The 72,089-nt window shown below is 35.5% G+C and overlaps 1 protein-coding gene and 1 long non-coding RNA gene across 5 annotated transcripts in view; both read left to right on the plus strand.

Annotated features, from left to right (window-relative positions):
* Positions 1-11,198: 11,198 nt before the first annotated feature.
* On the plus strand, positions 11,199-40,942 carry LOC114283713 (quillaic acid 3-O-glycosyltransferase CSL1). Of its 3 annotated transcripts, XM_082877639.1 has the most exons (8): positions 11,199-11,972; positions 15,208-15,297; positions 21,238-21,360; positions 30,690-30,902; positions 32,752-32,851; positions 37,940-38,112; positions 39,030-39,392; positions 40,190-40,942. In XM_082877639.1, exons 1-8 carry the CDS (start codon positions 11,370-11,372, stop codon positions 40,742-40,744), a joined length of 2,220 nt encoding a protein of 739 aa, XP_082733765.1. In that variant the 5' UTR covers positions 11,199-11,369; the 3' UTR covers positions 40,745-40,942. The 3 variants fall into 3 exon arrangements, with proteins under 3 accessions (XP_082733765.1, XP_082733767.1, XP_082733766.1); XM_082877641.1 differs by lacking the exon at positions 30,690-30,902; XM_082877640.1 differs by lacking the exon at positions 21,238-21,360.
* A 30,424-nt stretch (positions 40,943-71,366) lies between these two features.
* LOC145795016 (uncharacterized) overlaps positions 71,367-72,089 on the plus strand; it is a 3,305-nt gene continuing 2,582 nt past the window's right edge. The window contains exon 1 of one of the 2 annotated variants that reach the window (XR_014335111.1): positions 71,367-71,837. This is a non-coding gene — a long non-coding RNA (uncharacterized LOC145795016). The other variant, XR_014335112.1, reaches the window with a different exon arrangement.

Below are 72,089 nucleotides of genomic sequence, written 5' to 3' on the forward strand. Positions count from 1 at the left end.
TTCTAAAAAATCAGTTTTCCAAAACGATTTGCCAAATTTTGACTCTTTGGTGATTTATCGGTCTTACATCGCACATTGTAAGATTAGATTCAAAATCGTGACATTGAGTCCAAACTGTTGTAGCTCGGAACTAAACGAGATCTCATGCCCTCATCGCGCGCGGATGTCGGAGAGTTCCCGGGAGCGCGTTGTAGACACCCCATTTTTGATCGTCCTTAAGACTTGGACGTCATCGTTTGAACACTCGATGATCATCCATGTTCGTGTTCGTTTTGAGTTCCCGGAGGTCTCGGCTGCGCGCCTTGCCTCAAGATCTCTCAACTTGTCTGTTTTGTGCTTGGTTGTAGACCAAGGACTTGTGTTTTTGCTTCTGAGGGAAGATGGTGGCATGTTGGCCATTCCCTCAACCCATCGGCCAAGGCATGAAGCCATCGGCCTTGTTTTCTTGCCATCGGCCAAAAGTGTTGGCCGATCGGCACTCTTTTTAGTCGATCGGCCCTTGTGTTGGTCGATTGGCCATGTTTTCTGGCCGAGCCCTGTTCATCTGCTTTATGCAGATATTTTATGCCAGCTGTCACAGCTGGCATGCACAATTTACATCCTCCATACACGTGTATGGAGGGATTTGAACCTTGTTTTAGCTTGCTTAGAACGCTTTGGAATTGGAATTCTATAAGAAGGGAGCTCCTCCTCCTTTCTCAGAGGTTCTGAAAATCTGATATAGGAGTGATATATATATATATATATATATATCTCCCTCTCTCTCTCTCTCTCTCTCTCTCTCTATATTTGTGTGTGTGTTTGTGCTCTAAAGTGTATTTTGTTCTTACTTTTGCACTAAAGCACCTAGTAGAACACCATCCTTGGTTGCTGAGGTGCTAGGGAGTTGGTGTTAGAGTTCTTGAGGTGGTTTAAGCCTGAAAAACCTGTTGGAGCTTTGTTCTTAAAGGTGTTCTTCAAGGGTGAGCAAACTTGCTTTTAAAGCCCCACTCTTGCTTAAGCTTAACTCTAAACTACAATAAGTTCTGATTTTTGATGCTTTAGATCTTTGTTTAAGGTCATTTTGAGGTTGGGAGTGATCTACCCCCTCTTAGGCCTTGTTAGGCCTTGTTTTAGGCCATTCCTTTTGGCCCTTGTTCTTGGCTTTGCATGACCTTTCTACCACTGAAATCCAGAGGATTTTCAGTGGTATTTCAGTGGTAGAAAGGTAGTTTTGAGGTCTTAAATGGGAGAGGGTCATCCGCTCTCCTTGTTGTTTTGTATGCTAGTATAAATGGCTTATGGTGGTAGCATGTTTGCTTAGCTTGTTTTAGGTTCATTTCAGTATGTATTAGGCTTTGTTTTGCCATGATATAACACTGTTTTTGCTTGGTTTTGTCACTCCATGCATGCCTAATACACTTGTAGTGTAAATCACACAAACTAGTCTTATATGCTTCATGTTTGAGCATGTCTTTCTAGGTTATGTTGACTCCATTTCAGTGGATTTTTGGTGTTGTTTTAGCATGCCATGACTCTATTTTGGGTGGGTTTAGTTGGCTCTTACATGCTTCATGTACTTGTCTTGCAATCCTCTCATTTGCTTTAACATGTATCTTGCGTTTAGACTACCATTCTTGCATGTTTTGGCTCAACTCAAAGAATCTTTTAGCCTTGTTTTACCATGCTTGAGCTCTGTTTTGTGTTGTTTTGATCATATATGCCATGCTTTGTATAGCCATAAGGCATTCTAGCTTGTTAGCTTTGAGTGTCTAAGTCACTAGCATGCTTTATTTGGACTATTATCATGATTTGGTATCATTTGAAATGTTATTTCAGTCCATGTTTCATGCTCATATACTTGCACTTATCACTCCTTTAATGCTTTCAAGAGTTAATGTCTTATGCCTCATGAATGGACCATTGTGTATGCCTCCATGCTTAGGTCTTTGGGATGCCATCTAAGTGGGTTTTTGGGCTTATTTTGATATGCCATAACTCTGTTTTTCATTGGATAATTCATGCCGTGTTTGGTTTTGATAGGTGTAGTGTAACACCCCTTTGTAGCCTTGCATGCCTCATGCCTTTTAGAGTTATATTCTAGCTTGTGTTGGCTAGTTTCGAGCATGTTTTTGGTCTTGTCTTGACCTGCCTTGGGACTATTTTGGATGCCCTTGGCCCTTTGGGGCTTGATTCTTGTGGCCATGGTTTGAGTCCCTTGGCTAGCCTTAAGCTTTGGGCTTTCTTGTATGCTTTGCGTGCTTTGTTTAGTTGGTTTGATACCTTTCCATGCATGATTTCAGAGCTTACAATGTTTGTCACATGTCCATATTTGTCCCATTTTAAGTGCTCTTAAAAGTTGCCCTCCTATGCCTAGGTGTTGGACAATTTACATGTGCATGTTTGTTTTGCATTTTCATGCTTCCAATTCATAACTTTGGCCACTGATTTTGGGCATGGCCAAGGTCTGTCCATCTTTAGTTTAAGTCTATTTACCATGTTGTTCAAAGCTGCTACTTTACATCATGCTTGCATGCTTGTTGCATGTTTGTCATATTGCATGTTGTCACATGCTTGCTAATTGACATGTTGTTGCATGCTCATCCATCTTGCATACTTGTTAGATTACATGTTGTCACATGCTTGTTGTTGGTATTGTTGTCATATATCTATGCTATGCATCTTTACATATTTAGGTTGTATACTTATTGCATATTATTTGCATTGCACAATATTATTGCATACTTGTTGCATGCTTGAGTTGTTTGCATGCTTGCGTGCATGCTTAGTTTGCATAGCATTGTGTGTGCATTGCCTTGCCTCTTGATCACATATGATAGAGGGTAAGGTCCCTTATGTGTTTTGTGCATTTCATTTGATATTGAATTGCACACTTGACTCTTTTGGCCATCATGCATTGAAATGCGTGATTGGTGGCCCGAGGGTCGATAACTACGCTTCTTTGAGTCTTAAACATGATAAGGGGTGTAGTTGCAAACATTGTCTTGTAAATGCATTGCCATGCTCTGTTTGTCCTTTGCTGTAGCAAAAGGAGCATTTTATAGGACGAGATGGCCGATCGGCTATCTTCAGTGCCGATCGGCTACAAGTGTTTGGCCGATGGCTTCATATGTGGTCGATGACCCCTATTTCCTGGCCGATGATCATGATTTTTGGCCAATGTCCTCCCATAGTGCCCATGGGGTGAATCAGAAGTGTGTTGGGAATTTTCACACTTTGCAGAGGTACAGAGCAGTACAAACAGAGGCAACATAAGACATGGCAACGGATTTCCGAGCAAAGCCGATCGAGCATGCATTTGTCCCTCTTCTCGAGGCCTCTTTACTGTTTTTCGTATCTTAATTAATTTGTTAATTATTTAAGTGTTGTAATAATTAGTTGTAGCTAGTTATTCATTTGATTGTGTAATAATTAATTAGCTTGTTAGTTAGTTAATTAGATGGTTTGTATTATTCTTTCGGTCTCTCCCTCGAGAGAGCCAATTGGTGTAATAAGCGTGCGTGTGTGTGATGCATGTCTTCCAACCCCCATTTCTTTCTCTCTTTTACTTAACCGCTTACGATGGTTAGTTTTAGGGCACATTTCATTTAGCATACCTTATGCTCGCATGTTTGCATCCATTCATCTGTATTGCATGCACCGGGCTCGGCGCATCATACTAACCGCATTGTATTTTCAATACATTTACTTGAATATGTGTTCAACAGCATGTTATCAAGTTGCATCTCATATGCCATCTTAGAATAGCCGAGCCTATTTTTAGTCACATTTTGCATGTGTTGCATTAGCCATGTTGACATAGCTAGGATCATGCATTGATTACTAACTAGCTATTGTTTTGGCTTGGAGTACTAGGTAAGCTTTTACGCTTTAGCATCTTGCATGTGTGTTAACAATTGCCATGAAAGCATGCTTGCCATTAGGCTAATTGCTTATGTGATATAACTGCCTGAATGCCTGTGGGTGAAGGTTGGATTACTTGAATTGGAACGATTCATTGAAATCCGTGTTTTAGTCTACTTGCGAGTAGCAAACTTCAAACCATTTCCAAACAAACGGATATGCGATGCTTTGTTCCAAATTAGGCGATCTAGTCTATACTTGTGTGTTGTGTGCATCACATAGTAATTCTAGCTAATTAACCAGAATAAGAACGCATGTGTTTTCAAAAACAAGATATCATGCTTAGTACAGGCCGATTTTTGATTGGGCGAGCGGGGGTGCTCATTGCATGACCTTCCCCTCTCGTACCCAAGTTCCCAAGCCGAGGCAACTTTGGTGATGACGGACATGTGGCCTTAGGCACGAGTCAGGGTTTCCTAAATTCTCCCAAAATAAAATATTTAGGTGGCAACTCTGTATCTAGCAAAGCAGTCTATGTTTGGCACTTCTTTTTTAAAAATCAATTTTCCAAAACGATTTGCCGGATTTGGACTCTTTGGTGATTTATCGGTCTTGCATCGCACTTTGCGAGATTAGATTCAGAACCGTGACATTGAGTCCAAACTGTAGTAGCTAGAGAACAAAACGAGATTTTCTCGGGAGGTCTCCGGGCGGTCTACACACGTCTACAGTAGTTCATTATAAGACTATGCAAAACAATCTTTATATTTCTTCAAAACAACCAACAACTGGTCCCTGTCAAGAACATTCAACCAAGCACTTATATAGGTGGGCTGTTGTATAGAACTTTCCCCTAGATTTACTTCTTCCAGGGGGTCTTGTATCTGAGAACTTACTGATGCTCCTTCTTTGATTCCTTCTGAGTTCGAAGCAATTTCCTTGCTTTGTTCTGCTCCCAGTTTCTTTGGTTCGACATCCTTACCCTCCTCCTCATAGACAAAGTCTGTCCACAAGGCATCTTCCTCTTGTATCTCTTGGACTTTTATTTCAATATCCAAAGCACGGTATTTATCCAAGGCCAAACATCTGACCTGTTGTTGTTCCTGCTTCCATCCAATTATTATGGCTTATTTCTCTTGTTCTTGCACTTTCTGGACTATTGACTGTATGTCCAATGCTGAAAACTTAATTAAAGCCAGAGATTTGGCCTCTTGGGTTCCATCTTTTTGCCTACAACCAGGCATCATTGTCATCTTTAACGACAAACTCTTCATCAACACTTTCCTGGACTTTAGGTGTGCTAATTCCTCCTCAGCCGTCACTTCGGCTGATCCATCAGGCTTTCTCAGTATACTGAGTGGTGCTACTCCTTCAGTATACAATTTGGCTTCTGCAAAATCTGCACAAGCTATGAAGGGTTGGGGATTTGCATTGATCTCCTCTGTCTCTCCATTGCACAAAGCCATCATGATTTTTCTGATGTAAAGAGGAAGGCACACATTTGTTGGTTTGAATTCAATCTCTTTCAAGTAAAGCATTATACTTAGCATTGCCGTCGATAACGAAGAATGCTATCATGCAGTCCTTGGTTCCCACACTCAGGTTGATGGGCAAAATACCTTGGGCCATCTATTTGTCTCTAACGAAACCAGCAATGACTGTACTGGTTACGATTAGTCTGGGGTTCTTCTTTCCTAGTTTCTTCAACGAAGATTTTGGAAGCAAGTTTACTGCTGCCCCATTATCCACCAATACCCGATTCATCTGTACTCTATCAAAGAAGGCCTTGATATACAAGGGCTTGATATGCTGTTTCATGGACGTTGTAGGATATTCAAAAGGGTATGAGAGGTTAATACTGACCTCTTTCTCACTCTCACCTTCAGTTTCCATTGGTGTGGCCATTTCGGATTCGTCTTGTACCATACTCACTAGTGAGTCTTCACTGGAAACCGGAATTGGGTCAATCTCCTGACCTTGATTGTCATCTTCAGCTTGAAACTCCTGTGGTAATATGAGCACCATATTCATTGACACCGGAGGAAATGAGCCAAATTGGACGACTGGCTGTACCTGCTTTCTTTTTTGGCCAGCCTGTTCAACTACTTCAGAAGCATCTTCCATGCTGCATTCTGGCACTTCAGTACCAATAGCTTTCTTCGAATGGTTCGTTTCTGTTGTTTTTTCAACTGCAAATGTCTGTTTAGCCATGAAGGCTTCAAACATCTCTTCCTCAACCTTGGCCTAGGCCGACTTCTTCCTCTATCTCACTATCACTTTCCATCAGAGCCTTTTCTAATCCTGCCAAACTAGACCTTTCTTTGGCTTTTAGCTCAAAGTGAACTTTGGCCAATTGTTCTCCATTGCAACTTTTTTTGTCTTGAAGAGTCGACTTTGGATCATGGTCTGACTTTGAATCTTGTTCTCCTTCTGCTTGGCTCTTTAGCTGAACCAATGAAGAGCTTTCTCCATCTTCTTTCAAATCCTTCTGGTACTGAGTGTACCTTCGTTGGATCTTCCTTCTTTGGGATCTAGAAATTACTGGGATCATGTTTGGATCTTTTGTTTTTGGGTGCTCAAGTAATACCCAATTGTTTGGAGCCACCAAAGGAGGTTTGACCATCCTACCTTGGTTTCCAACAACACTTCTTTGGGTAAACATCTCCCTAGGTTTGTTCTGCATGACAAACCAATATAGAACTCCAGGCACCTACGAATCTACTGACCCAGCTGTTGAACTGTTTCTTTCTTCCTTCGAAGCTGGTTGTGAAGGCTACTGCTTGGCCCTGACTTCCTGTTTTAGGCCCAATTTAGGCCTTCGATGAAGATGGCCACCTTCTGTCCCATGTGAGACTAGTCTATGATGCCAATCCCTGGCTTTGATCCCGTAACTTGAACCCCTTTCAGATCTTCTTTCAAGATGATTACCCTCCATTCTGTAATAGTTAGGTGGCCTAGATTCATGTAGAGGTCTCTTGCCTTTAGAGTGCATCCTAGTGACTGTTGGCTCAGCCATTAATGGCTTCGTACCAATTGGATATGGCCTTTTGTTATAAGCACTGGTTAGCTTAGGACGCCTCTGCACATCCTTGTAATATTGCTTCCCATCAATTGGAAGCCCTTTCAACCACTTGTAGCTCAACTTGCATCTGGGACACATTCTTTGCATGACAGCTGCTTCTAAAGAATCGTCATCCAGTGCTTCTTCATCAGAGTCTTCCCTCTGGTCTGAGAAACCTTGTCCAATAGCTGGTAGATTTCTAGTGTCTTTCTTGACAGTTGTTCGGCTGGCCACATGCATTTGTACATTGACTTCTTCCAATTCTTTCAAGGACAACTTCTGGAAGTCTGACATAATAACATTAGCTGCCACCTCTCCAATTTTTGGGAACGGATTAGTATCAATCCCTATGGCCTTTTCTACTTTAGCTGGGAATTTAAACTCCCCTTTCGAATCTGCTCTTGGATCTTGTCTCGAAAAACAATGCAATTTTTAGTTGAGTAAGACCAAGAATTATGCTATTTACAATATACTTTTCCTTTAAGTTCCTCTGGAGACGGAATTTTGATTCCTTTTGGTAACTTCAGGAAATTTACAGTAAGCAAACGATCAAAAATGTCATCTGCCTTTGTTAAGTCGAAAGAGTATTTCCTATGAAGGTCTTTCTTTTTAAACTGCTGATCAATTGTTGTATCTTTATGAATTAATGCCTCACAGATCACAGGTTCTTTCCCTACAGTCTCTGCTGCATCAATCTCATAATTAGGATCTCTATAATACGTCTTGTACGATGCATTACCTCGATCTTATTCTTCTTCTAGTAATGTTTCATACCTAGACACCTTATAGGTTAATTCCACTAAGTCTCTAAACTCAGTTGAGTCAAACTTCTTTCGAAGCCTAAACACTAAACCATTTTGAGCCAATCTCACGAATTCAGGCTCTGGTAAGATGATCCTACATTTATTTCATGCTCTTTTAAATCTGGTAATAACCTGAGTAGCCTTCTCATCAGGCCTTTGACTCAATCTTGCCAAGTCTGCCATGAAAACCTCTGGCTCTGTTTGGAAGAACTGAGTATGAAATGCCTCTTCCATTTGTTGCCAAGTTTGGATAGAGCTAGATGTGAGGTTGATATACCATACAAAGGCCGTCCCAGTTAGAGAATTTGGGAACAATCTTAACTTTATATAGTCATTGTTAGTAAATTCACCACACTGAGCAGCGAACCTAACAATATGTTCAACCGTTGACTAGTTTCCATCCCATAAAAAAGAGCGAAGTCAGGTATCCTAAACCCCCTTGGGTATTCATGTACCCTATCTACCCATTCTGGATATGGCTTCCTGTATACAGTAGTTTGAACCCCCCGAGCTATTGGTCCACACATCTCTCTAACAATATCAGCAATTTGGTCCCTAGGGACCATATTTTGTGCCTATTGGACCACTACTGGAGGAACAAACATAGGATTTGGTGAACAACCTTGTGCCTGGGGTCATCTTGGTCTATAGGGTGGTATATTTGGGACTGGTTGTCCCTGTGGTGCTGGCTGCAGTTGGGGGTATGGGTGACCCCTTTGAGCCTGTCCTACGAAAGGACTTGCAAAAAATGCTGGAACAGGTGTTGTGCCTCTTCCAGTTGTAGGAAAACCTTCCAACCCCTTGGGTATAAATTCGAACAAAGGGTTAATGAACCCCTTCGTGCCAGGTATGGCTTCGAACATGGGATTTAGAACCATCCTTACATCATTATCCTGTGTTGGGCCGGATCTACCAATTTGCATGGCTTCACTGTTAAGTAATGAAGCATTTTGATTTGCCATAGGCCTCAAAAGAGGCTCATACCAAGACTGAGGTGGTGGTCTTTCATGGTTTTGGTTACTATGTTGACCATTAGTATGCCTATTACTCTGCATAGGCTGTTTATCTCTAGCCAATCTTTGTTGAGGGGCATTTGAATTTTCCTCTATATGCCTTGCATTTGTTGGTTGGTGGGTATTCATTCGATCCAAAAAGGATGTTGCCCACATTTCCATTGTGTTCATTAACTGTTGTCCCATGGCATCTACTAGGCCACCCCATGGATTCATTGGTTGAGTAGATGGAACAGTGGATGGTCCAATTCCTTGGCCTCGTTCAATATTATGAACATGTGGTACTTGTTCCGAAGTGCTGGTCTGTTCGACCATAGGTTCTGATAAAATGGATGTTTCCACAGGATGTGTTATCACATTATCCTCTGGATTAGGCATTTCTACCTCTTCTTCCACGCCTTCTTCCAAGCGTTCATTTTCTCATTGTCTCCTACGTCTAGCCATTTCAATTGGTCCCACTAGGCGTGCCAAAAATATATGTTCGCTTTTTTGGCTTTCGAAGGTTATTTTTGTAATTGTGAGCGTGCCAGTAAGGATCAATCAGTCCTTATAGAATGTTAATTGCCAACAAATTATCAGACAATTGTGTTTTGGTTCTTTCAGCCCCAATGAAGAGGACTTTTACTAGTGGCTTTGTTTAGGAGAATTAAAAAAACAATGATTAAATGAAGAACAATTGTAGTATTTCATTAAGTAAAACGAAAGACTTACAATGATCCAATTCAGCCTCGTAGAGGTTTACAGCAACAATCTACTTGAAACTACTCCTATGAACGAAATGCAGTGCAGGAATTTTAAAGTACAGAAATACAAAGGGTAGGAAATGTAAAACTAGAAAGGAAATAAAGTAGATAAAATTGGATTTTAGGATCTGAGTCTGGGGACTTTTTCTGGGGCCTTCTCTGCTATTTATACTTCTCAAGGATAACAATCGAACTGCACTTCTAACCGTCGAATCGCTCCTCCATGATCGCTGATCATGTTGCCTTATAGTTCGCTCCACTATGCCATTACCTGCAGTTAGGCTTCCTTCCTGATTTTGAATTTGAATGTGAGTAACCATTGAAGGCACATCACTTTACATCTCTTTGCTGATCCAGTGTTACGCAGATCTTGTAAGAACCAATACTAACTACCACGTATGCGATCACAATTGAAGACTTGAATAGTCTTTCCGTATTGTCCTTATTCTGCCACGCGTTGAATTGTAATTGGTTTATACAAAATATGTAGCCAACAAGTAATAATTGATTTTTTTATTTAGTTATGACATTTAAATAAGATATAATTTTCTTTTTTAAAAAGGCTTAGAAATTATAGAGAAGCTGTTTCTTAAATTTCTACACTTTTTTTTAGGCACTTTGGTATGTAACTCACACAGACGATGAATCCTACATCCATATAAGAGAATGTATAATATAATATGTAAAAAAGAAAAGAAAAGAAAGTACCAATATATTATTTTCTTTTCTAAAATATATACTGCTTTAAAGAAGAAATCCAAAAATAACTTGAAAACAAATTTTCTCAATTTTCTTAGAAATAAAAATAAAAATAAAAAGGACACTAAACTTGTCAGCCAAGAAAAATACAACACTTTTTTGAGCTAAGAACCTAAACTTGTCAGTCAAGAAAAATACAACACTTTTTCGAACTAGGAAAAATACAACACTTGCCTAACCATGAAATAAAAGAGAAGAGAAAATGAAATTGTTCACTATTATATAATTGAAATAAAAATGTATGTAAATTTGCTGGTAATGGACCACGTGCATGTGACATTGTCGTTTTATGTGATTGATAATCAAGATTCGCTAATCAAGATTTATCATTAATTTTGTTAATCTGATCACATTCTTCCGTGTTGTCAATTAAGTGAATTTTTATTTGTTTACTTATTTATTTAGTAAAACAATATTATCTTCTTGTTAAGAGAAATTCTAATACATCCCCTTTAAAAAAAAGTGTAACATATGTATTATTATTATGTTATTTTTTTTAATTATGATTAATTTTTTTATAATTATGATATTATTTTAATTATAACTCATGATTTTTTAATTATATCTTATGTTATGTTTAGCTATGATTCCCTTCCCCCTCTCTTTTTTAGTTATGACTTAGAAAATTAAAATTATGTAATTTTTTTTTTAGTTATAAAGTGCATATGGTGCACAGTATTTTCCAATTGTTAAATATAAATTTACCAAATCCCATGGGATTGGCTTAGCGGGTGCAGCTTAGGATTTGCGGTGTACTTCCTTCAAATCTCAAGTTTAATTTTTATTAGGTGCTATCAATTTTTTGGGGTTTCAAATTTATCCGATTCACGTGAAACCATTTGCTTGGGTCCTGCTATTAGTCGGGTGCACATAAATTGATCAGAATATTTAGTATCCGCTAATCAAGATTTACAATTAAACGTTTTAGTATAAAATTGAATAATAATTTTAAAATTTTATAAAACTAAAAAGTAAAATCATAATTTTTTTAATGAATTTATAATTAATTTTTCAAAATATCTCTTACATGTAATTTCCCTATAAAATCTCCATCTATAGCATAGCCCATTTTCATGTCAAAGACATTTGGGACACCCGAGAGAAACACACAAAATAGAAAGAGTAGAGAAGAAGAGAATCAACAACAATGGAAACGAACCCTCTTCCTCTAAATATTTCCCATGTCCAAAAAACCCCTCTCATCATCAACAGAACACACTCTGTCCTCCACTCCACAGCCCTAGCAACTCTAATCTACTACAGATCTTCCAGCATCTTTCAAACCCTCAAAACCGGAGACACACCCATCTTCCCATTACTCTTTCTCTCCTTCGCTGAACTAATTCTCTCTTTCATTTGGGTTCTCGGCATAGCATACCGGTGGCGGCCCGTCTCGCGGACTGCCTTCCCGGATCGATTGCCGGAAGATGAAGAACTTCCGGCAATCGACGTGTTTATTTGCACGACGGACCCGAATAAAGAGCCGAGTGTGGAGGTGATGAACACAGTGGTTTCAGCCATGGCTATGGATTATCCAGTGGAGAAGCTGTGTGTTTATCTTTCAGATGATGGTGGTTCGGATGTGACTTTGAATGCCATGAAAGAGGCTTGGAGGTTTTCAAAGTGTTGGGTTCCTTTTTGTAGGAGGTTTGGAGTTGAAACAAGATGTCCAGAGGCTTATTTTTTGGAGGAAAATCAAGGGAAGAAGGATTGGAGGAGTGACTTCTTGGCTGAGAAGGAGAAAGTTAAGGTTGGTTCTTGGCTTTATTTTTGCATTTTTTTATTAGAACAATGTAGATGTACTCGTATTTCTCACATTTTACATTGTTTTCTAACTCTAGACACACACTAATGGTTGAATAAAAAAAATATGGCCCATGTTGTTTAAAATATGAATTATTTTTATAGTTTAAAAAATTATAAATATTTTTTTATTAATTAAAATTAATTAAAAAAGTGAAAATTTTAATTATTCATTTATATAATAATAAAATTATATAAATTATTAATTAAAATAAAATTTTAATATTATTAAAAATTATTAATTAATTTAATAATTTATTAATAAAAAAACTTATTTTTTATAAAATTAGAAATTTTTAAAGGACATAATATAATTTTTAAAACTATAAGAAGTAATTTATAATTTAAGTAAATTTTAGAAGGTGTGTTTATAATTTATATATATATATATATATATAAAAGCGCACTAATGGAGTTGACATTCATAAATACAGATATGATTTATTCACTTGTATTTTGGAATGAAAAAAAAGAATATAACAAATAAATTATATGTCACATTTTTTTATTTATTAAGATTTTTATAATTAAAATAATTTAAAAATGAAGTGGCTTCTTTTCGGTCATCAAACTGATTGAACTATATGTATGACCGGGACTGTTTGTTACCGCTTTTGTACCTGATTATAATTTATTTTAATTTTGAAGTTTGTGTCAGATTATTTGGCACAATTTTTACTTATAACTTATTAGGTAAAAATAACTTAAATAAGTTGAAAAAAAAAATTAAATTATTTGAAAGCTGAGGTAGAAGTGTTTTTAATTTTTATTTTCTGATTATTAACTTTTAACTTAAAAAAAGTTACACTAAATAGGCCATCATCTCAATAAAATTTATAAAAGGAATGATTTACATTATCATAGGTCCTGTTTGGTAGGGCTTATTTTTAGCTTATTTAAGCTTTTAGCTTAATTTAAGTTATTTTGATATGTTTGGTTCAGCTTAACAATGCAGATTATAGTTTTTTGTAAGTCAAAAATTAACTTATTTTTTGAGTGGGGGAGAAGAAGCTTAATTTATAAGTAAAAAATCAAATTAAGTGCATAGCTGAGATGTGAGGGGTAAAATGATTAAAATGCCCCTCACAATTTCAAATTATTACAATTGTGCCACATATATAAACCAAAACACACTTATTTTTGTCCTTCACACGAGCTAAAGAGGCGATTTTCCGGCGATGGGTTCTGGCTCTCTCTCTCTCTCTCTCTCTCTCTCTCTCTCTCTCTCTCTTACGAACTAGAAGAGCAAATCCCTAGCTCGCCATCGACGGTGTGACGATCGAACGGTGACGAACCAGAGCTTGCGATCGACAACCCTAACTACACCCATCGAGATCGTAGCAGATCTCTCTCTCCGGCGTTGCGATTTGAAACCCTAGCGCTTCGTCCTCTTTCGCGATCCATCGCAACAGATCCCTTCCATGCCGTCGCGATCTCCCTTCTGTCATCGCGATTTCAAATCCTAGTGCCCCATCGCCACTGTGCCCACTGTCGGGGCTGCAGGAAAAGAAGGGTTGTCAGTATTTTAATAATAATAATAATAATAATAAATTTTATATTAATTAATACTAAATTAAGCCATTACATTTTGTAATAATAACATATTTTGTAATACTAAATTGGTGTATTTTGTAACATATTTTATATTAATTAATTAATACTAAATTGGTATTTTTTGTAACAATTTTGAAACTAATTAAGCCATTACATTTTTAGTATTATTAAAAGAAACAAGGAAATGTATCAATTTTGAAGAAAAGAAAATTATTAAGAAAAAAAATTAAGCCATTAATAATAAAAGAAAAAAAAAATGTATCAATTTTTAATTGAAAAAAAAATTACGTTTTTATATCATTGAGACTAATTAAGAAAAGAAAAAAATATATATATTAATATTAATATTAATATTAACTGATATTAATTATTAATATTAATTAAGAAAAGAAAGAAACAAGGAAAAAAAGAAAAGAAAATATATCAATTAAGAAAAGAAAAAATAAATAAAAGAAACAAGAAAAAAAAAATTATTAATATTAATTGATACTAATTAATAATTTTAGGATTAATTGAGACTAGGTAAACCATTACATTTTTATTAAATGTATCGATTTTTATATAAATTGATACTAATTAATACTAATTATGTTAATTGAAAAAAAAAATGACAAAATTATTATTTTTATATCATATAAGGATAAAAATGACAATTATACAGAAGAAAGTTATTTATAGATTATCTATCAAACACTATTCTGCTGCTTAAATCCATAATCTTATAGTTACATCAAACAGATTAATAGCTTAAGTTCACACCTATAAGTTATAATCTCTTAAGATAGAATCTGTTAAGTTATAATTTATAATCATTTTTTCACAATTCTATCAAACGGAGCCATTGTAGAACTGGCTAGAAAGAACTTGTTCCTTTAGAAAAAATTTACAAGTAAGAAAGATTAGAAAAGTTGCATCCAAACATATCCTAAGTTGGACAAATGATGTATATAAGTCACTCAGTATTCTACACAACTACACTCCATTCTCAACTTAACCGTTTAGGAATTGTTTAGCAATGGGTTAAAATGGCAAAAAGTTATTAAAAATAAAAAAAAAAATCATATAAAATGATCAGATATTTTTACACATTCTTTGTAAATTTCAAAAATTGTTCTTAAATATTTTAATTTTTTCACTTCATATTTTATTAAATAAATAATAAAATAATGAAAAAACCACTTTCCTTGAACAAGAGGTTACGTGGGACCATTTCCAACACAAGAGGTTACGTGAGACCATTTCCAACAAAATAATAGAGAAAGTGAAAGTGAGGAAGATGACGAAGAAAAATGACTAATGAATATTAACTAGTTAAATTTAGCAAAAATGGCAGGGACAGGCTAGCTAAAGTGGCCTAGGCTACAAGATGTACTTATTAATAATATTTCAGGAAGAAGTTTTCTTGAATTCATATTTGTGGATTAAATTGAAGCAGTGTGACACAGATTATTTGACTTGCTCAGAGTATTTTTAAATTTAAGAGTTTGTATTATATTGTTAGGATAGTTTCATGCAGCTACATGATTATTTTGTTTATTAATTTTGTGATGATTTTTTAGAAATGATATTTATAATAAATTTAAGAAATTTGGTATAACAATGGTGGGAATTGATTTCATGTTGCACAGGAGAAATATCAGGAATTCAAGGAGCGTGTGATGAGGATTAGGGAGAAAGCAAACTTCACGATTAATCAAGATCACCCTCCTCTTATTGAGGTGAATTTTAATTTGATTTATAATTATTCAATCTCAGATGCTGACAATGTTACAAATTTCAAATTCATTATTTATTTATGCAATAATATTAGGTAGTTCAAAATTTTGTGGTTCAAATGGCTCAAATCACTCAAAACGATGTCGTTTTGAGTGTAAATGAGTATAAAACGACGTCGTTTTGACAAATTTAAACCATTTAAGTCACAAAATTTTGAGGCTACCAAACATTTTCCTTATTTATGTGGTCATAAGCAAAACTACGAATAAACGGTGTGTGTGTGATTTGCTGTTTTTCAGGATAATAATATGTACTTTATAGGTCGTTATTATTATTATATTTTTTGTTACATACTGTTTTCGTCAAACTAAAGAAATTCTAAGACCTGTTTGGTATTGACTTTTAAACCACTTTTGACTTAAAAAAAAAAAACCGTAATATATGCTAACAATGTGCATAACAAAAATGTATATAATATACAAATTTTAGGCTCCGTTTGGCAAGGAGGTTTGGGATTATTTTAACCATAAAAGACAAAATAGATTATTTTAGTCACAACAAATAAAACATCACTTCCAACTCACAATTATTATATTTTTTTCTTACAAAAAAAAAGTCAAAAAAGTTAAAAAGTCCTTCTCAAACTAAGTTTTTTAGCCTAGGCTAAAATATTCAAAAAAATTAAAAAGTCAAAAAGTCAATTCACTTCTCAAACGGAGGCTTAAACGGTAAATTATATTAAAGTCCTCTAAAATTTATAAAAAAAATATATTCCATCCATTTCAAATAGTAGTCTCTTTTGGGGATTTAATTTTTTTTGATAGTATAGTTATTGTACTTTAAAAATATTACTTTTTTTAAATTACCTTTTTATAATACATTTTTTTGAGAATAATAAATGTCATAATTATATTTTTTGTATTGTTAATGAATTTAAAAATGACAAAAAAGAAAATTCATATTATTTTAGTCTTTAATTTTTAAAAAGAGACTAATATTTTGAGATAATAAAAAATGAAATAAGAGACTAATATTTTGAGACAAAAAGAATAATAAATTTTATACTTTTGATATAATTACGGGATTTCATTTTTCAAAAATTAAAGTGATTGTAACTGATAAAGATGGTGAGTGGACATTAAGATGGAAATGGAGACGTTGGTGTGACTCCAAGCCACAACAGTTTGCCGTGACTCCGATGGAGGCCTATTTTGTTATATATATATATATATATATATATATATATTAATTCGAGCCGGTCATATTATATAATTATTGATTAGATCATTTATGTAAAATATCAAATTGATTGAAAATTTGCTATCTAAGAGAACATTTGCTTTTAGAAAATAAACAACATTATTTTTATAATTTTTAAATAATAATTAGGATTCGATCGTGGGTTTACGAATGTTTAATTAACTTAATTTTTTATAAGAATAATATGTTTGACGAGCTTTATAATATAACGGTTTGAATTATCAAAGAAAGCTCGGGACAAGTCTATATAAAAACTTCACAGCAGGCTGCTCCTCATTTTCCATTGAAATAAATAAATAAAAATTCATATTTTAATAGTAAAGGGGATTACAATTGTCATGTTTGGTTTCGTTTTTTGAGTTATTTTTTTAAAAAGTAATTTAAAAATTATGTTTTGAACATAAATATATGTTTGCTTTTAAAAAAAAATATACTATTGAAATTTCACTCCACACGGTGAGAGGGGGCTGGAACATTATGGTATAAAAAATAAAAAAATAGTCACATCAAAAGTTATATCATATTTATATATATATATACATATATATATTATATAGGGCCGAGTTTTGAAAGTGTAAAATAAGTTAAAAAGTTATTTAAAAAGTTAAAAAGTTAACATTATTTAGTAAATGTTAACAATTGCGGTTGCACAACTCTCGATCCTAATTTTCCTCTACAAATCGATTTTTACAATTTTTTATTATATATTTTTTCATAAAAAGTCAAAAAGTTAACCCAAACATTCATATTTTTTCCCTTAATTTTTTAGTTCAAAAAGATAAAAAGTATATTTATTTAGGACATCCTAAACAACCCCTAAGGGTTGGTTTGGGATGTTCTAAAAAAGTGCAATTTTTGACTTATTGGCTTATATGGGTTGGGTTTGGATTGGGTTTGATGTGATGTGTTAGAGAGGTGATGTGATTTAAATAAGATAATGTGATTTAAATAGGATAGTGACTTTTTAACTTTATGTATTATTTAGTTTATGCCAAACCAACCCTAAGGCCGCGTTTGGGAACCTACCCCTTTAGCCAAAAAGTTACTAAATTAGCCAAAAAGTCAATAACCCATACTAAAAAGTCAAAGATTTTCGTTTCTCTCTACTTTTTGCACATCTTTTCGTAAAAAGTCAAAAAGTCATCCTAAACATACTAATTTTTTTTAGCTCATATTTTAGCCAAATAGTCAAAAAATTACTAAATTAACTTGTTCCCAAACGAGGCCTAAGTATCAAAATATAATTTGATATTTACCCATTTATAGATACATATTTTCTCATAAAATATATGAATTTATCATAAAATTTTATAAATTTAATTACAAAATATGTAATTTCATCACAAATTGATATTAAAAATAAATTGTATTCAACTTAGTAGTTTTGGAAAGATTATTAAAAGTTATTTTTTTAATTTTTTTTAAACTTTTTTATAAAAAAATAAATAAATTAAAAATTAAAAATAATTTTTAATCCACTTCTCAAAAATAATCCTTATAAATTTTTCTAACTTCAACTATAAATTTGTGTTTATTTTTTTGCCGGCAAGTAACATCAAAAATAAATAAATAAAGAGGACAAGCAGGAGTTAAATTGTAATTTCTTGTGGGTCCCGGGCTCAATTGGCTTGACAGACCCACAAAGAAAAAAGTATAGTTTGTATCTAGAAAATTGAGATTTCGAAATTTTTTTTTCTTTTTTGGAGTTAATCAAACAGAAAGTTTAGGATTACGTTTGGTAAAATTTTCCGTTTGGCAAGTTGGGTTAGGATTTTTTTTAGGTTGTTTTAGTCATAAAAAATAAAATAAGTTATTTTAGTCATAAAAAATAAAATATCACATTCAATTCATAATCATTACATTTTTCTCTCACAAAAAAAAGTCAAAAAAATTAAAAAGTCAAAAAGTCTTTCCCAAATTAAGTTTTTTAGCCTAGGCTAAAATAACTAAAAAAGTCAAAAAACTAAAAAACCAACCCACTTCCCAAACCAACTCTAAATATGATTTTAAAATATGAGTTATATTTTGAGTTTGTGAGTTTTGAAATTACATTTTGAGGCCTATTTTGGGAAGTGGGTTATAATCCACTTCCCAGATTATAACTTAGGCCTTGTTTGGCATAAACTAAAAAATTCAAAAAGTCAAAAAGTCACTATCCTATTTAAGTCACATCATCTTATTTAAATCACATCACCTCTCTACCATATCACTTCAAACTCAACCCATATTTCATAAAATCAAAAAGTGCACTTATTTAGGACATCCCAAACCACCCCTTACTTCATCTCTCACAAAAAAGCTGCTTATAAGCAATTTTTCACCAAAAAGTTGATTATAACCATCTTCCCAAAATAGTCTTGAATGTAAAAAATTTATTTGGTGAATGAGTTTTGAAAAGAGTTTTTGAATTGAGTGATGTGACATAATTTTTATACAAAAATTTACAACTCATAACCAAACATACAACTCAAAATTCTATTCAAAACTCATAAAATTTTTTTAAAAAAAATGAAAATATTTTTTATTTAAAATATAAAAATAACAAGTGTAAAAAAAAAAAAAAAAAAAAATCAAGAACACTGTTCCGATTAACCGGCCGGACGACTAGCCTGGCATTTTCGGGGGGACATCCAGGTACACGGACTTTCAAATGCGGGTGTGGAAATATGTTTTGAAAACTGTAAACAAACGCCGCACTCAAACTAAAAGGTAGAATCATAATTCAAAAATTGTACCAAACACAACTTAAATTTTCTAAAAAATGAGTTGAAAAAATGGGAACTAAACAGTTTAATAATATTTTTTCATTCATACTATTAATAAATTATTGATAAAAATAAATTTAATTGTTCTGTAAAATTAAAACTTCAAGAGAAACTAATATCATTATGTTAAAAATGTAAAATTAATTATATATTTTTAAATACAAGAAAATGTGAGTGTTATTTACTCGATTTTATATAAATCAATAACATTCACAATTGATGTAGATGGGAAGATGTTAAAAAGGCCTAAGTACAGGGGTAATTTTTTAGAGTTAAATCCTTAAGAATCAAGATCTCAGATGTCATTTCTAAATAGTGTCACACAGCAGATCTACTTAACCCTATATTATTGATACTGAATATTATTTACTCAAGTCTAAAAAATTTATTCTACTAATTATATGTGGGTGTTAGGGAAGTGAGTTTTTATGTAGATTTTTTTAGTTGTAGGATATTATTGAATTTTTTTTTTTGTGTTTGGGAAGATAGTTAGATTTTTTTGTGATTGGATGTGATATTTATGAGAGAAAAAATGAAATAATTATGGAGTTAGATGTAATATTTTGTTTGAATGTGTTTTTTTAGTTTTTTAGAAAGTTTATTTTTTGTGAAAAAAATAAAAAAAAAAACCAAGTTCAAGACTTCCCAAACATTATCGCCTAAATAATGGACTCCGAGAGAATCAAATTAAGACCTAATTGTAAAATCAGACTATTCAAACATTAGTAGTGTTTTGAGAAATTAGTAAAAAAATTAATTTTTTAGGTTTTTTTTAGTTTTCTTTACTTTTTTATAAATAAAAAATATAAAAAATAATATAACTCAAAATAAATAAAAAATAAAAAATTAATTTTTTTCTATGTTTCCGAAAAGATCCCATAACCCTACCCGAAGATATTCTTAGGCCAAGTTTGGGTATTTTTAAAAAAGTCAAAAAATTAAAAAGTTACTTAAAAAGTTAAAAAGTTAACACTATTCACCAAAAGTCAACAATTACGGCTGCATAACTCTCAATTCAAATTTTTCCCTACAAATCAATTTTTACAATTTTTTATTACACATTTTTCAATAAAAAGTCAAAAAATTAACCCAAACATCTATATTTTCAACCTCAATTTTTTTGTCTAAAAAGACAAAAATTACACTTATTTAGGACACCCAAACAATCTCTTAGTAATGAGTGGAAGATATTGTTTGCCCTACTTGTCAGATCAGGAAAAAGAGCAAAGATCCTCTAGAGTTATTTTTCCCTAAAGTTTCCTAGAGTGCTATATTGTGTGGTTGAGATTTACTGGCAAGTCACATCAATTTTTCTGATGTGACTTGCCAGTAAATCTCAACCACACAATGTAGCACTCTAGGAAACTTTAAGAAAATTTCACTCTAGAGGATCCTTGGTGCAGGAAAAATGAGTGAGGCTGGGATCCTCGTCACTGTGGATCAATTATATATTTATATTTGTATTTTTTTTTTTCTTCTAAGACCACTCACAAATAAGGAGTTATGGGGTTGGTTGTGTTTGTGGGAACCCTAGGTCCTGGATTCAACTTTCCTCTGGGTCAATTTTCTGGGCGTAGCGCAGTTGGTTAGGAGGTTGACTTCAAGGATGGCTTATCAGCTACTTGGTGTGGGTTTAATTCTCCCTCGCTGTGCGAGTCTTGACTTAAGCGGAGCTTGCCTTGGGAGGTCGGAACAAGCTTCCAGGTTATAGTCTCTTACTCGGAACGGACAACAGGACACCCTGGTGATTTCCTCGCGGCGCTGCCTTGTACCTGCGGGAGAGTGAGAGGATTTCCCTGTAATAAAAAAAAAAAATAAATAAAAAAAAAATAATTACCGCAAAATTGGACCATTCAAACATTTATTTTTGAGGACGGACTCTTCAAACATTTGAAAAGCAATGGGTGGGTGTGACAGGTGATAAATGACAAAGCCATCAGTGAAGAAGTGGATGCGGATATACCTCTCCTCGTTTACGTCTCTCGTGAGAAAAGGCCTTCACTCCCCCATCATTTCAAAGCCGGAGCCCTAAATGTCCTTGTATGTATCCCCTCTCTCTCCTATTACCAGTTGAGTACAATTTAAATAAATAAAAATAAAATAAAATAATTTATTAAATATTATGGGTTACTTAACTAATAAGAATATATACTCTCTCAGTTTTAAAATAATAATTTTTTTGGGAGAATTTAATTTTTTTATGAGAGATTTATTTATAAGTTTTATTTTGGACACTTATGTTATATTAAGTCCTGTGTAATTTCTTATAAAGTATCAAGTCCTATTTAGATAGAAATGTATTTCACAAGATTCTATAAGTTGTAAATAAATTGTATTAATATACTATTATACACTATAATGGCAAAACTATATATAGAAAATTGAATATTACTATAGAAAATAAAATTTTCACATTCAATTAAAAAAATAAAAAACTTAGTAAGTTTGCGAAACGTGACGTGACACGTTACATTACGTTTATGTAAGTGTCACGTTACGTTTATGCAGGTGTCACGTTACGTTACGTTACGTTACGTTTATGTAGGTGTCACGTCACGTTACGCTTATGTAATGTCCCATCTGATATGGTCACGTTACGTTTATGTAGATGTTACGTTACGTTACGTTTCGCAAACTTAATCTATGGTAGCATTCAATTTCCTATATATGGTTTTACCATTATTTATGATATTAACAACTAATATTGAGGGTAAATGTGTCAACAAATTTCACACAGGGTTTATGAAAACATAAGTTTTTTAGTAGGACCATATGTAGCATAAGTCTCCCTAATAGGACTTATAAATAATTTTTCCTTTTTTTATAGTACAATTATTATATTTTAAAAATATTAATTTTTTAAAATTATCTTTTGCTAGTACATGTTTTTGAAAATATTAGTAATTGTTATAATTATACTTCTGTGTTATTAATGAATTTAAAATAAGGACAAAATAGTAAATTTATATTATTTTATTCCTTAATTTTTGAAAAGGGACTAATATTTTAAAATAATTAAAAATAAAATAAGAAACTAATATTTTAGAATAGAGGAAGTATATAATTTCTTAGGTGCCGTTTGGTAACACTTACGTTTTCAGTTTTCTCTTTATATTTATAAAAATTTAAAAAACTCAAATAAAAACCTGTTTGGTAAAAATTTTGATTTATAAATCAGTGATCTCAGTTTATAAATTTGGCCAAAAAATGAAAACACAAAAAATGTGTTTCCGTTTTGAGTTTTCAGTTTTTTTTTTTTATCACCCGCCACTAGCCACCACCCGCCACCATTTTCCACCACCGTCTTCCGCCACAATTTTCTACCACCGTCTTCCGTACCACCCACCACCCGCCACCACCACCAACCCGCCACTCACCACCCACCTGCCACCCCTCGCCACCACCACCCACCATCCACCCGCCACCACCCACCACCCGTCACTACCATCCACCGCCCGCCACCTACTTGCCACCACCACTCACCACCCATTTGCCACCACCACCAGCCACCTGCCACCCACCCGCCACCACCACCCACCTATCCACATACCACCACCCACCTGCCACCACCACCACCACCACCTACTCGTTACCACCTACCACCCACCATCGTCACCCACCCACCCGCCACCACTACCCACTCGCTACTACCCACCACCCGCCACTGTCACCCACCCACCCACCATCCAGTCGCCACTACCCACCACCACCCACCATCCGCCACCCACTTGCCACCACCACCCGCCACCACCATCGCAACCACCCGCCACCCGCCACCACCACCACCACCCACTCGCTACCACCCACCACTCGCCACTGCCACCGTTGCCCACCCATCCACCACCACCACCACCACCCGCCACCAGCCACCACTCGCCATCCGCCACCCCCTGTCACCACCACCCATTCCCTACCACCCGCCACCGTCACCCACCCACTCACCACCACCCACCCACCCACCCACCACCACCCGCCATCCGCTACCCACCTGCCACCACCACCCACCACCGCAGCCACCACCACCCACTCGCTACCACCCACCACCCGCCACCGTCACCCACCCACCCACCACCACCACCCACCCGCCACCCACCGTTATCACTTTCCACCACCGTCTTCCGCCGTCACTTGCCATTTCTTACTCTTTTTATATTTTAAATTTTTTTTAAACATTTTGTTAATTACTAAACGCGTTTGTAGTTTATATTTTTTTTAAAATAAACAAAAATCAGTTTATAAAATTTTTATAAATATAAACTGAAAATGTAAACGTTACCAAACACATCTTTAATATATATATATATATATATAACGTAACAGCTGGACTTGATGTTCCGAAACTTTTACTTTTGTTTATGAAGTAAAATTTTCATTTCTCTATTTAAAAAAAAAAAAAAAAGATAGGGAAGGGAATGAGACTTGAAGCTAAGAGTTTGAGTTTAATAAAAAAAAAAAAATCTTAATATTTGAGCGACATGCAATATGTATCTTCTTTCTAGTATATATAAAGAGAACAAACTTCATCGCTGTTGTAAGATTTTTTGCCAAATAAAATTTTATATATCTCTAAATTATCCAAAACACTCTCAGGTAGTTGATTCTTGGTTTGTCTCATAAGACTCTTTAAGTTTATATTCACATTCAGATTCAAATCAAAAGTTGTATTTTAAAGAATTAAAATTACATCCATCGAATAGACACACATCACATCACTAATATATGCTTTTATTTATTTACAATTTATTTAATTTAAAATTTAAAAGAGTAAGATATACAAAAAAGGATTTATTTGATTTAAAATTTAAAAGAGTAACATCTATATATTATATAAGGAAAATAAGTATTTTAGTGAGAAATTTTTTAAGAGTTTTAAACTTTCATTCTAAAATTATTAAATTTTTAATTTACAAAATTATTGACTAATATATTTAATTTATTATTAATTATTTTAAAAATAATAATAATTTCTTAATTTATGAATTTCAAATGGAAAGATAATAAAATATTCCATGATGTCCCGCATCATAATCTCTCACACTAATTTTCAAAAAATTAAAATCTTTCTTCCTAATCTTTTTCTTCTTTTCCCAAACTATCTCTCTAGTAAAAAATCATACCTACCTTACATGGTTCCAATATTTTTTTTAAATGTCATATGCAACTTATTTATCCCTAAAGTCATGTAAGAGAACATCACACAATTTTTATTATTTTTTTCTGAGGTTGTTAAAAGTTGGTTAATATTTAATTTTTTTCTTACTCATTATATTTTTATTTTTCAACAATATTAATTCTTCATTCTTTTACACCACATCACTTTCAATCTCTTTTTTTGCTTGAATATCTATACTATATATATAAGCAAATATAGTGGGTGTGCACTTAAGCCTCCAAATCTCTATTCTTAATTTCTTGTAAAATCTATTAAAATTTTTAAAAATTATGTCTCACTTAAGTTTCAAACTCACTCCTCTCCCATCACTTCCATTTAAAATATAAATTATTTTTTAATAATTTAATAATATATGCTCTTAGAATAATGGTTATCCGAATACAAACTTATCAACAACAAAGAAAAAAAAAAGGAAAAAAAAAAAAAGAAAAAAGAGAAAGAAAAAGAGAAAGTTATCACAAAATTCAAAAATATTTGAACTGAAATTCTATATAAAGATAAACTATATCTATCAACAAAATTCATAATTAAGATAATTTAAATTTGAATTTGAATACATAATAAAGATAATATATATTTATCTATCCAATTTCACATCTCTCTCCTCCTATATAAACAGTTATATTCCAATTGATTATAAACAAATACAAAACTGTTATGTTGCTCTTTCTTTTTCTCCCTTTCTCTTTCTCTCTCTATATAATTTTATATTGTTATAGGTATGGTTGAAAAGTTTCATACATTTGAATTCCCTGTCGCTCTATGTATAATTTTAATTATTATAGGTATGATTGAAATGCTCCACACATCTCCATTTTTTTTTTGGTCTAAATTTTAATTTTACCAAAGGTTAGAGAGTTCTTGAATTTCTTTTTATTGCATCAATGTTGAACATTATGTACCAAAATTACAAAAAAAAAAAAAAATGTGTAAGAAAATTATTTGTGTATCATTCTCATAATGAATTTCCCACCAAACAAAAAAATTCTTTCCTATTTAAGAATTTCAAAGTAATTTAACTTGGTTATTGAGTATCCACTATATTCTTTTGTTAAAATTTTATCTTTTGATGATATTTTGGTGATTGGTTCACATAACTTATATGTTTTTATGTAATATTTAATTTTGCTCTTTTACATTTGATATCAATTTTATTTTATTTTATTTTTAATAAGAAACTTGAATAATTGAGTCCTTTGTTTTGTTTGTGGGTTGGCAGTAGAATATTATTTTTATCATAGCAAAAATATAGTTCTTAATTATATGATACTTATTGATGTTTCATTGCAGTTGTTTTGGATTTATTTGTTTGTTTAATTAAATTATTTTTTATGTTTTTGGTTTTCAAAATCTCATTGAAAATAAATAATAAAAGACAATCAATGCGAATGATATTAAATATAAAAATCATAACTCATCATATATTTTATAATTCTATTTTTATGTTATTCATTTTAAATCATATACACCCGTGCCTCACACGAGTTACCATATAAAAAAGGGTTAATCACCCCAAAATCTGTCCTACTGTTGGCGTAATCACTTTACTCGTCTCATTTAAGAATTTGTACATTTTGATTCATTTCAATTTATAAAAATGTATCTTGTTCACGAATTATATAGGACTTATTTGGTAACTATTTCGTTTTCAATTTTTAATTTATAATTACAAAAATTTAAAAACTGTCATAAAAACTTATTTAATAATTTTTTTGATTTATAAATAGTTGTCCCAGCTTGTAAATTGGAGGAAAAAACGTAAACTCAAAAAATGAGTTTACGCTGGTTTTTAAACAGAAATTTAAAAATTTGACTAACAAATTATTTTTTTCAATCAAATCTTTTTCAATTATTTTTTTTTCAAAATTTTTTTTTCAAATAATTTTTTTTCTAAATAATTTTTCTCCAATTAATTTTTTTTCCAATTGATTTTTTTTATTAATTTTTTTTTTCAATTATAATGTGTATGATCCCATTGTCATAAATAATAAAAAATAAATATAAAATATTTTAGGTCTGAACAAACATATTTTTTTAGTTTATATTTTTAAAATTTTTCAAACATTTTGTTCAAACCAAACGTGTTTGTGGTTTATGTTTTTCTAAAAATAAACAAAAACTAATTTATAAAATTTTTGTAAATATAAACAAAAAACATAAATGTTACCAAATGCTACCATACTATCTTGAAAAGGGATATATTTGTATGAATTTTCGTAATTGAGGGATAAATATGTATGAATTCATAAATTAAAAGGTAAAGTGATATATATTAATAGTTGAGTGGGTCTTGATTTAATTAACTCTAGAAAAAAAAAAAAACTAAAAAATTTAATGTGTAATATGAATTTAATTAAAACGTATGCTCCACGTTAAACTTGAACTACATATTATCTTTCTAGCAATAAATAGTTGTATTTGACTGGTAGGTAGGAATGGCAACGGGTCGGGTCGAGGCGTGGCCGGGGATCACACACTCCGTTCTCGATCCCCGATGGTGGAAATGGCCCCGTCCCCGGCCCCGATCCCCGACGGGGAAGCTATCACTGCCCCCATCCCCGCCCCCTAACGGGGATCGGGTTTCCCTGACCCCGGAAATTCCCCGGACAAAAATAAATATCAACTTTAGATCTACAACAACATCACCAAAACAGATTAGATCTACAACAACATCACCACCAAATCATCTATTCATCATCATCAATCATATCTGTCCAACCATACGGTGCAGTCCAAAAAATAAATTATTAAAATAAAATCGGTATGAGTTTCATAAATCCAAGCTTACAGTTCAGTCCATAGATCCGAGCTCAAATGTAAAAAAAAAAATGTTCATCATCATCACCATAAACAGAACTGATGAGCTCAAATGTTTAAAAAAAAAATAAAATGGTAAAATGGTAGATGGGTGAGACCAGATGGACCTGGTTCGAACCCAAATTTGAAATAACATATTTGACTCATAGAGAAATAGATTTGACCAAATGGGAAGTTTTGCTACCTGTGATGATGGTGATCCGGTGGTCCTTTGAGAGAGAGACGGGATGGAGGCGATCGATAGATAGTTGATCTTATGGCATCGTGAACTCGGAGCTCCTTGTTCACCATCGCCGTTCACCTTTTGAGATCGTCGATCGGCGTAGAGGCGATCGATGAAAGGGAGAAGAGATCGGCTGAGCGTTTTAAAGAGATAGAGAGAGAGACGACTCAGAGTGAGGTGCTGCTGCTGTATTATGTGAGGAAAAATGGTTGATTTTTTTATATATATATAGAGTGGTAAAATGGTAATTTTACTTTGGGGAAATTCGGGGCCGGGGACGGGCCAGGGCTTGAACACTGATTCTCGTCCTCGGCTCGAAACAGATCGGGGATTTAATTTCGAATACCATCTCCGTCCCCACGGGGGTATTTTTCAAAAAAAAATCATTCAAATCGGGGTCAGGGGATCGGGTTCCCGTCGGGCTGGGTTCAAATTGCCATCCCTACTAGTAGGGGAAATTTCAGTTCAGGGTGTTTTTTGGATAAATATATCAGTTCAGGGTAAGTTTTGAAAAATAATAAGTGGTAAAATTTATAAATAGTAATAATTAAAATCATTAATTTTTGAAAATAACACTGAAATGTAATTTCCAAAAAAAAAAAAAAAAGTTAGGATAAATTATGCTTACCTCTCTTGAAATTTTCACTAAAGACCAATAAAAAAAATATATATAGTATAATTTTTTTTTTTTTTGGTGGCCTCTAGTAGACTTTTTTTTTAAATGTTTTATTTTTCTTGCTCGTCTAAGTCTAATAGATTCAAAATATTTTATACTATTTCATCAAAATTTTGACACAACACTCACATGGGTATGAATCCGCACTCATGTGAGTGTTTGGTAAAAATTTTGATAAAATAATTGAGATTTGTAACTTTTTGTTTATTGAGACATGACATCTTTTTTTAATATGTCAGACATTTTTTAAAATTATAAGGGTAAATCATAAATACATTTTTTAAAATTTGTTTAAAATACAAATTGTCTTATGTGGTTTGAAAAATTACAAATACTCACTTGTTAAAATTTTTTATTTAACAAAATTAATTAAAAAAATAAAATTCATAATTGCTTTCCTATACAATAATAAAATTATCTAAATTATTAATTGAAACATATTTTTAACATCATTAAAAACTATTAATTGACTTGATAATTTATTAATAAAAGCGGTGATTTGTTATGTAATTAAAAACCTCAGGGGTGGAATATAATTTCTAGAACTACATGGGGCGATTCGTATTTTAATCAAATATCAGAGAATGTATTTGTAATTTATCCAAATTATAAATGTTATCTTTATTTTGAAACATTTTGCCGTGAAGTTGAAATTTCTTTATAATAGTTGAAAATTTCTCTATGATGAGAAATTTGTTTGTGAAACTGTTAAGGACCCAATTATTATGGAAAACGTTGAATGTTCTTTATTTTATAAAATCTTAATATTATGGATCTTAAACTAAAAATCTCAAATTGTAATTACATACACAATGAAAGGCGAAATTGGCTTTCAAGAGTACCTCCACTCGATATCCAATAGCTATATTTTGTCATCAAGCATGAAGTCCACCCAATGTGGCAAAAATTGACATGATTTTTGGCATCAACCGTTCATGCTAACTTTGACACGAAGACTCCTTTATGCCTTTTCTTTTTTATTTATTTATTTATTCTTTTCCTTTGTTTTCAAATAAAAGCTGCCAACGATATAATTTGGTATAAATTGAGGTTGTCAAAGAGTTCAAATTTTAAAAATAGTATAATAATAAATTTGACATATGTCAATTTACCATCTAAGCTTTCAAAAAAATTTAACATGCTAAATTTTGAAGGTTTAAGTGAGCTCTAAGATAGTGATTAGTCCAGCCTCTCATCAGTTTTATAGATTAATTTTTTTTACTATTTTTGGTTCTTTGATTTCTTAACCCATGATGGTAATTGTTGATATATTTTTTTGTGATAGTTCAATGGGAAACATTATGAGTGTGTATTATATGCACTTTATAATTAAAGAAGAAAATGATATAATTTCATACTTTTTGAGTCATAACTAAAAAAAATGTCATAACTAAACACGTATAACTAAAGATCTCATAAATCATAACTAAAATAATGTCATAATTAAAGAAGAGAATTAAGAACGCATATGATATACCTCTTTAAAGAATGTGTATATTAGAATTTCCCTAGTTCAATATATAATTATTTTGTGACATTGTCCTTCCTTAACATTTTTTTTAAAAAACATTTTGGAATTTCCCTAGTAATAATTTTTTTTTGACTTTTTAGATGATTCTTAATTTTTTTTTCTGAGTCCTTTTTATTCTTCTAATTTTTACAATCGTGAAATCGAGAGAGATCTAAAAAGTAAATAAATTTGATGTATTCTTTAAAAAACAAAACCACTAAAAATGAAAATAAACTTAACTGAAAGAAGTATCCATCCATGTATTTATATATACTAATAATATTATAAATTCAAACTTAATTATAAAAATATTTGAAATTATCATCTTGTGATTTGAATTTATTCTATATATAGATCTCATACTATATAAATTTAATTTTCACTACACAACTATCTACTTAAAAAAATTTGGATCGATAAGTCTGATTCCAGACTTATTGTACAATGTGTCCCATCTATGCATCCATCCATGTATGTATGCATACTACACCATGTGCATGCTCGATGAAGTAATATAAAAATCAACCAGTTAAATGTAGGAATTTAGATGGAGAAAAAATAAAACTAAAAGAAATTGAAATTTGAAATCTAAATCAGAGAAAAATGAAAAAGAAAATAATATGACAAAGTTTACATTAAACTGAATTATAGACTTTATATAATAGAATAGATAGATATATACATTGTATGTCAAGAATGACTCACACAAATTAATTACAACACTGCTACGTACCTCGAATTATAAACGGCTCGAATGGCGCGAAATTTCAAAACGACGTCGTTTTGGGATTTTTTTTATTATCTTACCGGTAAGATTTATTCTCTTACCGGTAAGATAATTTTTCTGTACTAGGTCTGAGTCATTCTCTTACCGGTAAGAATGTCAAAACGACGTCGTTTTGACATTCGAGGCATTCGAGCTTTCATGCATTCGAGGCCTCAATCTTTTTCCAATTAATTATTGTTGCAGCTTCGAGTCTCAGCCATGATTAGCAATTCTCCATACATACTAGTTTTGGACTGTGACATGTATTGCAACGACCCATCATCAGCTCGTCAAGCAATGTGTTTTCATCTTGATCCCAAGATGTCTCATTCACTAGCTTTCGTTCAATTTCCTCAAAAATTTCACAACATTAGCAAGACTGACATCTATGACAGCCAATTGAGATCCACATTCAAGGTACAGAAATGATATATTATTGTCTGATTAAAACATTCTTAGAGCATCCACAATGGGATACTTAAAAAAATGTGTTAAGATGTCTTGTATGACAAAAAGTGATAAAAGTGGAGTTAAAAAATGTGTATTAAGAGTTTGTTAATTTTAGAGAGTTAGTGGTGGTGCAATGGATATGTTAAGGAGTGTGTTAAGATGTGTGTTAAGGTGTGTGTAGTAAAATGTGTATATGTATATATATATAATAACTAAAATAAATAAATATATATATATATATATATATTTTGCACTTGACCGGTTGACCGGGTGGTCAACCTGGGTCATCTTGGAGGCTGACCTGGGGGTCGACCTACTGCTTTACAAACTGCTTCATTTTTCTCTTCTCTCTCTCGGCTGGCTAGAATGCTGGCTATAACACTGACCACAGTTAATACACAAGTTAATAGCTGACATTAATACACAACACTAACACATCAATTACAGCACCCAACAGTATTTTTAGATGGCCAAAAACTAACACCTGACACAAACACCCCAACAGTATTTTTGGATGGCCAAAAACTAACACCTGATACTAACACACTCTCGATCTCTCTCTCTAAAAACCTCTACCTTAGGCCTCACTGTTGGCCAGCCGGCCATCGGTTTTGGCCATGGCGGTCGACTGGCCTCGCCTCTTTTGTGCACTATGTTGTTTTCTTTCTAATAAACTTGAAAATCCATATAGTTTTTCCAAATCTTTTTCAGTTCTCTTGGGTGTTCATGGGGGTGGGTTTCAGCCTTGGGGGGTTTTGATCTTGGATGGCACCTTGAACATGGGAGGGTTGGATTTGTTTAGGAACTTCATTTGAGCGCTCCTTTGCGAGTGGGAGTTTGAGGGGTGGATTCCATTCATATCCTTGGAGGTTTGGCGTTGGGTCGGCAAAATGAATGATCCTGATTTGTATAAGAGCTTCATTCGGGTGCTACTTTGAGAGTGGGAGTTTGAGGAGTGAACACTTTTCAGATCTAGGAGGTTGGTTGGCTCAGGTACTCTGTTGTGGCTATGGTGTTCGACGATTTCGTTCGAGAGAGAGTTGTTATTCATGGGGGTGTCCGGCGATTACATTCTAGAGTGAGTTTTGCTATTTAAGTATCTGCAAAGGAGTTGGTTCTTGGGTCTTTTGGCCATGGATTTTTCTTTGGCCGTGAGAGGTGTTGGTGTTGGTGGGTCTCGAAAACTTCACCTCCGTGGGAAGTGATGTTTTAGCTTGTGGAGGAGGTATTTCGACTTTGTAATGTGTGAGTGTTCCGCCAAAGATGTTTTGCTGTGGGAGTCTCGGTATTGGAAGCAAGCTTTGGCCATGGAGTGGGTGAAGTTCGGCAGAGTTTGGCAAAAGTGATAAGCGTAGGTGTAGTCCGGCGTAGGTGACAGGCTTGGTTGAAGTCCGGCAGAGGGGACAGGCATGGGTAACAATGAGCTGTGCTTTGGGAGTAGTGTGGCTGTGTCTTGGGAGTTGAGAAGTATGATTTTACACTGTCCTAATTTCTCTCGATGTATTGAATGGTCTTGTGTCTTTAATTTTTGGGTAATGATACATCCCACTAAAAATGGTGCTTTAAAGCATCACTAATGGGTTGGCAAGCATTTTAACAAAAAAAAAAAAAAAAAACACAAGACACAAGCAGTGGGCCTTGTCCACTGCCACATCACTAGTGGTGCTTTTAGAGCACTACTTTTAGTGGTCTCAAGCATTATTGTTAATTTTATGTTTTTAATAAAAATTTTATTTTGTTGATAAAAAAAAAACGACTATAAGATAATAATATAAGTGTTTCTTTTTGGATGATTTGTTTAATTGAAAACCAACAGATGCTATGGCAAGGTATGGATGGGCTTGAGGGACCAAGTTTGTCTGGTACATGCTTTTATATAAAGAGAAAGACGCTCTATGGAAGTCTCATGAAAGAAGGTATGTTGTTAAGGGGATCAAAAATTTTGTTGACCCAAAAAATTTGCCTTAGATTTTTATCTATGATGTGTTTCTGTAGTGAAAGTTAGATTAGTATAGCTTGAAGTATAATTATAGGGTGAATTTGAACCATAGATTCATATTTCTCGATAAAATTGGAGATAAAATTTTTGAGTTTATATTTAATAGGACTAGTTGGACCTCACGTGCTTTGCGAAAGTAAGATGCACCACAATATATAATATTATTAAGGTGTCTTTAGATAGTTTTAAGGTCGTAATATCAATCAACAAATATACCTGATTAGATATAAAAATTTGAGTTTGAGAGCGTTAAATTCAAATTAGGTATCATCTCTATGTAGAAAAAAAAATTACAAATCAGAAAATCACATATTAAATTGTCTTATTTGACAGATGGCTTGACCATAAAAACATGTAATCTTATATGAGCATTGTTGTTCATTGGTTAATTGCTTGAATGATTAGGTTGAATAGTAGATAATCAGAGCAATTTCTAATTTCCTCATTGTGTTAACCACCCAAAAAAACATTAGAACCAAATAAATCCAACCAATACATATTCACCTTGCCCATATTTGATTTAATTTTAAAAAGCTTGTTTCAATTTTTTTTAAACTAAAAATTAATTTGATAAAATAAATAAAAAATCAAAAATACTTGTCACTTTTATATAATTTTATCTTTTGGGAGGTCAAAATTCATTTTTTAAAAATATATATATATTTTTATATTTTATCAAATTAGTTTCAGTTTTTTCAATAAAATTTTTGATTTTTGATTTTTTTAAAACTAGCCAACCCACCCATTGTTTTTAACAAAATATCTTAGTTAAAAACCAAGTATCTAGACAAATGTGCACTGAACAATGGTAACTTTGGTAAAAAGACATGGTGGCTTTTGGTTGGCTGACCCAACATGTATACTCAACACATGTAACTAAATTTCAAAGAAGAAATTATTTAAAAAATAATGTTTTGGAGAGAGTTTAGAAAATTTGAAAATTTATTTGGTTGTGTATTTTGAAAATATTTTTAGAATTTGGGATAATTTGATTTTTTCTTTTATAGTTGAATAGATGAATGTGAGAGGAAAAATGATTGAGAACAAGAGATGAAAGAGAAAAAAGCGATTGATTGATGTATAATAGAGAGAAAAACAATTTTGAAATTTTTTTTCTCCAAAATTTTCAACCAAACATGTTTTTGGAATTTTTTCTCCAAAAATATTTTGAGAGACAAACCAAATATGCCTGTAATTTCTCATATGAATAAATACAAGCATATTCAATTGTTATAAATCTATAACCCATATATAAATCACAAAGCAACCATATAAGTTATTGTTTAATTTTTAACTAACCTTGTCTTCACTAAAGGCTCTTCTTCACCTTCATGGTCATTAGGAATGAAACTAATTGTAATAAATGGTTTTGGGAAAAATAATTTTTTTCTAAAAATTTTGATCTAGTTTTTAAGTGGACCCATGCGCCAAAGTTGGTAGGTCCATATAGCAACGCTTTCTTTGCAGCGTAACGATTTACATTGTATATTTGATTACTCAAAACCATTATCAGGTGAATGAAAAATCAATGCTAAAATGAGCTCCATGAAAATGGTGTTTTGATGAGGTTTCCATAAGGAATGGAGAAAAGGCTTGTAGATTGCTTGAGTGGGCAAACTTGGCGGGGGTTTATGAGCCTTGAGTTTGCATCTTAGGAAGAACCCCAAGGGGTACCCAAGTTTTCTAGAAAGGGAGATTATAGGAAAAGTGGGCCTTGATCCATTGGATCCAAAAACTACCTTGCGCGCCCATTGCCTTCCCAGACCAGACTGAGCTTGGGCGTGGGTGTGAGGTTGGGTTGGGCTTATGTAGTCCAATACTTATTTTTTTAGGCAAAAAACATTTGAATTTTATTTTTCTAAAATTAAATTCATACTGTTTGGAATTTGATTTCGATTTGAAATTCAAAATAAATTCTCAACGTTTCTGAACGTTGGCAGTTTAGTCCAATGCACCTTTCCTTTCAACCCAAACAAGTTCTTTAGCTATTCAAATCCATACCGAACAGGCAAATCCATACCGAACAGGTTCTTTACCTGTTCAAATCTGTCTCGAACAGGTTCTTTACCTATTCAACTCTATCCTGAATAGCCACCAAGTTTCTTATAAATAGACAAGTCCTCCATTTGGTTTTTATTCAATTTTCGTTCTTCCTTCTGCTTTTGCTTCTTGCATTTTGCTGCATAAATTTTCTGTAAGAAAGAGCATAAACACAAAGTATATTCGCTGAACATTTAGTTTGTAGTGCTGCTACTAATTGTCGTCAATCATTTTATCCTGAGAGATAGACGTCCACATTCTGAAAACACTGTGGAGAGGATGAATCTGTTTTAAGGAAATAGTGTTGAACATTGGACTTGATTAAATTTTCGAGAACTGAATTTCCAAGAAAGTAATGCTTTAAGTAGGTTGTTTATTTATTATTTATCTCCAGATTCTATTTTGTTTTATAACAAAAGTAAGAATCTGTTTTGTTTATTTTTATTATTTATATTATGTTTCAATTTAAGTAATCAAACAAAATCTCTCATTTCTTAATTTATTCTACGAATATAGTGAAGATTAGCTTACAATCACAATATAGAATCTTTTGCTCTCCCGAACAAGACTATCTTGATAGTGAACATTGTTTAAAAGAGAAAATTGAAAATAAACATTGTCGTTCAAACTCTGACCGACAATGATGTGGTGTAATAAATGTCAACTTTTAATTTATTACATATCCAATAATAAAAGGTTTAGCTCTTGTTATATCATCATACCAAACTGTAGATTTCTAACATTTATAAAAATTTTATTATACATTATAGGAATAAAAATGCTATAAATCCGAACTTATGAATCCATAATTTGTCCATCAAATTTTTTTTTTAATTTTTTTATGAGTAAATTCTCGGTTTATTAGTATTTTGTTATATGAAGTATTGTGTGGAAAAAATTGGAGGTGACCACCGTTATGCTAAGGCCAGGTTTATTAGTAGTTTGTTTGATATGTAGCAAATCCATACGACTTCATTTCCATACCAAATGGCCCACTATACTGTTAGGCTATAATATTAATATGCAAAAAAGACATTTTTAGTAATTGGAGTGTGAGACTCAACTTAATATTTTGTTACTTTTATATATGCTAGTTGGGGGCTCTCACGTGTCACCAACAGCAGAATTTAAAATTTTATCGATAGAATGAAAGTATATGTATAAAAAATACTGAGTTAATTTGAGTATATTAATAATTGAACATAATTTTTTCTATAAATATTGGAAAAAATTATTTTAATAGAAAAATAAATCAATCTAGTAAATATATAGATATATTTTTTCAATATATATATATATATCGTTTAATTTTTAAATTTTTTTAAAAAATGACGTATACCTCTTGTATTAATAAAATACTCAATAAAATTAATATATTGAAAGTAGTTTGTTTGATGAACATGTTATTATTATTTTTAAATTTATGATAAGCTAATTTTTTTTTGAAAATGTTACGTAATTTATCTTATAAATGGATTATGTAAATATTGTAATTCCAAATTAAACCGGACTGTATTTAAATAGTTTGATTAAAATTGATTACATAATTTTAATAGGCAGGTTTGATTTTAATTTTTTAAGCATTGTAACCAGTAAATTAATTTCACCCCATGAGCTTTGTCAGCTCTCCTCCACGAGCAAAAACAAATTATTCAAAAATTATGTTAAGCAACCAACCAGTTTAAATATATATATATGAGCAACCAACAAAATAGAGTGAAGAGTAATAAACCACGAAATGGAGGACAATTTTGTATGCTTGGGCTTTAGACACGTATCGTTTTAACGTTTTGCTTTTGTTCTTTTTATATATGTTATAGATAATGTTAATACTAAAAATAGGATGAGTTGGCCTATTTACATATATTCATTGAAAATCAAAGTCTTTACCCCTACTCCTTTATGGTGGTTCATAATTGGAACACTGACATTTTGTTTTGTTTTATTTTTTTTTAATATATATAATCAAAGTTTTTATATATGTTTTTTTTTTTTTTCGTTCTTTTTTTTTTTGAATCATTCTTTTAAGGATAAATTATGAATACATTGTTATGAGATTTGTTTAAAATATAAATTCCTTCTTATTTGATTAATTAAATATTCTCATCTATTGGAATTTGTCTATTAATAGGGCTAACAAAAAAATAAAAAGTAAAAAATAGCTCAATGCACATATGTTTTCTTTCTTTGCATTGTAGTTTTTTTTGTCACTGGATATTTAGAACATAAGAGCATGTGGCAAAACAACTACAAATCACTATTGAGTTAATTACCTAAAAGTCTTATTTACAAATGTTATGGTAGGTCTATCTAAGATTTTTTGAACCAATAAGTCTTATTTAGTAAAACTGAGAATATTATCAATTTTTCCAATTTTTAAAACTAAGAATATTATCAAGTTTGCATAGTAATATTCTAAATAATTGTTTTATTAATTGATGAAAAAAAAACTAGAGCATGAGATTAAACATTTTTGTCCTTCTACTTATTGGTTTGATTCAACTATCTAATAAAACCGAGAACATTATTAGTTTTTTCCAGTTTTAAAACTAAGAATATTATCATTTTTTTTCATTTTTAAAGTTATTTATTTATTTATTTTTTGATTTTTGCACATTAATGTTCCATCATTTTGCTTTTTTATAGGCACAAAATTTTTAGTTTTACACAAAAAATAATTCAGTTTTTTCTATTTTTTGCACAATTTTTTTTTTTAGTTTTTCAATTTGAATGTTAATATTTTAAAATTTTGAAAATCAAAAAAAATGTCAAATCATTATATTCTTTTATAGATAATTATAAATAACGAACAATCATTGTTTGAAGGGTAATTTCGACTATTAAAAATTTAATGGGACTTAATTAAGACTTTAATGGAATATAAGTTCATAAATTAAGATTTGTGTGTAAATATCACTTTTTAATAGCCATTTAAATTACTAATTATTTTCTCATTAATTTTCAGATGTTGATATCATAAAACTTAAAGAGTCTTTTGGCTCTTCCAATGATTTCATCAAATCCCTTGGTCGACACTACAAGCCAAATCATAGCGACGTTTGGAGTAAAATGTTGGTCAAAGAAACCCAAATTTTAGCATCTTGTGCATATGAAAATCAAACCAAATGGGGCAAAGAGGCAAGTACAACTTCTAAACAAACAAATCATCTTCACATTTTCTACTTCCCAAAAGCTACAAACTTAGAAAAGTGTCAAGAAAATTATGTGTATGCTGTAGATTCAAATTTAGTCTAGTGTGATAATAAATCTTGTTCACACATTTTATTTTTTAAGTATGTGTAGAAAAGATATTGACTAGAAAAAGAAAAACCAGTCTATTAAGTGATCTAAATTGACGTAGTTAGGGCTCGTTAGCCCACTACAAGTCACACTATGTGGATTATCCATGACAAAAAAAATTGATTTGTTAATCAAAAATCACATAATTGCATGAAATTTGTTTTTTTTTAAAGATAAAATAAAATAAGAGAGACAGCAATTATGATTTTTAAAAATAATCCATCTATTTTTTTTGAAGAAAAATATAATAAAACAATGTAATTATAATTAATATAATCTGATTTTTTATTTTTTATTTTATTTTATGAATAACTTACACATATATTTCGATAAGACGAATAATTTGGATAATCAAAGTATGGCCCTTAATGGACTCACAAGCCCAAACTGCACGGATCAAGTCCCATAAGATATTCAAACAAACTCATTCGGGAAAAAATATTTCAAATATTGAGTGTATGGTATAAATTCAAATCTATGGTATAAATTCAAACTTAGTGTGATATAGTCATATCTAAAATCAAATTAGTTTTCATAGAAAGTCTATTAACCCAGAAAGAAAAACTAAAAAATTACCTTGAATATCAAACGTAGGATGTAGATTTCACCTTCTTATTGTGGGGCTAATTGATAAATGAATCTTGGCTTAGATTGTAAATCATGAGTAATTTTTCTGGTCTATTTTTTGGGTATGTTGATTTTCGAGATTTTTTTGAACTGTGAAACTAAAGTCTCTTTTTTGCTCCAATTTGCAGGTGGGCTTCTTGTATTTCTCAGTGGTGGAAGACTACTTCACAGGGTTCATCAATTTACACGGCAAAGGTTGGATTTCAGTGTATTGTGACCCGGCAAGGCCATCTTTTTTGGGCTCAGGCACCACAAATCTGAGTGATGTGTTGGTTCAGAGCACCAGATGGAGTTCTGGTTTGGTCGAAGTTGCTATCTCAAGGTTCTGTCCTCTTCTACATGCCCCAAAGCAGAAGGAGAAGCAGATGTCTGTTCTTGCGAGAATGTGTTATGCAGAACTTGCATTCTTTCCTTTCTATTTCATCCCATTGTGGTGCTTTGCTACCATTCCTCAGCTCTATCTTCTCAATGGCATTCCCTTGTACCCTGAGGTTAGTTTGTAACCCAAGATATATATGAATTCCCTTTCTCTTTTACATAATTATGATTTCAGATAGAGTAATGATATACGAGCTAACAAATTTTACAATTTTCTTTTTATAAATCTTACAATTATGACCATAATGATAGCCCATTTTGGGATTACAGTAAGCAAGATCATTAATTTTTCTATTTGTTTAACGTTATTATTTTGATTTTAATTTTATTAACAAAAATTAGTTGGACATAATTAGATCCAAAAAAAAAAACGCATATTTGAAAATGGAATGTGGGGCCAAAAAAAGTTAAGCAGATTTGAGAATGGGTGTGGGACCCATTTTTTAATTTAATTAATTTTTTGTGATCTAATTCTGTCTAACTAGACTTTGTTCAAATTAAAATTATAGGGATTAGATTTAAAATGTAGGAAGCAAATTATTTAAATTGAAATTATAGGGACTAAAGTGAAATTTGGGTTAAACTATAGGAGTAAAAACTGTTATTAACTAAAAAATCAAAATAAAAACAATAATGAGTCCTCTTTATTATTGCGATACAAATTTAACAAGTCTGGGAATACAAAAATTGATTACAAAATTAAAACATATATAGATGGATAAGATCTTTTAGATGTGGATCCCATCACTAAATTTTGTAAAATTTTGCAGCTATATATATATATTATGTGTTTTATTATGTGATTAGGTTATGAATTTGTAGCAAAATTGTGACAAATTTTAACCGATATGCCTAGCCACTACTTGAAGGGCTTTAGTACCTACCCAATATGATCTCTCTTGTTTGGCAGGTTTCAAGCTGGTATTTCATTGTATTTTCATTCATTTTCGTCTCGTCCCAATCCAAACACATCCAAGAGATCTTCTCAACTGGAGGTTCAACCCAAACATGGTGCAATGAACAGAGAATGTGGATGATAAAGTCAGTCACATGTCATCTCTATGGAAGTTTGGATGCTTTCATGAAGAGAATGGGTATGAGAGAAGCCAGTTTTCTACCAACCAATAAAGCTGTCGATGGTGAGCAACTCAAGAGATACCAAATGGGTAAATTTGATTTCCAAGCATCAAACATGTTGATTGTTCCAGTGGTTACCTTGGTGATTCTAAACCTAGTATCCTTGTTTGGAGGAGTTACTAGGATGGTGGTTATCAATGGAAGTTTCAATGAGATGTTTGTGCAAGTTGGCTTGTCGTTTTTCATTGTATCAATGAGCTACCCTATTGTTGAAGGGATGGTGGTGAGGAAGGACAAGGGTAGGGTTCCAATTTCTGTTTCTATTTTGTCTGCTGTGATTTCCATGATTTACTTGCTTTTGGGATCTCTTATTATCATGTATTGGTGACAAGTAGATCATGTAGTTGGGTTAGAAGTTTTGTATTAATGTATCACGATGTTGTTAGTATTTTGATTTTAGTTATTTTCTTCCTAAGAAGAGGAAATGAACAACTTGATTGAAAATGTATTGTATGGACCAGAGTAGGTTTAATTCTTTTATCCTTTCTCTGAAATCCTTATTCATAACTATTACATTGACCCCAAAGTTCAACCCAACGTTTTTCACCTAGTTGATTATGATTCGATATTAGAAATGTTGAATAATTTAGAGTTGCATGTTTATTTCTTTGTATTGAGTTAGTCAAAGTTGTCCTAGTTTTTAGTATTTGGTTAATAATGGAGTATTATTCTACACGTTTTTATTTACCTAGTCTATAGGAGTTTGTTTTGCACATTTGAGTATTGCTGTGCAGTGCCTATTAGTTAGGACTCATGTGGTTCTGAATCTAATCTCACAACTACAATGTGAAATTGATAAACACCAAATAGTTCAAATCCGTCAAATTGTTTTGGAAAACTAATTTTAGGTTCAAAAATGTCAAAATTAGACTGTTTTGCCAGATATAGAGTCGCCACCTAAATATTCTATTTTTGGAAAAATTTAGGAAACCCATGGCTAGTGCCAAAGGCCACGCGTCCGTCATCACCAAAGTTGCCTCGGTTCGGGAACTTGGGTACGAGAGGGGAAAGCCATGGATTGAGCACCCCCGCTCGCCCAATCGAAGATCAGACTCTACTAATCATGATATGATATTTTATGAACATTATATGCTCTTATTCCAGTTTATTAAACTAGCATTACTATGTGATACGCACAAGCAAGTGTAGACTAGTTTGCTCAATTTGGAACGATTCAACTCATGTTTGTTTGCGAAAATGGTTTGAATTTTCCACCTCAAGTGGATTTAAAGTTTGTGGATTTTCCACCAAACATAGTGGGCTTAAAATTGATTTGCCACTCAATAAATTAGACTTCAAACGCACATTTGTTGAATCATTCCAATTCGAACAACAAGCCTTCATCCACAGGCATTCAAGCGGTTTAGCATTTATGCACATAGCCTCATGGCAAGCATGCTAATCATGACAACATTCACATTCATGCGAGTATGCTAAAGCATAAAAACTCACTTAGTACTCCAAGCTAAGAAAATATGAGTTAGAAAAATATGCATGCTTCCTAACCATACAAGATGCCTAATGCAACACATGCAAAGAATGTAATTAATAGGCTCGGCTACTAATATAGCATATGAAGCAACTTAAACAACATGTGATTAAACACGTATTCAAAGAATTATTGAAATGGCGATATAGTTTGAATGATGCACCGAGCCTCGGTGCATGCAGTACAAATGCATGGATGCAAGTATAAAGTATGCTAATCAAAACATGTCCCTAATCTAACCATCAAAAGCAATCAAATAAAAGGGAGAAAGACGTGGGATTTGAAGACATGCACATACGCACGCACACTTATTACAACATTACACCCTTGCGAAGGAGGGTTCGGATGAATAAAAACTAACTAGCTAACTAAACTAAGCTAATCAAGCTAATTATTACAAAACTTGAATTAAACTAAACTAGTTTAACTAATTATAACAACACAAATTAATTAGCTACAACTAACTAATTAAATAATTACAACACAAACTAATTGAATTACAACGTAGACTAATCATAGGGTAATCAAATTAAACTAATTAACAAGAAAGTTGTCTCGGGATGAGAGGGAGGTCCATGCATGATTGGTTTCCACCCGAAACACATCCTCTGTATGCCCCCGAATGCCTCTATTTACATAACCCTTGCACTGTTTCCTTCTCCAGACCAACTCTTCCATGCTTCAAAAGTACACTGCTCAAAATTCATTGGTGGCCGGCAGGCCGGAAATGGTGGCCGGCCGACCACTTATTTGGGGGTTACCGTCCCACATTGGTGGCCAGCAGGCCACTGATGATTCACCATTTTTACTGCAACAGAGAACACACAAGGCAAATAAAGGGTATTCTCATAGGTTGTTTGTACTATGTATCACCCCTTATCATCAACACAATCTCAAAGGAGTGATACATTTGGCCCTCAAACCATCAATGAAACAATTTCCATGCATGATAGCTAAGGGTCCAATTTGTACATGTTAATGAGTGCAAAACAAGACTCAAATGACATCACCCTATCATGCATGATCAAGGGCAACAGAGACCTAGGAAAGTGGCACATTTCATCACTTTTGAGTATGAAATGTCCTATTTTCCTTGTGTTCAGATTAATGTCCAATTTGAACGCATGCAATGCAACACAAATAATGCTTATCTTGCCACTTTTACTTGCCAATTTTGTTTACACATTTTAGTTACCAAATCATCCTTTAATCAATTTGCCCATTAGTGAGTGTCTTCTAAGATGAAAGAAGTGTCAACCAAGGGATAATGTAAGGAAATAAAGAGATCATGCCGTTGATAATGAACCCTCAAAGAGGATTAAACCATTAAGCATGACCCCTATCTCAAGCTTAAAGGATCCCAAACTTGAAATAAACCTCAAAAGAAAATGAAAGAGTGAAGCAAAGGGGGAGGTTGCAAAGTTTATAGTGCTGAAATGGTGTGAAAAACAACACTAAAAGATGTTATCAACTCAAACAAGAGGTGTTTAAGACCATAAAACACCAACTTGTGAGGACCATTGCACTACAACCATGCAAAAAAAAAAAAAAAAAAAACTCAAATGAATTAAGCAGCCCAAAAGAGAGCTAAAGCATGCCATTTTAGAGCCTAAAACATACTGGACTTGAGCTAAGTTAAGCTAGAAAAACATGCTAACAGATGGAGCTAACTAGACATGCAAACAAGACACAAGGAGAGGAGGCTAACCCCTCCAAATTTGGATCTCAAAATGAGTTTTTTGCCATTGAAAAATCTCATAAATTCAGTGGTTAAAAGGCCTAAAAAAGTTGGTTTGAAAGTGGTGAACAAAGGTACAAAAGCTTTTCAAACAAAGAAGGGAGGAGGGTGAACCACCACCTAACTGAAAATGGCCTCAAACCATAACCTTTAGGCCACAAAAATAGAGTTTTTTATAGTTCAAAATCAGCCCAAAAACTGTTGAAAGAGATGGAAAAACAAGTACACAAAGCAAGTGTAAAAGGGGAGTGTTATACCTCTTGAAGCAAGCAACAATTCTAGGCATAAAGTCAAGTCAAAAGCACCTTCTAAAGCTCCAAGAAGGCTTCCAAGGAGCTGAACTCAAAGGTGATCAAGTTTGATTAAGGAAGTGCATGCAAAAGCATAGGATTTGTGAGCAAATGTATACAAAATTGCAAGAGAGAGAGAGAGAGAGAGAGAGAGAGAGAGAGAGAGAATTTTGCTCGAAAACTTTCTAACCCTCTACAATGGGGGAGAAGGTCCCATATTTATAGAAAAACAAGCTTTCAATTGAGTTATATCAGTCCATACACGTGCATGGTGATTAAGCCCATTGTGCCAACAGCTGGAACAACTATCAAGAAAATATCTGCAAAGAGGTATCAATGGCTGGCATGCCACTAATGTGGCTGGCCATCCACTAGTGATGGCTAGCAGGCCACTTGGGTGGCCGGTAGCCACCAAGGGTTACAGGCTTGAAGATTTTGGTCCAAAACAGGGCACATAATGGATGGGGATTTGAAGGCTAAAAGACAAGGCGTTCCGCCGAGGACTTCGGCACCAAAACGAGCACAAACAAACACAATCATCATGTGCACAAGCGATGATGTCCAAGTCTTGAGGACGGTCAAAAATGAGGTGTATACAGTTGCCCCTCTTTGACAGAACTCGGAAGTCATGAAATAACGTGAGTGAATGTCAAAGCCCAGAGACGACCCATTTTTGACAAGGCCGAAAGCTTGGACAAACAGATAAGTTAAAAACAAATGGTTACGCCCACAGGCTGCCTATGTATCCCTTTGGCAAGGAATCAAACCTAGTGTAATTCTGGGGCAAGATGCAAGTGAGATGCATGATGGAAGAGCATAACTTATGATCATGCAATGAGGCTGTAATGAAACATTTAAATGCAAATGCAATGCAATGAAAATGCCAAATTCAAACGAACTGAAACAAGGTACAACAATCTCAAACATGAAAAGAAGTAAGCAAATAAACACGCCACGCGTGGGAATTACTAAACTACACTTCCTGCAGAAAGGACGTAAGAAAATTATGCAAGCTTAACTACGTAGTGCGTAGGAAAGACAAAGAGCGACATAACCACCGAGTGCACCTGAGGTCTCAACCGAGATTCTAATGCGTTGCATGCGGAAGGAGGAAGAGGACGATGTGAACACCGAGCACACCCGAATGTTTTTAACCGATATAAACAATCCTAACGCATTGCACACGAGAGGAGGAAGAATGGTGTGAACACTGGGCACACCCAAGTGTTTTTAACCGAAGGGTTGGTGTGAACACCAGGCGTATTCGAGTGTTTTTAACCGAAGGGTGGTGTGAACATCGGGCGTACCAGAGTGTTTTTCACCGAAGGGTGGTGTGAACACCAGGCGTACCCGAGTGCTTTAAACCAAAGGGTGGTGTGAACACCGGGCGTACCCCAGTGTTTTTAACTGAAGAGTGGTGTGCACACCGGGCGTACCCAAATGTTTTTAACCGACGGATGGTAGGAACACCAGGTGTACCCGAGTGTTTTCAACCGATGGGTGGTGTGAACACCGGGCGTACCCGAATGTTTTTAACCGAAGGGTGGTGTGAACACCAGGAGTACCCGAATGTTTTTAACCAAAGGTACCTGAGTGTTTTCAACCGATGGGTGGTGTGAACACCCGGCGTACCCGAATGTTTTTAACCGAAGGGTGGTGTGAACACCAGGAGTACCCAAATGTTTTTAACCAAAGGTATCCGAGTGTTTTTAACCGAAGGGTGGTGCGAACACGAGGCATACTCGAATGTTTTTAACCGAGGGGATCCTAATGTGTCTCATGCAACAAGAGGAAGCGGACGGATGGATGCAACTCGAAAGGCATGAATGCTTTTACCTAGAACTCCTCTGAATGAACCGCATATAGACTGAACAAGTGCGATACAGTACGAATGCATGTTCTATGCGAAACAAACAGCCGAGATACAATGTTAATGGCATGTTCTATGCAAGAAATGAAAGTATAAGCATATTCTATGCGCGATTGATAACAGGAGCATATTCTGTTCCATACATGATTCAAAAGCGAATGCAAGATAAGCATGCAATACCTATGGGATGCACATCTTTCAACAACATATATGAAATGCATATTCTATACTACAAAGTGAAGTGCATGTTCCATACAACAACAAATAAGAAATGCATGTTCTATGCAAGATAACAAAGCATGATTTGATGAAACAAACTCAAAGGCAACTTCTGATTCACCTCTTGGAAGGATTGCAATGTATGTAAAGGATACACCTGGTCGATGTTGACAAGTGATGAACGTCGCACACCGAAAGCACAGTTTCAAGCTTCCGCAAAGACATTCCGAACCAATCAATGAACAAACCCTTCAATCCCAGAAGACCAAAGACACGAAGCAGCATTAGAACTCCAAGGGAAGCCTCAGAACTCTTGCAGGCCATCAGAGGAGGTCGTCGGCCACCTGCTGGCCACCAGTGCTCATTGCTGACCACCAATGTGACCTGCCGGCCACCCATGGCAGATTCGGGGCAAATTGGTCAATTTGCCTTGGGTTTTTAAGTATAGGGCTCCACACTTCATTTCTTCACTTCTCTAGGGCTGAAATATTCTTCACTCTCTCTCTAGGCCATTCCTTTTCTAGATCCGCGCTGTCTACGAGTTTTCCAATGCCCCACGGGAAGTTTATTCGTTAAACCCTCTTTGTTTACTTTATTTTGAACCGATTGAAATTTGATTTCTGTGCTTTTTCTTGGAGTTTGACCTTTTGAGGCTTATTTCCTTCGAGTTTCTCTTGGGTTTCACACCTTTTTCCAGGCTTTGACTTTTTCCTCCACTTTCTCTCTCTTAGGGTTGACTTTTTCTAAGTTTGACTTTTTCCTCGATTTTCGACCACTTTCTCATCTTCTTTTCAGATGGTGGACGACATACCTCACGATGGCGCTCCCCCGGAGATCCCACCCCAGTTGTCTCCAGAGATAGAGGCAGAGCCTGAGCCAGTGCTACTACTACTTGAGATTCGACCCTTTGATCTGGCAACGCACCATCCTCAGATACATGTGCTATCTTCCGGGGGGATTAGGTACTTCAGAGCACTTGCGCGACGCGCACCAAAGGACCTCTTGCTACAAGAGCCGAATTCCCAGTATACATCGTATTCTCATGTTTTCTTCATTGTACACTAGATTTCTTGCCTTAACTGTGTTCCTTGCTTCAACTGTAATGTTTACACTACATTATCACACTCTTGCACTGTATTTCTTACACTGCCTTTTCATCTGTTTGTTCTCATATCACTACATGTCACTGTTTTGATCACATGAGGACTCTCATGCCATCAGGGGCTATGGAGCCACATCCGCGAGGGACTGGTATATGGGGCTTCCTGCCGGTGTCCGCTACATGGTTGACGAGGCCAGTTTCAGCTTATTCTCCATGGAGCTGTCACGCCATATCACGAGTCTCCCACTTCTTGGTGCATTTGTGGAGCGGTGGTGGGATACCACCAACTCCGTCCACTTCTCTGCTACTAGGGAGATGACGATGACTCCTTATGACTTTGCCATGCTCACAGGCGTAGAGGCAGAGGGTCATCGGATCCCTTATAATACGGATATGGGCAAGTGAGAGGCCGCCTAGCTACACCTACTAGGAGCACGTCCACCTCTTTTCTGACCAAGGATGGTATGATTTAGCTAGTTCGCCATGCATTTCCGAGGAAGAGAGCCAGAGACCCCAGAGGAGACCAAGCATTACGCTTGGGGCTTCTTGATGTTCCTGTTTGGCACCACCTTGTTTGCGAACAGGTGGAACACTGTAGGGTTATATCTCCTAAGCGCTCTGGTGGACTTATCTCAGGTCTGGCTTTATGTTTGGGGTGATGCTGGCCTATCCACATTGTACGGCTATATGAGCTTGACATCTCGCAGGAGGGGAGACAGAGTCGGATACTACTGGCAAGCCTGGGAGGTGCACTTTACATTTCTGTTTTACATGTTCTGCTTTCCTCTTTGTGCTTCCTGCTTTGCAGTTTCTATACACTACACACTGCATTGTTTACACCTATATGCTGCACTCTCTGCATTGCACATTCTGCATTCTCTGTATCTGTACCTTCTGTATACTACACATTCTGCTTCCTGCATTCTGCATTCTCTGTACGCTGCATTCTGCTTTCTGCATTCTACATTCTGCAGACATTCCCCACACATTCAGTTTTCTGAATTCTACATTCTACATTCTCTTTACACTGTACAGACATTCTGCATATTTCGTACACTGTATACTTACTGTTGCTTTTTCTTTGCAGCTTTGGGTATATGCATATTTCCCAACCCTTGCCCTAGAGCCAGAGGTAGAGACGCCTCCTGTTGTGCCATACTCTCACCGGTATGACAGGAGATACCTATGGAGGACTCGAGAGACCTTCGCATTCTTCTATCGGTACTTTGACACAGTGACTTCCGCGGAGGTAACTCAAAACTCATGGTTATTTTTACTTTACTTCAGCTTTGATTCATATTGTAATATCTGATGGCAACTAAATAATTTACGCATTCTTTGTTTGCAGATCGCTTGGTAACCTTAGGTGACTATGCCGGATGGAGTCCAAGACCAGTATGCCGAAGCTCGAGGGGCTTCCCATTTTCATTTTCTACTTGAGGGCCCAGTTTACGGAGGCTGGTTCCTAGGCAAGCGTTTCTTGCACCAGACCTTATGTTTGCCCGAGCCGGTAGTTCCGATACCGCCCTCGGCATCTATAATGGCCACAAAAAGCCTCTCTTCCCAGGAGATGATTTAGTTCACAAGGGGCCTGGACGCTGACTACTTCTTCGGGGACAGGGATTATGTAGTTTTTATCCAGACACATTTGATGCCTTTCTTCACGGGTGCTCGCGCTCCTGTAGGTAGAGCAATAGATGCCCCTTCAGCGAGTAGGACCCGGGCGACGAGGGCTAGGGCTAGAGGGGTCCCTTCCGCTAGACAGGCGACCGGTTGGCCAGAGATCCCCACCATAATGACATGTTAGAGGCCGGCCGGGACGTTGTATCGGATTCTGATTAAGCCAGCAGAGGCCGGGCATCGATACATCTGAGCTTACGATGCACCTCCGGTATGTACCATATTTGTTCAGTTTTCTATTTTCTTTATGATATTTGTTTCTTCCGGATACTAATCATACTCAATACATTTACAGGCACCGTCGGGGTACATTGAGGGACTGTTTGAGCTAGTAACCTCATTCGAGAGCATGATTTTGAGGAGGGAGGCACTGCTCAGTCTCCAAGGCATTCAAGTATTCTTCCCCTACTTTCTGCCAACATTTCGGCATGTTTCACATTGTTGTGCACTGCATTCTGACTGAAGCATTGATACTCATCTCATGGTATGCATTTTGCCCCTAGTCACATCACACTGATATACCGTAGATGACACACTGTACGACACTTGCACTATATCTGGCTCATTGTATTCCACTATTTCCATCATACTGTATCTGCAACTATACTTTGTTTCTGATGCGTCAATACTGTATCTTTTCAGGTTCCAGCCATACCGAGACCGTTAGCGGCAACAGCTGTGCCTATACCATCACCACCTACTCCAGCAGCAGGGGGTAGGAGAGACAGGCCCCAGCACGTAGCCGAGAGAGACGTCGTGGTCGAGGCCAGAGGAGCCCTTCAGAGCCAGTGCAAAGCAATGACAATGCTGAGACCAGTGGCTCCGAGGAGGTAGTAAGTCTACAGTTTGAGTCCTCTAAGAGTGGAGATGTTGCTGAGTCGGGCTCTGAGGCAGAGAGTGGCGATGATTCTGCTTCCAGCTCGGCATCTGAGTTAGATAGTGGTGCTGATGGAGACAGCTTTGAGTCCCCGCCTGGGAAGAGGATGAAGAGGGCCTCTCGAGCCTAAGATGACTGATGCTGATTTTCTTGTATTTTTGTGTAGTTTCTTTTTGTTAGTAGTGTTAGCACTTTGTACAGCTTCAGATAGGTTTTTTTTTACTTTAAAAAACTTGTCCTGCACTTTTGTACAAACACAACCATGATCGGAATGAAAACCAACTTTTCTTTGAAATAGTGTTGTATTTTGCATTATGAGCTGCACTTAGCACGAAACGGAGATTTGAATTTGATACCGAAAATCGAATACGTCACAACAGTCTTAATCTGGTAATAAACTAACCTACAACTAAAATTCTAAACACAACATACAACTCAATAAACAAAACAACTTGAATACAACTCAACAAACTTGCTAAAACTAAAAGGACTCAAAGCAGGACTTTAAAATGCATAAAGAACAAAACAAAACACATGTTTCCAGCATTCTTAGCTCACAGGTGGATAGCAGGACAGACAAGACAGCTGCCGGTCACTTGAAGAGCTTGCCGGCCACATGTCAGCCACGGGTGGAGTGTGTCGGCCACCAATGTGCAAAACATCCAGATTATTGACAGCTGGCTTCCACTCACCGCCTTATCTTCTACAAAAGGTTTAGACCTCGTAGCTTCTTTATTTTTGTTGCCAATTCTTCACAAATGGAGCCATTTCTCGCCAAAAAACTCTCGGATTGGATTGCCACTTTAGATGGCTCGAAAAAGGTGAATTTCTGCAGTTTTGTCATAAATCCATGTGGGAGCCGAATTTTATTAGATCCATAGGGACGGATAAGCGTGTTCGGTCCGAAACGTAACCTCTATTTAGCATATACCGCAGCCAATCAAGGAGCCGAATAAAATAACCAGTATCCCAGCCAGTAGAACAGATGTCGAGTAGAGGTACATGTGATGAAACAAGGATGGGCCTAGCCCAAAGGCCCAAAGAAAATACTATAAATATAGGATCACCCATTAGAGAAAGGTATGTGAGAACTATTACACTTTACTTAAAATATAAGCAATTCAGAGATTAGAGACTGACTTGCCCGTCGGAGTGCTAGTTCTGGCACCCCCGACCGGAGTGTTTATTCTTTTTCAGGTGACTAGAAGAGGATCACTAGCGTCTCCCGGGATCAGAAGAGTATTTCTAAACCACTTCTCCACAACTGGCGCCGTCTGTGGGAATATTTAAATATATCCATGGCAGGCGTAACAGAAGATCCTCCAATAGTCATTGATGAAACCACGCAAAGAGACGACCTCACTCCAACAAACATGCTTGGACCGGAGACTATCGCCGCAAGACGTGCCTTGAACTTCGCCTCACCCTTGACTTCAGAGCATGAGACAATGCAGGCGATCATGGAACAAGCAAAGCAAAATGAACAGAGGTTGGAGAACTTGATCGCTGAGAACGAACGTCTTCGTGAAGATTTGGCCTTAGAAGTGGCGAAGTCCAAACAAGCTATACGCCTAAATTCGGAACGATCTCCGAAGGCAGGTGGTTGACGACCTCGAGCCTGACAAGATGACACTGATAGCGACTCCGACTCATTATCCCCGGAGCCCAGGAAGAAGGGGCGACCTGAAACTACCAGTTCTTCTGAAGAAAGTCCCCGTATAAGGCACAAGCGAAGAAAGAATAGTTCTGACGAAGATCAACACGATCCCTTCGTACGACGGATTGCAAAGGCAGTGCTACCATAAGAAATTCAAAGCACCGTCATTCACCTTGTACGACAGCAAATCTGACCCCACCGACCACATCCGCCACTACAAGCAAGCCATGACATTGCACATAGGCAACAAGGCCCTCATGTGCCAAATGTTTCCCAGCAGTTTGGGACCATTGGCTATCAGGTGGTATTACAAACTAGAGCTGGCTTCGATCAAAACCTTCCACCAATTACAGAAATCCTTCAGGGCCAGATTCATCACCAACAAGGTCCAGCCGAAACAAGCCAACTCTCTTTGGGCAATGCAAATCCTGCCAGGAGAAACACTAAGAGCATATTCGGCGCGATATTGGGAATGCTTTAATCTTGTCGATGACGCTTGCAACAACTCCATGGCCATCACCCCCTTCAAAATGGGATTACATCCAGATAGTGCCCTCCGCAGTTCCTTGACTAGAAGACCCCCCAAAACAGTTTGGGGGTTGATGAAGAAAGTAGAGGACATATGGCCAACAAAACGGCCCCTCCTGAAATTGCTCAGCCAATAAGTTCCGTACCATCTCAGAGCCCTGAACCACAACAGCGGGCTAAACGAGACACGAGACGGGATTCTCGCCGATTAAGCGATCAATGCTCACACCGAGCAAATGAGCAACTGCAAGTTGATGGTAGGCGCACAAAGCGCGCCGACATGAAATATACGGAGCTGTCAGAGCCAATCAGCTCAGTTATGTGCAAAATCCAACATCTTCCATTCTTCAAATGGCCGTCCAAAGTGGTGAGACCTACTGACACGAGAAGGCGGGACAGGCGGTGTGAATATCAAAAAGATCACGGTCATGATATAGACAGCTGCTATGCTTTGAAAGACCACCTTGAGGAATTGGTGCAAGATGGTCGGTTCCAGCAACATGTCCGAAAGAGCGCAATCAAAATAGTTACCCTTCGACAGGATTCACCTCCGCTTGGCGTCATTCATATGATATACAGCCTTCCAACGCCTCTTACCGTACACACAATTCAGTTAGCCCCCCAGAAGCAACGCACACCAACGAAACGACCCCACGAAGCTCCGAGTATTATCTTCGACGATTCCGATCCTATCGGCATAACACTCCCCCACATTGATCCATTGGTCATCGAACTACACGTAAACCGATTTACCGTCGGAGCCGTCCTCATAGACCAGGGGAGTACTTTGGAGGTTATGTATTACGAGACCTTCATAAAACTCGGCTTCAACGAATCAGACCTATCTCCGCTCCTTATCTATTATTCGGCTTCATCACAAATCCAAAGTACCCGTTGGGGAAAATCACACTACCCGTTCGAGCGGGCTCCCAAACAGTGGATGTGGAATTCTTGGTCGTCAAGCTCCCTTCATCGTATAATCTCATCGTGGGGTGAACTTGGTTGCATACTATTCAGGCCGTGCCAAGCACCTATCATCAGCTACTACGCTTCCCAACCGAACACGGCATTGAGCAAATCTGTGGTTCCCAGCAATCCGTACAAGCATGTTATCTCTATTCTGGAAAGACACCAACGGAAGTACCGAATCGAAACAGCATTGACGATGTCGGACAGCTCCCTAGCAAAAAGCCATGGAAGCCCTAGCTGATACCAGTAGCAGCTTGCCAAGTCGTATAATCAACACGTTTAGCTGCGCCGCTACACACCGGGAGAGTTGATCTTGAAGGTACTTCTGGATGACAAGAAACCGGTTAATGGAAAATTGGGTCCTAACTAAGATGGCCATTATCGGATAGATTCCATATCGACTCAGAAATATGTCAGGAAGACCCTGGAACTCAACGCACTTGTGAAAATTCTATTATTAAACCTGACTTGTGGGGAATGATCCTAGTTCTAAATGATTCGCCATGTACACATTCCACTTTTGTAATGCAAGGATTCTTATTGAAAAGTTGTAATCCCGCCCACTGCAAAGTCTAGTTAAAAAGTGCTTCGATGAAAAAAGCCTCCGGATTCGGAGCGCCCTTCGTGGATATCACGATTGGCCAAAAAGCCTCCAGATTCGGAGTCCCATCCGCGTATGACGTCTTAGGGCCGAAAAAGCCTCCGGATTCGGAGCGCCCTTCGTGGATATCACGATTGGCCAAAAAGCCTCTGGATTCGGAGCCCCATCAGCGCATGATGTCTTTGGGCCGAAAAGGCCTCCGGATTTGGAGCGCCCTTCGTGGATATCACTATTGGCCAAAAAGCCTTTAGATTCGGAGCGCCCTTCGTGAATATCACGGTTGGCCAAAAAGCCTCCAGATTCGGAGCGCCCTTTGTAGATATCACGATTGGCCAAAAAGCCTCCGGATTTGGATCCCCATCGGCGTATGACGTCTTTGGGCCGAAAAAGCCTCTGGTTTCGGAGCACCCTTCGTGGATATCACAATTGGCCAAATAGACTCCGGATTCGAAGCCTCATCGGCGCATGACGTCTTTGGCCGATAAAGCCTCCAAATTCGGCTGACCAAATAGTGTCCCACCGGGCGACGCTTAAGGGCCGAGTAATATTCCGAATTCGGAGCGCCCCCAGAATGAGAAAACGTTTACACATCAAAGCAGGGATATGTAAGTTAAGCGGGCACAACCGCATGAACAAAACAAAATGTGCCAACATTCGAAATAAGATGCTTAATTAAGCATATAAAAATTCAGAATGGGATTTAAACTTTTAAAATAAAACATTTTATTCGATTAAACAGTAATTACAAAAACGCAATCTGCGTTCGAGCATTACAATATCTATTTTCATACGGCGTCGCCTTCGTCCTCACCCTTCTCAACTTCGAAGGCAAAAAAGGGGAAGTGGTCGCGTTGGTACTGTGAGAACCCGAATATACAAATCAAGTAAATAATTAAATAATAATAATATTACAATCCCAAATATTTTGGTGGTAAATCCTAAAGTGCAAATTAAATAGATGTTCTTTTGTGTAGCTTAATAGATGTGCTCATAGGTGTTCCAGTTATTTTTTAGTCATACATACCAAACTTTTTGAGTAGTTCTTTTGTGTACTTAGCTTGGTTGATAAAAATTTCTTCCTTACATTGTTTGATTTGAAGCCCAATGAAATAATTTAGCTCTCCCATCATGCTCATCTCAAACTCACCTTACATACACTTAGCAAATTCCTCACACAAGGTTTTATTAGTAGCACCAAATATAATGTCATCCACATATATTTGCACAATAAGTAAATCATCATTTTTAGTTTTAACAAAAAGTGTTGTGTCAATCGTTCCTCTAGAAAAGTTATTTTCAATCAAAAATTTACTTAATCGTTTATACCATGCACGAGGTGCTTTTTTCAAACTATATAAAGCTTTTGATAGTCTAAAAACATGATTTGGAAAAGCATGATCTTCAAATCCTGGGAGTTATTTAACATAAATTTCCTCATTTATAAAACCATTTAGAAAGGCACTTTTTATATCCACTTGACAAAGTTTGAAATCTCTAAAACATGTAAATGCAAATAACATACAAATGGCTTCTAATCTAGCAACCGGAGCAAAGGTTTTATCGAAATCAATACCTTCTTCTTGATTGTATCCTTGTGCAACAAGTCTAGCCTTGTTTCTTATAATTGTGCCAGATTCATCAAGCTTGTTTCGAAAGATCCATTTGGTACCGATAATGGTATGATCTTTAAGTTTTGGCATAAGTTCCCACACTTTGTTTCTTTCAAATTGGTTAAGCTCTTCATGCATAGCTATCATCCAATGTTCATCGAATTCGGCTTCTTGAAAGTTTTTAGGCTCAATCTGTGAGAGAAAAGTCAAGTTACTACAAATGTTTCGAAGTGAAGAGCGAGTTTCAATACCTTTTGTAAGTTCACCTAGGATTAATTCCTTAGGGTGATTATGAACAAACTTCCATTCTCTTGGCAAATCATCATTGTTTCCTCCTTCTTCTTGAGGTAGGAGAATAGGTTGCTCAATCTCTTTGTTCCACTTACATGGTTGGTTCTCTTCTTTGTAGATACTTGAATTTTTTACATTTGGTTCCAAATCTATATTATCACTAACAATTTGTTTTTGAGCAGAGATGTTAGTTTCATCAATTGCCACATGTATAGAGTCTTCCACAACAAGAGTTCTTTTATTAAAAACACGATAAGCTTTGCTAGTTAAGGAATAGACATAAAAAATTGCTTCATTAGATTTTGAATCAAATTTGCGTAATTTATCCTTACCATTATTATGCACAAAACATTTACAACCAAAAACATGCAAGTGACTAATGTTGGGCTTTCTATCATGCCAAAGTTCATAAAGAGTCTTTTTTAGAATAGGTCTAATTAATGCACGATTTAAAATATAGCATGCGGTATGAACGGCTTCGGCCTAAAAATATTTAGGAAGATTATTTTCGCAAAGCAATGTTCTACTCATCTCTTGTAAAGTTTTATTCTTCTTTTCTACTACACCATTTTGTTGAGAGGTTCTAGGTGCTGAAAAATTATGTCCAATACCATGCTCATCACAAAACAATTCAAATTTCTCATTTTCAAGTTCTTTACCATGGTCGGTTCGAATATTAGTAATAAGAAAGCCTTTTTCATTTTGAATTCTACGACAGAGTTTTGTGAAAGAAGAAAATGTTTCATCTTTGTGTGCTAAAAACATAAACCATGTACATCTTGAACAATCATCAACAATAACAAGACAATAATGTTTATCACCTAGACTAGATGTCCTTGAGGAATCAAATAAATCCATATGTAGTAATTGTAAAGGTCTAGTTGTAGAAATGTGAGATTTTGATTTAAACGATATTTTAGTTTGTTTTCCTTGTTGACAAGCACTACAAAGATGATCTTTTTCAAATTTAATTTTTGGAAGTCCAATGACCAAATCATTTCTCAAAAGTTTAGCAATTAAATCCATATGAGCATGACCAAGTCTTCTATGCCATAAACAACTGTAGACACCCCATTTTTGACTGACCTTAAGACTCAGACGTCATCGATTGAGCGCTCAGTGATAGTGCATGTTGTGCTCATTTCGAGATTTCAGAGTTTTGGCTGAGAGCCTTGCCCCCGGGCCTCTGAGACTAGTTTCTGGTTTTCGGAGCCTTCGGTCGCGCACCTTGTCTCGGGACAGCTTAACGTTCTCCGTTTGGCGTGGTTTTTGAACCACACCTTGTTTCCTTGGCCTAGAGGGACCCTGTGGTTTGGGAGACCACTTTTGTGGTTGTAAACCACTTTTGGTGCTCGATAGCTAGTTTTCGAGGCTCCCGGCTGCGTGCTTTGCCTCCCAAACTTTCGTCTTGCATCCGTTTTGATTTTTTTTTTTTGTACAAACCTTGTTTTCCTTGTTTGAAAGGTGGTACAAGGGTGGGAGACCAGTATTTCCCCTTAGAGACCACTTTTTCTCCTGCCGGCCAGTTTTCTGGTCTAACAACTGGTCTCCTTGATCTTTGGACCATCAAAAGTGGTCGGCCACCACACCATTTGCTTGTTTTCATCCTCTGGAATCTCTCTCACCATGGCCGACCACTTTAAGTAGTTGGCTGACCACTTTAAGTGGTCAGCTGCTTTCTGGCACCTTTTTGGAGATATTTTCCTCCAGCTGGCACAGTTGGAGGGCATTAGGACCATCCTCCATACACGTGTATGAAGGGCTTGGTTTGAGCCTTAGCTTCTTGGAGAAGCTTTGCCTTTTGTTCTCTATAAGAGGGAGGCTCCTCCTCCCTCCTCTAGGTTCAGAATTTGGAGGTTTGAGTTATAGATATAGCCTTGTATCTATATCTCTCTTTCGTTCTTGTTTTGTGCCTTAAAAGTGTAGTTTTGTCTCACTTTTGTACAAAAACACACACTCAAACACCTTGCTTGTGTTGCTGAGGCTTTTTGAAGTTGTTTTTGGTGTTCTTGGGCTAGTTTGAGCTCAAAGAGGTGGTTGGAGTTACAGTAGTAAAGAAGGTCTTCAAGGGTGAGTCTTTAACCCTTAAATCCCCCATTCTTGCTTAAGCTTTTAGCCTTATTTGCATACTGTTTTAAGCTTAGCTCTTAACTGGAAAAAATTCTATTTTTGCATGCTTAAAAAGTTTGTTTAAGGTCACTTTTTCATTTGGGGTGACCTACCCCCTCTTAGGCCTTGTTAGGCCTTGTTTTAAGCCATCCCTTTAGGCTCTTGTTGTAGCCTTTGCATGACCTTTCTACCACTGAAATCCAAAGGATTTTCAGTGGTGGAAATGTGGTTTTGGAGTCCCAAATACTTGCTTCACATGCCTCATGTTTGAGCATTTTTGTTGAGCTTATGTTGGCCATATCTTAGCTTGTATTTGTGGTTATTTTGCTGAAGCATGTCACTGTTTTTACTTGCTTTGATCATTCCATGCATGCTTTATACACTTGTAATGTAAATCACACACACTAGTCTTGTATGCTTCATGAAGTAGCATGTCATTCTAGCTTGTGTTGAGTCCATTTCAGCATGTTCTTGGGCTTGTTTTACCATGTCATACCTCTGTTAGGATTTGGTTTGGTCACCTCTTGCATGCCTCATGCACTTGTAGTGCATTTCCATGAATTAGCCTAACACGCATCATGCTTTAAGATGTCATTTTAGCATGCTTTTGGCTTAACTTCAAGAAGCTTTTATCCATGTTTTAACATGTTTTAGCTCTGATTTTGGTTGTTTTGGCCATGCATGACTTGCTTTGTATAGCCATAGTTCAATCTAGCTTGTTAGATTTGTGTGTCAAGTCCATTAGCATGCTCTACTTGGACTATTCGAATGATTTGGCATCATTTATTATGTGATTTCAGTCCATGTTTCATGCTCATGCCCTTGCATTTATCATCCATTCAATGCGTTGGAGGGTTTGCCCCTTTATGCCTTAGCATGAATCATTGCGTATGCCTTCATGCCTTAGCTTGCGAGCCATCATTTCAATGTGTTTTGGGGGTTATCTTTCCATGACATAACTCTAATTTTTGCTGGTTAAGTCATCCCATGCTTGGTCTTAATACGTGTAGTGTAATCCACCTTATTTGCCTTGTATGCATCATGCCTTATGCCTCTCATGCTAGCTTGTTTCGACTTCCTTCCATACATGTTTTAGGCTCATTTTAACATGTTCTAGGACTATTTTGGGTTGCCTTGATCACATGCTTCATGTTTTGCATAGTTGTAGTACAAGTGCCTATGCTAGCTTCAAACTTCGGTCACCATAACATGCTTCATTTGTATCATGTACTTGATTTGGCATCATTTTTCATGACATTTCAGAGCTTATCACATTGCCATATTCCCACTTCATTCACTCTTTAAGTGCCTTTGAGTGTTGTGCATTGTTGCCTCTTTTATGGCTTAGCTTGTATGCTTGCTTGCCTTGGTCTTTGAGTCCCTATCTCAACATGTTTAGGTCTTTGTTTTGACCTACTTGAGCTCTGTCCATGTTTGGTTCTTGTATTCATGCCATGTATTGCATGCCTCCTTTGTAGTCCTCTTTATTAGCCCTCATGCTTTAGGACTCTTGCATGCCTTACTTGTGTTGGTTAAATGATTTGGCATCATTTCTTACCTTATTTCAGTGCATTTAGTGTTGTTACACTTCCGCATTTATCACTCCTTGAGCCCTCTTAAGAGTTGTGCTCTTAAGCCTAGTTGGTTAGCCAATGCATTGTGTATGCATGCCTTGTCTTTTGGTGCCTTTGTTTTGGTGTTATGGCCACTGATTTTGGCATGGCTGAGGTCTACCCACATTCGGTTTAAGCCCATTGAGCATTGCGTATGCCATGTCACATCGCATCGTGCATGTTATGTTGTTGTTTGCATTGTGCATTCCATGCTCTTGATTCGCATTGTGTATGCCATGATCATATTGCATTGAGTATGCCATGTTAGTCATTGCATTGTGTATGCCAGTTGCCATTTGCATTGTGTATGCTTGTTACCATTTGCATTGTGTATGCTAGTTGTCATGAGCATTGTGTATGCCATGAAGTTCATTCGCATTGTGTATGCTAGTATGTTAATTGCACGTTTGCATGCTTGTCCCTCACATGTTTGCATGCCATTTGCATTAGATGTTTGTATACTTAAGTTGCATTGCATGTCCATTATGTATGCCATGTTGTTGCATTGTTGTTTGGATTAAGTGTTAATCCGAGCATGAGAAACGAGGGACGTTTCATACTTGAAGTGATGAAACGTGCCTTAATTCTCGATCGCTGACGCTCTTGATCATACATGATAGAGTTTTAGGCTTTATGTGTTTACTTGTGCATTTATTTTATATTGAACTGTGCAATTTCACTTCTCGGCCATCACGCATTGAAATGCGCGATTGGTGGCCCGAGGGTCGAAAACCGCACTCCCTTGAGTTCATGACATGATAGGGAGGGTGGTTGTGCACACATATCTTGCAAATACATTGCCATGCCCTTTCTTGCTCTCTATTGCAGCAAACTGGAATTCAGCAGCAACAACTGGTCGGCCGACCAGTATTACCAGCTGGCCGACCACTTTTCCTGGTTTTTCAGCACAAAAAGTGGTTGGCAGGTGGTCTCCTTCCTCAACAACTGGTCGGCAGCCCTCCCACAGGTTCCCATGATGGAGTTTCAGCTTTTTGGAGCTTTGTACAGTGTTCTGGAAACAATTGCAAGCAGAGGCAAATTAGGGCATCGCGACGGATTTCCGAACGAGGCGACCGAGCATGCGTCCAGTCTTCTCCCTCTAAGAACCTCCTATTTTACTGCTTTATTTAGCTTCTTTACTTAGCTAGATTAACCGTTCGTTTTGTACTTTAATAGTTAATGCGTTTAGCTATTTGAAGTTGTTTTAATAATTAGTTAACTAGGATTAGTTAATTAATTTGTTTTGTAAATAATTAGTTTAATTAGCTTAGATTAGCTAGTTAGCTTCTTGTTCGGTCCCTTCGTCGAGAGGACCAACTGTTGTAATAAGCGTGCGTGTGTGTGATGCATGTCTTCCAACCCCCATTTCTTTCTCCCTTTTACTTAACCGCTTACGATGGTTAGTTTTAGGTCATATTTCGATTAGCATACTTTATGCTTTGCATGCGTGCATCCATTCATCTGTATTGCATGCACCAGGCTCAGCGCATCATACTAACTGCATTGTATTTCAATACCTATTTGAATACATGAATCAAGTTTCATTTCACGTGACATTCTAGGTAGCCGAGCCTATCTTATGAACATTTTCGCATGTGTTGCATTAGCCATCTTAACATAAATTAGGATCATGCATGATTTCTAACTAGTTCTCTGTTTTGGCTCGGAGTACACCATGAGTGTTTACGCTTTAGCATATTGCATGTGTGTTATTGACTGCCATGAAAGCATGCTTGCCATGAGGCTAACTGCTTATTTGCTATAACTGCCTAAATGCTTGTGGGTGAAGGTTAGATTACTTGAATTGGAACATGAATCCCGAATTTAGCCTACTTACGAGCAGCAAACTCCAAACCATTTTCAACAAATATGCAATGTTTTGTCCCAAATTAGGCGATCTAGTCTATACTTGTATGCTGTGTGCATCACGTAGAAAGATTAGCTAATTAACCGGAAAAAGAACACATGTGTTTTCAAAAATGAAATATCATGCTTAGTACAGGCCGATCTTTGATCGGGCGAGCGGGAGTGCTCATTGCATGACCTTCCCTTCTCATACCCAAGTTCCCGAGCCGAGGCAACTTTAGTGATGACGAACATGTGGCCTTAGGCACGAGTCAGGGTTTCCTAAATTCCCCAAAATAAAATATTTAGGTGGCGATTCTGTATCTGGCAAAGCAGTCCATGTTTGGCACTTCTTTATAAAATCAATTTTTCCAAACGATTTGCCGGATTTGGACTCTTTGGTGATTTATCGATCTTACATCGCACATTGTGAGATTAGATTCAGAACTGTGACATGGAGTCCAAACTGTAGTAGCTCAGAACAAAGCCGAGATTCACACCCCCCTCGTGCGCGCAGATGTCATGGAGTTCCCGGGAGTACGTCCACACCAACTATTTTCATTATTAACATATAGACATTTAACATCACTAGCATAGATATCATTGAGATGAAAAACATAAACATTATTGTGACGATTACCAACGAATAAAGCTTTATGATCATTTGTGTTTTCAATTGTGCAAAATGATTTATCAAAAATAACTTGATTACCTTTATCACATAATTGACTAATACTAAGTAGATTATACTTAAGTCCATCAACAAGTAAAACATTTTCAATAGAAGGGTTAAGAGAAATACCGATGCTGCCAATACCGATGATTTTTCTTTTCTTGTTGTCTCCAAAAGTAACAAAGCCTCCTTCTTTGGAAGACAGTGTAGTAAAGAAGGATTTATCTCCGATCATGTGTCTGAAACATCCACTATCAAGGTACCACTTCCATTCTTTAGCTTTGGATTTAAAGCATATCTACAAGATGACAATCAAGTGTTGGTTTTTGGTACCCATAGTTTCTTGGGTCCTTCTTGGTTAGTTTTGTTAACATCCCTTAACAATCCAAATCTTTTTAATTCTCATGTTTATATTACTTTTTAATGGACAAAAAGATATATAATGGTCTTTCTTTCTACAATAATGACAAGTAATATGAGGGTGAGTCATGAGAGGTGCCTTTTCAAAAATTGTATTGAGATTCTTTTATTTTTTAATAGGGTCATATCCAATGCCCGCCTTATCGAAAACACATCTTTGATTTCCAAGAAGCATGTTAAGATTATCTCTACCTTTTACAAAATTTTCAAGTGTTTTTGTTAAATCATCAACATTGTTTTGTAAAGCAGTTTTCTCATTAGAGATGGTGTCAAAATCATTTTTGAAAACAATTTTTTCTTTCTTTAATTCTTCTACATTAATAGATAAAGATGCAACAGATTTCTTCAACACATTATTTTTGGCACCAAGTTTTCTAAATTCATCTTGTAGTTCATGGAATGCACTTTCAAGTTCTTCATAAAGAGTAGTTACCTTATCTTGAGTAGAGTCTTCATCTTCAAAAACCATGAGACACAAGATGGCTACTTCATTTTCAATTTCATCACTTGAGCTTTCATCTTCACTTTCTCCCCAAGTTGCTACCATGGCCTTCTTGTTTCCTTTGTAGTCTTTTCCATGATTTTTCAATTTTGGACAATCCATCTTCATATGTCCAGGATTTTTGAACTCATAACAAATAATAGGTTCTTTCTTGTTATCTTTGTTGTACTCTTTTTTGAAAGGTCTTCTTCCTCCATAATTATTTCTCTTGAAGTGCTTTTTGAGATTTCTACTAAACATGGCATAGCTTTCATCCTCACTGGAGTTTTCATGTTCTTCTTCATTTGATGAGGCTTTGAATGCAATTTCACTTTTCTGTTTGTTTTTAGCATCCTCATGTCCTTTCATGGTGATCTCATGAGTCATAAGGGAATGTAGACACCCCATTTTTGACCGTCCTAAAGACTTGGACGTCACTGTTTGAACACCCGGTGATCATCCATGTTTGTGTTCATTTGGAGTTCCCGGAGGTCTCAGCTACGCGTCTTGCCTCAGGATCTCCGAACTCGACTGTTTAGTGTCTGGCTCTGCACCAAACACTTTTGTTTTGCCTTGGAGGGGCAGGGAATGCCTTGTGAGGCATCCCCACACATCACCGGCCATGGCCAGAGGCCACCGGCTGGTGTTTTGTTGCCATCGGCAATGTATATTGCCGGTCAGCATTCTTTGTTGCCGGTCGGCAGTCCATTTTGTCAAAATGGCAATTTTAAGCAGCCGACTACTGTTCATCTGCTTTTGTAGATATTTTAATACAGCTGGCTTGCATTTTGTTCCCCTCCATACACGTGTATGGAGGGATGGCTTCCTTGTTAGCTTCTTGAGTAAGCTTTACAAGATTGGCTTCTCTATAAGAGGAGCCCTCCTCTCTTGGCTTTAGGGTTAGACAAAAAAGGTTAGAAGAGTTGTGAGAGAAGCTCTGGTTCTAGGTTTAGGGTTTTGTATCTATCCTATATCTATATCTCTCATTCTCTTGTATTGTGTGTGTTTAGGCTTACTATTGCACACAAACACATAGTGTTACACCTTTTCTTGGTTCTTGAAGGGCCAGAGGTTTGTTCTTGAAGCTTTGGAGCTGTTTTGAGCTCAAAGAAGGGGCTGGTCCACCATTTGTGAAGAAGGTCAACAAGGGTAACAATCTTACCCCTTTTTACCCCATTCTTGCATACTATTTTTGCCTATCTTAGAACTATTTTTGAGCTTAGTGTATAATATAAAAAAGTTCTGTTTTTGGGCCCTCTAAATAATTTGTTTAGAGTGTTTTGTGGTTTGGAGGTGTTTGACCCCTCTTAAGCCTTGAGGGGCTCCATTTTGTGCTATTTTGAGTGAGATCCGGGACTTTGGTGTTTGGGCCTCCTCACCATTGAAATCTTGAGGGATTTCAGTGGTAAGGATGGTGCCTTGAAGTCCCAAGAAGGGGAGGGCCACCCCCTCTCCTTATTGTCCTTGAAAAGGGCCATTTTTGCCTCTTTAATGAGCACCTAGCTAAGCCTCATGTTGACCATGCCTTGGCTGTTATTTATGCTTATTTTGCCATGAAATAGCATTGTTGTATGTTGGTTTTGGTACACCATGCTTGCTTAGCATACATGCCTTGTAATGCCACTTTGTTGTCTTAACATGCCTTAGGTTGTAAACCATTGTTCTAGCATGTTTTAGGCTTGGCTTTGTGAAGCTTTTGTGCTTATTTTGCTATGTTTGAGGTCTGTCCTTAGTTGTTTGGGTCGACTTTGGCATGCTTAGTATAGCCCCTTTGCATTTTTGGTTTGTTGGCCTTAAGTGTGTGAATGTATAGCATGCATCCTTGCCTTAATTTAGTGGGTTGGGACCATTTGCCATGTTATTTTAGTCCCTTTAACATGCTTGTATGCTTGCCTTGGATGCCTCTTTGAAGCTTTGAAAGCTTGTCTTGCATGCTCCATGTTTTTGTCATTGTGCATACTTTTAAATTTGAGCCACTTAGATGCCATCTAGGTGTCCCTTGGGTGTTGTTTAGGTTCGCATTAGACCTATTTTAAGTCCTCTTAGCCTTGTGAGGCTCGGTTGACTTAGTCTTGGTTTAAGCCTCTTGGCTTGTCTTGGGTTTTTGGCTTTGTTTGCATGCCTTGTTTATCTTGTTTAATTGGCTTAGCACCTTTTGTAACATGATTTTCAATGCTTACCTTGCATGCCATTAGTCCATGTTATGCCTTTTTCAAGTGTACTTGAGAGTTGCCCTTTTGTGCTTGAGTGTTAGCCCTTTAACATGTGCATGTGTGTATGTGTGTTTAGTCCTCATTTCATAGCACTTATGGCCACTGTTTTGGGCCTAATTAGAGCTGCCTAAATCATGCTTAAGTCCATCCTTTGCTTGCTTGCATGCTTACCTTGCATGTTTGTTTGCACGCTTGCATATACATCTTGTATTCCCATGTTGCATCCTTAGCTTACATGCCTAGGTTGCATTGCATCTAGCATGCATGTCTTGTTCCTTGATCTAGTGATAGGAATTGGGCTTTGGTTTGTTGGTTTGCATTGCATTTGACATCAAAATGTGCACACTTGGTCCCTTGGGCCACCACGCATGGAAATGCGCTATTGATGGTCTGAGAACCAAGGAGCATGTCCCTTTGACTCACTCACATGATAAGGGACATGATTGGTGCCTATATGGCTTGAATTGCATTGCCATGCAAAGTTCTGTCCTCTGCTGCTGTCAAACAGGTTCTGCAGGAACTTCTTGCCGATCGACTGCATAGAGTGCCGACCGGCAACAAATCGGTGGCCGATGGATTCATTATGGACACCAAATCACAGCCGGTGATGATTCCCTCCAGCCGGTGGCACTCCTCAACATCCAGTAAGCACATCCTGAGACTTTGGCAGTCTTCAGAGGAGTATAGCAGGGAAAACAAAGGCAGCTTGCGCATGGCAGTGTACTTCCGAGCAGGACCGAGCATGCATTGCATTGGGCTCTCTTCCCGAGGCGGTTTATCTGTTTTCCCTAGATTAGTTAATTTGCTTAGCTAATTAGATGGCATGTAATATTTAATTAGCTTGTAGTTTAATTATCTGTAATATTTATTTGGTCCCTCCAGGCGAGGGCGAATCTGTAATAAGTGTGGGTGCGTGTGTGTACGTGTCTTCCAATCCCCACTTCTTTCTTCCCTTTTATTTACCTGCTTATGAAGGTAGATTAGGGCATGTTTAAATTAGCATACCTTATGCTATGCATGCGTGCATCCATACATTTGTCTTGCATGCACTGGACTCGGTACATCATGCTAACTGCATTTGTACTTCAATTCCAAATTGAATACGTGCATCAATTGATTGCATTTCACATGCCATGTTTAGGTTAGCCGAGCCTACTCTAATTGCATCCTGTATGTGTTGCATTAGTCAATTTGACATGAACTAGGACCATGCATGTTGGCTAACTAGTTTATTGTTTTGGCACGGAGTACGATGTAAGTATTTTCATGCTTTAGCATATCGCATGCGTGTGAATGCTATCATGACAGCATGCTTACCATGTGGCTAGATGCTTATGTGATAAACTGTTTGAATGCCTGTGGGTGAAGGTTGGATTGTCTGAGTTGGAAAAACTTGTTGAAATCTGTATTTTAGCCTACTTGTGAGTAGCAAATTCCAAAGTGTTTTTCAAGACAAACAGATATGCAATGCTTATTTCCAAATTAGGCAATCTAGTCTATACTTGTTTGCTGTGCACATAACATAGTAATTCTAGGCTAATAACTGGAATAAGAACACATAACGTTTTCAAAAACGGATATCACGGTTAGCAGAGGCCGGTCTTCGGATCGGGCGAGAAGGGGTGCTCATAGCTGACCTTCCCCGATCGTACCCAAGTTCCCGAGCCGAGGCAACTTTGGTGATGACGGACACGTGGCCTTTGGCACCGAGTCAGGGTTTCCTAAATTCCCCCATTAAAATATTTAGGTGGCGACTCTGTATCTGGCAAGGCAGTCCATGTTTGGTACTTCTTTTCAAAAATCTGTTTTCTCAAAACGATTTGCCAGATTTGGACTCTTTGGTTTAGATTTAGAACCGCAAACAAAATCGAGTCCGAACTGTAGCATGTAGCGCGGGGTCCCTCGCGGGCGTGCCACAGGGAACCCATAAGCTCATCCAATCCAAGTGTGGAGAGATTTTTGGCTTCTATAATGGCGGTGACCTTTGCTTCCCAATTCTTTGGTAAACACCTAAGAATTTTTCTCACCAACTCACTGTTAGTATATATTTTGCCAAGAGATTTCAAAGAGTTTACAATTTTAGTAAATCTAGTAAACATGCTTGAAATAGATTCATCAGAGTTCATTTTAAACAATTCATAATTATGAACAAACATATCAATACGAGATTCCTTCACTTGGTTTGTACCCTCATACGTTACCTCAAGTTTGTCCCAAATTCCTTTTGCTGAATCACAACTTGAAATTCTATTATACTTCTTAGAGTCTAATCCACAAACAATGGTCAGTTTGGCTTTAGCATTGGCTTGCAACAATTTGTGATCCCTCTCATCACATTCATCTTCTGTTTTAGGTATACTAATATTATCTACTAATTTAGTAGGAATTTTTGGACCCTTGGTGACAATAATCCACATGGCATAATCAGTGGCTTGTAGGCATAGGGTCATCTTATCTTTCCAATGGCTATAATTGTTTTCGTCAAACAATGGTGGCCTATTTGTGGCTTATCCTTCAGCTAAGGTTGCCATGGATCGAAACTCCTAGATGGTTAAATCTAAAACAAGAGTCTAGACTCTGATACTAATTGTTACCCAAAAGACAACCTAAAAGAGGGGTGAATTAGGTTTACCATTAATTATAATAATACACCAATAAAAATTATAACTAGCACAATAGATAAATATAGTTAATGAAATGAGGATAATTAAACCAAATGCTCTAACAGCTATATCAGTTAATGATTTTGGCACAATAAAAATATAGCTATGGCAATTTAAATAAAATAAAAAGATAAGGGAGAGAGAGAGGCAAACAGATTTATAGTGGTTCGATTTCAACTCGACATACGTTCACCCCTCAAGTTTCACTTGAGATTTTTCACTATACTCTAGCTTCACAGGGGTGCTAGCAACCTTTCACAGATGGAGCAATCCTTCACGGATTTTACACAGACTTTCTAAGTCAATAACACTGAATCTACTACACTCTTACAAGGTTAAAAAGAATGTGTTTTTGCTTTCACAGAAAACTATAAGAATTATCTCTCGAAGATAGATATATAAAATGAAGCTTTGATTTTTCTGGAAACCTCACACAGGAAAGATGAACTTAATGCTATAAGGCTCAGTGTATAATTTCTGAGAAAAAGATGTAAACAAAATTGAAGAACACTTCTCAGAGAATTTTTAGAGAAAAGATGAGAATGATTTTTGATCAAGGAATGTTTTCTGGGTTCTGTAACGTGTATAAGGTTTTGTAAATTGTTCATAACAGAGGCTTTGGTATATATAATAAAACTTATAACTGTTGTGTTCATTTAAATATCTTCCACTCCATCATTACTACTTTTAACTTGTGGGAGACAAGGTTTGGATCTTGGAACAACTCTTTTAAAGAATAGCCGTTGTATTCATTTGAATTCATTTGAATATCTTCTACTCCATCATTACTACTTTTAACTTCTGGGAGACAGGATCATTACTAATTTGAATGTCTTCCACTTGAACCTTTTGGCCTGCTGCTGTGCTGAGCGGTTTGAACCTCTGTCTTGGACTGTTTAAACCTCTGGTTTGGGCATTATTTTTGGGTTGAAATGAACTCCTGATTTAAGCAAATATTAAATACATTCAAACAGCATTTAGGATAATAGTTTAGTTGAGAAAAAATGGGACAAAATAAATTTTGATTCTATTTTTCTCTTTCAAATAAATTAAAACATAATTTAAATAAATCATCAAAATAAAATTTGGATTCTATTAAAGCATAATTAAATAAATCATCAAAATAAATTTTGGATTCTATTAAAGCATAATTAAATAAATCATCAAAATAAATTTTGGATTCTATTTTTCTTTTTTAAATAAATTAAAATATAATTAAATAAATCATCAAAATAAATAAGTCTAACAAACTTTAACATTGAAACGGGACCTCCAAGTCTATAAAATAAAAGGCAGGACTAAATGGTTCTACTTACCATAATTTGGAATTTAAGGGTGTTTTACCCAAAATAGTAACTTTAAATAGAAGTAAAAAATTACACAATTAAAATGAAATATATGGTTGAAGTTGATATGAACAAAAACAAATTATTTAAAATTACTTAAGTAAAAGGGGAAAATACCAATAAGTGGTAATAAAAATAAAAAGGATAATAATATTTAAATCATACAAATATTAATTGAAATTGTAAAAATTAAAAATAACAATATTCAAGGTGTACAATATTAATTGAAACCATACGAATTAAAACAATAATACTCAACCATACAAATAGTAAGTCGAACCAAACAATAAAAATAATAATTAAACCATTCAAATATATATATATATATATTTTTTTTTATCAACTCAAATCAGATAATTAACTAGAATTATACGAATAAAAACAATAATATTCAACCATACAAATAGTAAGTCAGACCAAACATTAAAAATAATAATTAAATCATACAAATATTATTTTATTTTTATTAACTCAAATTAGACAATAAAATTTAATACAAATATTAGCGCAAACCATGCAAATAAAAAAAAGGTCACTAAAAAAATAGACATATATATTTTAGCATTAAAAGTAGTTTCCAAAAGTAGGATATGAGAAATTCATTTCATCATATTTGGTTGAATTCTGTCTTCTATTTTTCTTAAAAAAGAAAAAAAAATTAGTTTGGTAAAACAAAATATCAATTTGCTAACAAGTGTACCTAAGGTACAAGTAAAAGACAAAAAAAAAAAATTGAAGAGCACAAAACACATTTTACTAAATTCAATAAACTTTATTGAAATTAATACATTTTTACATATTTTTAAGTACCTTTTCAATATCAATTTTATATGGTTCTAGCTTTTTTGAGGTGCAATTTCAGATAATGTTCTATATAAGTTAGATCTATAAAAGATGCAAGTCCAGGTGCAAGTCCAATATATGTAAGATCCAAGTCCAATCTATGCTAAGTGCAAGTTTAATTTATGTAGAGTGCAAGTCCAACATATGCAGGGGTGTAAATCCAACTTGTGCATTGGTACAAGTTTATTATCAAAATGATGAGTTCTTTTTTTCGATTTATTCACCAAATTAGTTTTAATTTTTGTGAAAAAAAAATAGAAAACTAATCCAAATTGTGCCTAAAAAAAATAATTTATATAAAAAATAAGCAAGTGAGATACTAAAAATTATAAAAAAAGAAAAAATCAAAAACATTAAATAAATAAAAAAACACACCCCAAAAAAAAAAATAGACTTGTACCCTGCACAAGTTAGACTTACACTATGCACATAATTCAACCAAATATAAAAAATAAAAAAAATAAATCACTACAAATTAAAGTTGCACTCCGCACATGTCAGATTTGCTCCTCGTATAAAATTCAACCAAATATATGGGGTGAAAGTCTGACTTGTGTGGGGTGCAAGTTCGATCTATGCAGGGTGCAAGTCTACTTTGTAGTGATTATTTTTTTTATTTTTTTTTTAAAAATTACTATTTTTTTTCTTTTTTATATTTCTAGTATCTCACTTAATTATTTTTATCTTTTATTGGAATAATGTACGTATCATAAAAAATTTCATGAAACTAATCCAATGTGATTGCATGATATACAATAAAATACTTTATACTAATTAATTCAAGAGTGGTAAATCTTCATAATGACATTTCATGATTGATGCTGTCGTTTGCACATCAAAATATTTAATTTAAAACCAAGTAAAAACAACTGCTTTGTAGAATAGCGGTTAAGACCAGGTGTCGATCCACGTGGACTAATAATGAATAATTTAATTTAGAAATTTAGATTTGGTTATGAATATTTTGAGTGAAAATTAAATTAATTAATTAAACAAAATAAAATAAATATCTTAGAATTTTGAATCTGCCATTAATCTCATAATTTGGAGTAATTGTACTCAATCTTTAGAAAAATCATTGATTTAGATATTGTGATATAAGTTGATTAGAAATACATCGTTAAGAGAATCACTACAAGAAATTACATTTTTGGCGACCAAATTTAGCTACTAAAATTAATTTAGTTGCCAAAAGTAAGCCCTTTGGCGATTAAAATTTGAATTGGCCGGCAATGTTCCATATTTTAGCTACTAAAATTTTTTAGTAGCCGTATATTACTTATTGGTGACTAAAACATAATTAGTAGCTAAAAAATGACCCAATCAGCAACTAAAAAATAGTTAGTCGCTAAAAATAGCCCAATAGGCGACTAAAATACAATTAGTAGCTAAAAAGTTACTCAATAGGTGACTAAAAATGACTTAGTAGCTAAACAATGACCCAATCAGTGACTAAAAAATAGTTAGTCGCTAAAAATAGCCCCATAGGCAACTAAAATACAATTAGTAGCTAAAAAGTTACTCAATAGGTGACTAAAAATGACTTAGTAGCTAAACAATGACCCAATCAATGACTAAAAATAGTTAGTCGCTAAAAATAGCCCAATAGGCGACTAAAATACAATTAGTAGCCAAAAAGTTACTCAATAGGCGACTAAAAATGACTTAGTCGCTAAAAAATTACCCTAAAGGCGACTAAAAAAATTTTGGTCCCTAAATGTATGATCTTTAGCTACTAAAATTAATTTAGTCGGTATTAATTTACTTTTACCGACTAAATTTTAGTCGGCGATTATAATTAAAAAATTTAAAAATTAGACTTCAGATTTCGGAGGGAAAAACGTCTTTATTTATTATTGGCGACTACAAAACTTGGTCGGCAAAGAAAATAAGGTTTTAAAAATACAGATCTGTCTCTCAATCTGTGACTCTCTCTCTCTCTCTCTTTCTCACTCTCTCACGCCTCTGCCCTCCTCCAGCTCTCTCTCTCGCCTTTGTCTCCATCGTCGTCGGGTACGGGTGCATCACCGCCATCGCACATGAGCACCACCGTTAATCCACCATTGGAGCATTGCCCCAGTTATACAGAATAGCAGCAGTACGGAAGCCTCGTTTCATCTAGCGAGGGTTGAAGTCTGTCTAGATATTAAAAAACTATTTTTTCTTCTTCAATACAATGGCTCTCTCTTTCTCTCTCTCTCTCTCTCTTTCTCTCTCTCTCTCTCTCTCTCTCTCTCTCTCTTTATTCTCCTCATCAGTTTGTTCTCCAAACAAAAATTCAACATAAATTGCAGGTAATTTTCTTTGTTCCTTGCAAGATTTTGATGGAAAAGTTTGTCTTTGTTTTTATCTTTATTTGGCAACATTTTTAAATAGAAAAACATATTTTTAATTATTTTCAAAAAAATCTGCTCAAATTTGTTGTTTATGTTGATTTTGAATTGAATTGTTCAATCTTGCCAAGCCAGATTTCTTCAGGTTGTTTTTTGTTCACATCTATATTTATTTTGCTCACCAACTGTTCAACATTTGGTTTGTGACATGTA

The sequence above is a fragment of the Camellia sinensis genome, chromosome 7 (assembly GCF_055761805.1).
Source record: "Camellia sinensis isolate YWXY chromosome 7, ASM5576180v1, whole genome shotgun sequence".
Classification (NCBI taxonomy): Eukaryota; Viridiplantae; Streptophyta; class Magnoliopsida; order Ericales; family Theaceae; genus Camellia; species Camellia sinensis.

Excerpts from the sequence above, each read along its gene's own strand:
- LOC114283713 (XM_082877639.1), top strand. The coding sequence starts at position 11,370 with ATGGAAACGAACCCTCTTCCTCTAAATATTTCCCATGTCCAAAAAACC. Across the intron at positions 11,973-15,207 it reads CTGAGAAGGAGAAAGTTAAG|GAGAAATATCAGGAATTCAA; the intron begins GTTGGTTCTTGG and ends CATGTTGCACAG. Across the intron at positions 39,393-40,189 it reads GCATTCCCTTGTACCCTGAG|GTTTCAAGCTGGTATTTCAT; the intron begins GTTAGTTTGTAA and ends CTTGTTTGGCAG.